The sequence below is a fragment of the Hyaena hyaena genome, unplaced genomic scaffold (assembly GCF_003009895.1).
Source record: "Hyaena hyaena isolate Hyena2069 unplaced genomic scaffold, ASM300989v1 scaffold_23, whole genome shotgun sequence".
NCBI lineage: Eukaryota > Metazoa > Chordata > Mammalia > Carnivora > Hyaenidae > Hyaena > Hyaena hyaena.
The window spans coordinates 3,775,426-3,845,591 of record NW_024080655.1 but is presented as its reverse complement, the minus strand read 5'-3'; the positions used below and the strand labels follow the sequence as shown (position 1 = coordinate 3,845,591).

At 53.7% G+C, this 70,166-nt stretch overlaps 1 protein-coding gene across 1 annotated transcript; it reads right to left on the bottom strand.

The window, feature by feature from the left end:
- Window positions 1–22,053: 22,053 nt before the first annotated feature.
- Window positions 22,054–63,148, bottom strand: ALX4 (ALX homeobox 4). Its single transcript, XM_039226936.1, has 4 exons — window positions 62,704–63,148; window positions 31,184–31,494; window positions 24,860–24,988; window positions 22,054–22,383 (listed from the first exon to the last, which is right to left on the bottom strand). Exons 1-4 carry the CDS (start codon window positions 63,146–63,148, stop codon window positions 22,054–22,056), a joined length of 1,215 nt encoding a protein of 404 aa, XP_039082867.1.
- Between the last annotated feature and the right edge of the window lie 7,018 nt (window positions 63,149–70,166).

The window sequence follows — 70,166 nt, the reverse complement described above, 5'->3', positions numbered from 1 at the left end:
AATGTAATGTTAGCCAGGGACGTTCTGGCTAATGTTAAATACTGCTATAACAACTGCTTTGCAATAGTTGCCGGTATATTTAAATCGTTAAATTCAGCATTTAGTAATACTGCACATGTGTGAATTATACCTCTTTAAGCCCCGTTGATGAACAAATCTACTCTGGCAAATGTTAGATGTTATGGATTCGAAACAGATTTATCTGGCTCTAATATTAAGATTAGCCACAGTTTGGGCTTTAGCCATAACATATGTCCCCAGAACACAAAATACATAACAATTTGCTTGGAATATGGTTATAATTACTGAACCCTAGTTGTGTGCCAGTCGAAGTCGCTAATATACCACCCATTGTTCTCTTGAGTGACACAAAGGTGAATAGTTTCTATGCTATCGATTTTCAATGTGCAGTTTTAACAAGAGTCACTTCCAGTGTGTTCCTATAGACTTTGAGAGGTCAGAGAAAGATTGGAAAGGAAGGAACAAAATGGAAAGCGGGAATCATGAGAGTCTCACTCTCTCACATAGAGGAGCAAGAGTGCGGAACTGGTCCTGGTGGAAGGGACAAGATACCTCCTCCCCCCCCCCCCCACCCCACGCCGTCTGTTCATGGTACAGGTGCACACGGAAGCCGTGATTATTCCTCGTTTTGCATTCAAACACTGGTGCCTAATAAATACTTCTGATTTGAATAATTACATTCTCGTCAGTAGGGGATATGGGAAGGCACTTAGTCTCATGTTCACAATCCCAGAGATGGGTAAGATAGAAACAAGAGACGATTTCTGCTGTCATGGGTGGTGAGTACCACTGGCCTTTCTGGGGGTTCCCTAGCTGGTTTTCTTAGATCTGGGGTGGGCAGAAGGGTTGGGCCTCACACTGAAATCCCTGCCAGAAGCTAAGGGCCGTGTGAACGTTGTGTATGTGCACGTACATCACCCTCGGTATTGTTCCCCCAGCCTCATCGCCTCAGATTTTCCGCTCTTTTCCCATCCCTGTGGCCTCTTTCTTAGTGGCTGGCTTGTAAGCCAGGTCTCCCTCTCTGAGGGTAAGTATTTTCTTTCTCTTTTCTTTTTAAAAACTTTGTTATCCCTTTGATTTTGGAAGAGGACCACTTCAGTCTGAGATAATTGGGAGCCCCAGGGGGCTCTGTTAGTGTACCTTTATCACCCTAGGAGTCACTGGACTTCTCAGGGCATTAAAACTCCATTTAAGGTACCCCACTACCCCCAGAAATATTGTGGGTTAGATCTGGCAACACAGCATAAAACAATTTCAACTGCACAATGAGTATTACATCCTCGGTATTTGAAACAAACCTCAAAGGTTCTATCCTGTGAACAGACAGGTGGTGCAGGCCACAGGGAGCAATTCGGGGCAAGGGTATAGCAGGTGATCATGATTCATGGGTTCCGAGGGGCCTGGGGACTCCACCCCCTCTCTGTGCATGTATTTGCTGCTCACCAGCAAGCCTCGCCCGCAAGCCAGGGTTGGGATCATCTGCCCCTGGGATGCCATGGAGCTGGGTTTCAGGAGCGGAACAATAATGCTAATTAAAATGTCATGTTCTGGCCTACAGCAGACAACAGCTGGTTTTAGATTAAGAAATCTTTTTTAAGAAATCGCATCCTGCTGGCCTGTACAGAAGATGAAGCTGGGCTGGGCCCGGCCCTGACCTGTGCATTGAGTCACTCGCCTCTTCCCCCAGGGACCCAACTGGGGGGAGCCAGCGTGGAATGGCACGGTCGGAAACGCTCTCTTGCTGGTTGGCCTTAGATAGTTCTTCATATTCTTATCTCGTGTATTTTACCAGCCCTCACACGTGTTTAGGCGAAAACCTCTCTGTCTAGGAAAAATTAAAGAGGAAAACAACAACTTCTCAGAATCTCTGGTTCTTTCCAGCAAATGAGGCTCTACTGTCTCTTCTTCTTACTCCCTGTCAGGAAGTTCAAAACTGACTACCTGGGTCCTCTGCCCAAGCCTTGTGTACTTCCAATCGTGCTTCCAGCTTGTGGCTTTGAGAGCCCGTTTCCCCACTGCCTTTGGGAAGACGTGCGCATCACGCCGGTGTGTGCTGCCCGGGACTGGGCGCCAGCAGGGGCAAGCCGCCTTTTTGCTGTCCTCCGTTGAAAGAGTTGCTAATAGCCCTGTGACCCCAGCGGCTGCCTGGGGCGGTCATCTCTGGCAGGAGTGTTTGAAAAGATGCAGGTTTCTAGCCACAGGCTCCAAAGATAGGATTGCTGGGGTAAGATGCAAGAGTCTTTGACAGTAGAATTCATAAGTAGCCAAAGGCAGAGGCCACTTGGAAAGTGGCTCAGTTCTGGCGAGACTTCGTGGCTGGGCACTGAGAGGGGTCATCAGGGTCCCCTGGGAGCCCAGCTGGGAGGAAGAGGCTGGGGCACTTGCAGGGCCACCCATCCTGAGCCTGGTGGGGCTTCTCTCGGGGGTAGGCTCGCTTCTCCACCTCCTGTGGCCCAGGCTGCCTTCTGTGGCCGCAGCAGAGGCTGCAGCAGCTGCTCCACATGCGGCCGTGGCACGAGGCAGGGACAGTGCTCAGCTGGCCCCCGGCCCCTCCAGCCACTTCTAGGAGCCGCTCTGCGAGGAGTGCTCACCATTCAGGCAGGCAGCTGCCATCCAGGAAGGCTCTGGAAGCAACTTGAGCTTCCCACCCCAGGGCCTGAAGGCACGTGAAACTGGGGGGCCGGTTCGCTCACCTCAGCCCTGCTCTGTTCCAAGCCTCCACACGAGCCTTCCCTTCAGAATATTCAGTGATACTATTTACTGCTTCTGAGTTAAAATCAGGGATGGCTTGTGGCCCCGCTGTTCCAACCAAGTGTGATCTGGCCATCTGTGAACAGGCCTCATTGACCTTTTCCTGGCGGAGGAAAGTTAGGCAGGACTGTACTCTCAATTTTAAGGTTTCCCCTCTCTTTAGGATGCGAGCACTCTAAGCTCAACCCACAGCCTCTCATCCACCTTGGTCAATGTCGAATGGACTGTCAGGGATTTCAGCTTCAGGCTTTGTGACCTCCAGGTTCTCAGGGAGGAGGCAACACTGTGCCGTGGCTTTTTAATTCTGGGCTCACCATTGCCGGCAACACAGGGAAGATGCCTGGCAGGGTTTGGCCCTTTCTCTCAGCCTTCTCGGCCTCCTTCGTTCTCAGGAAACAACAGTTGAGTCACCAGCATCTGTCTCTGGCATTTCGTTTCCACAAATTGACAACCTTTTCAGGGTGGAGCTTTTTCTTTCCTTCTGTCCCCAAGTGGTTGGGCCCCAGTGGCATTTCTTTCCAGTCCACTAAAGGTTACAGAGCTGTCAGGCAGAAGACAAAGGGAACGATGCCTGTGCGGCGCTCGAGAGGTGCCGGGCAGGCTGTGTCTGCCGGAGGCTTCTCCTCAAAGCTCCATCTTGTCTGCAACCTCGCAGGAGCGACACATGGGCCGAGAGCTTCCAACAGAGCAGGGCCTGGAGTGCAGATGTCTTAGAGCCAAACCACTGCCACTCCATCTAGAGTGCTTTCCTATGGAAGCCTCCGTAAGTGCCTTCCCTTCAGAATATGTCCATGTGGGCTTGTAATTTTTTAATAGTTTATTGTCAAGTTGGTTTCCATATAACATCCAGTGCTCATCCCCACAAGTGCCCCCCTCCGTGCCCATCACCCCCTTTCCCCTCTCCCCCTCCCCCATTAGCCCTCAGTTTGTTCTCAGCATTCAAGAGTCTCTCATGGTTTGCCTCCCTCCCTCTCCCCTACTATTTTTCCCCTTCTTCTCCCCCATGGTCCTCCATTAAGTTCCTCCTAATCCTCCTATATGTGCAAGCATATGGTATCTGTCCTTCTCTGCCTGACTTATTTTGCTCAGCCTAATACCCTCTAGTTCCATCCATGTGGCTACACATGGCCAGATTTCATTCTTTCTCATTGCCATGTAGGATTCCATTGCATAGATAAACCACATCTTCTTGATCCATTCGTCCGTTGATGGACACTTAGGCTCTTTCCATGATTTGGCTATTGTTGAGAGTGCTGCTGTGAACACTGGGGTCCATGTGCCCCTATGCATCAGCACTCCTGTATCCCTTGGCTAAATTCCTAGCAGTGCTATTGCTGGGTCCTAGGGGAGTTCTGTTAATTTTTTGAGGAACCTCCACGCTGTTTTCCAGAGGGGCTGCAGCAGCTTACATTCCCACCAACAGTGTAGGAGGGTGCCCGTTTCTCCACATCCTCGCCAGCATCTAGAGTCCTCCGATTTGCTCATTTTAGCCACTCTGACTGGCATGAGGTGGTATCTCAGTGTGGTTTTGATTTGTATTTCCCTGATGAGGGACGCTGAGCATCGTTTCATGTGTCTGTTGCCCATCTGGATGTCCTCTTTGGGGAAGTGTCTCTTCATATCTTCTGCATGTGGGCTTTTATTTATAGCCACCAACTTACATCAGTAGCAACTATGCCCAAGAATAAAGTCAAGGAACGCCTGGCTTTCTGGCAATCACAGCCGAGGCACAACCAAATCGATCCAGGTGAGGTAAGAGAACAATTATTGGGTTGTTGAGTTTTTCTAATCAGTCATTCATCACAGTATGCTTCTGTGCTGGGTCCAGGAAATAGAGTTGAGTAAGACGCTGTCCTGAGATCAAAGCACTCCAGCTCTACTGGGAACCCTTGAGCTGTGTAAGATGGCATGAGCCCATCAGTGGCCAAGGACCCTGTGCACCTCTGTTTTAGTCCCAACCGTAAATGAAGAACCCCTTAACACCATCTTCTCCAGTCTCTGGAGGATGTTAGGGTGTTCTTCGTGTCCTCTTCTCATAGCACACCTTCCCCTTGAGTTGAACCCTGAGCCATCCTTGGTCTTGAGAGTCTGCTCCCATGCCTCAGTTTCCTCAACTAGAAACTGGAGGTAGCAAGATCCCTCAGACCTGGGATGGTGAGATATGATGATGTGTTAGATCTTCTCCCCTTGCCTTCATCAGGGCCTTTGCAAGCTTGTACCTGGTGATGCTGGCAGCAAGCCCTTTCCGGCCCCTATTTCTGCTCACCCTGTTACCAGAGAGCTTCGGGGTCTGGATCCTATCTGGCCCCGTCAGGGTGGATTACCAAATGAGTGGTTCTTTTGCCCCAGTCCCTTTCCTGAGCTATAAATAAGCCCCATGTTTATTTTCTTACGTTATTGAAATGAGCATTTGGGATCTGGGCCTCTTGACGGGTCCAGAGAGCGTCCATCCGGTGCCTGGTGAGGGCCCTGTGTGGCTGGCTGCTGTCTGAAGCTATTTGGAGTCCTACCCCCTGTGTTTTGGATGTGGCTTAATTTCAATAGTAAGGGCCGTATGTAGCCCTGTATCTGCTGATTTTCAGGTTTCAGCTTTCTGCCAGCCCCACTGCCTGCTTAGAAGTAAAGTTGTGTTTCTCATTAAGGGGATAACAGCCACAATTGAGGTAATTAACGAAAATTGTGCATTGGTGGCAGCAGCTCCGATAGGATTTCCAATAGTCTTTCTCTAGTAGATCCTGAGGGGCTTACCTGCATCCCCTCCCTCCTGCCTACCTCGTGCCCAGTCTCTGTTCCTTGTTTTCTGGATATAGTCCCAATAATTTCTCTCCAAACAGCCCTGTTCTTGTCACCAGTTTGGGTCAATGTATTGACACCTTGGCCAAAATGAGGATTCCATTAAGTCCCTCTTCTTCAGCTCTTGGGAGATGCAGGGATTTTATTTTGTCTCTTCTCCTAGCATCTTCCAGTTGCCAGTTGTATCTTAGTCTCTCTTCAGAAGTAATAAGGATGAATATCCATTAATATCAGATTGATGCTCCTTTTAGTCCCATGGCTACAGCATCTTCCTGGAAAGAGTGACCTAGGATAGTGTTAGAATAGAAAGGGAACATCTGAACTAGGAAATGTTCTGAGTTAGGACTTCCTAAGGAATGATTTCTGCCTTTTTCGGGCTTCAACAACGTATCAGAAGTACACAGTGAGACTATGGGCAGGACACAACTTTGTCAGAACTTGGACTGAAGAGCGTCATTCACTCTGGATGGATTAGCCTGGTAAGAGAAATCTTTTTGTAGATACAACTTGAACCTGAACTCTGTCAGTGAAGAGAATTGCACCTAACAACCAGATTTAATTCACTTTCAGAGAAGGGACCAGAAGAAAGTAAATTTTCATTTCGGTGTTTTTAGTCTACTGACTCCTAAAGATTGTTTTCCTTTCAAAAAGCTAAGAAGCCAGATGTGATGGATTCATTCAATCAACAAATATTTGTTGAGCTTTATACCAGGTACTGTTCTTCATGTGATGCTGCTGCATTGAACAGAACAACAAAATGCCCACTTTTATCTAAAAGTTTACATTCTAAGAAGGAAGACAACCGAAACAAGTGAATAAATATAATTTCAAATGGCAGTAAATGCTGTGATGATAATAAAGCAGAGTAAGGGGAATTAGTGGCTTGGGTGTAAGGAGGTATTTTAGGTGGGTTGGTCAGAAGTGACATTTAAGCACAGATATACATGTTGAGAAGGAGTGAACCATGAGGGTACCAGGCAGTGGGAAGAACTAGCACGAAAGCCCTCAGGCAGGAACAAGCTCAGCTTGTTTTAAGAACAGCAAGAATGCCTGTGTATTTAGTGTGGAGAGCATGGTAGAGATGATGCCAGAAAAGTAGGTCAGAGCCAAATTGTGTTAGGACCATGTAGGCCAAAAGGATTCTAGATTTTTATTGCTTGTTACAGGAAAACACTGGAAGGTTTTAAGCAAAGCGGTCATACCTGAATGGTTTTTTTTTGTTTTTTTTTTTAAAGATAATTTCAGCTAATGTGTGGAGCTCAGGCTACATAGAGCAAGAATAAAGGAAAGGAAATCAATTAGAAGGCTACTTTAGGGAGCTCAAGTGAGAGATGGTGACTTTGTTAGACTTGGATGGTAGTAGCAGAGGTAGTAAGAAGTTATGCTGGGAATAGAGTCGTATTGGACTTACTGATGAATATAGGAGAGGAAAACAATAGAGGATTCACAGCCAACTCCTAGGTTTTCGTCCTGAGTAATGGAATGATACCATTAAGCAAAATATGCTGACTATGCAGGGGTGAGGACAGGGAAATGTTGAGAGTGAAAATCAAAAGCCTTACTTCATACATGCTGTTTGAGATACATTTTGGAAATCTAAGTAGTAGTGTTATTTAAGCAGTTAGGTATCTAGAGCTCAGGGGATAAGTTAAGACTGAATATATAGATGAGATTTAAAACCAAGAGACTAGATAAGATTTCCCAGAGAGTCAGCATAGGTAGAGAAAAAAAGGACTGGGCTCACTCTATAGATAGAGAAAAAAAGGGAAACCCAGAAAAGGAGACAGAAGAGTTGCTGGTGAGTTAGGAAGAAAGCTTGGAAGATATCTGAAAGATAGACTGTGATAAATTAAATATTGTAAATCCTAGAGCAACCACTAAAAACATTTTTAAAAGAGGTATAGCTAATAGGTCAATATTGGAGATGGAACACCAAAAAAAAATTTTTTTTAATGTTTTATTTATTTCTAGGAGAGAGAGAGAGAGACAGAGTGAGCAGGGGAGGGTCAGAGAGAGAGGGAGTCACAGACTGAAACAGGCTCCAGGCTCTGAGCTGGCAGTCAGCACAGAGCCTGGCGCGGGGCTCGAACCCACGAACGGCGAGATCATGACCTCAGCGAAAGTCGGACGCTCCGACTAAGCCACCCAGGCGCCCCCCCCCCAAATTTTTTTAATCAAAAGATGGTAGAAAAAGAAGAAAGTAAACAAAGAAGAAATGAGACCAAAAAAAAAAGGAGTAGACTTAAACCTAAATATATCAATAATTACATTAAATGTAAATGGTCTAAACATTCTAATTAAAGTGTGGAGATTATTCTAAGTTAAACAGCAAGAGAAATTAAATGCTATCTATAAGGAAAACACTATAAAATACAATTAGACTAGAAAGAGGTGTACTAGATAAACATGTATCATTAGAACAGTGGGAATGATTATGTCAACAAAGGACAAAATTAACTTACAAACAAGAATATTGAAGGGTGCCTAGGTGGTGTAGTTGGTTAAGTGTCCAACTCTTGGTTTTGGCTTGGGTCATGATCTCACAATTCATGAGTTCAAGTCCCACATTGGTCTCTGTACTGACAGAATGGAGCCTGCCTGGTATTCTCCCTCTCTGCTCCTCCCCCACTCACATGTACATTTTCTCTCTCTCAAACTTTAAAAAAGAAAAACAGAAATTTTGCTAGGGAGAAGGAGGAATAGTTGATGATGATAAAGGAATCAATCAAGAAGACAGAACAGGTAATACTAAATTAGGCACTGAATAACAATGTTTCAAAATATATAAAGCAGAAACTAACAGCTGAAAGTGAACAAGAAAATGTACAATTATATTTGGATATTTCAACATTCCTCTCTTAGTAACTGATAGAACAAGTTGATAGAAAAGTCAGAAAGATATAGATGACTTGAATAATACTATCAACTGTCTGGTCTTAATTCACAGTTAGAGAACACTTCATTCACTAACAGCTGGATACACATTCTTCTCAAGCATACATGCAACATACACCACAAATTCATTGCAACATAAAATAAGTCTCAGTAATTTGGGGGGAAATGAAAACATAAAAACTATGTTCCCTGTTCACAGTGGAATTAACAAGAGACATCTGTGGAAGTCCCCAGTAGGTGAAAATTAACATATTTCTAAATGATATATGGGTTCATGAAGACACAAAGGAAATTAGAGAATATTTGGAGCTAAATGAAAATGAAACAATAGATCTAAATGTGTGGGATGGAGATCTGTAGCTTGAAGTGCTCATTTTAGAATGGAACTAAAATCAATTAATCTTAAGAAATTACCTTACAAAACTTGAGAAAGAAGAATAAAGTCCAAAGTAGAAGAAAGGAGTGGAAATAAATGGAAAATGGACAAACAATGGAGAAAAAAAATCAATTAAACAAAAACTGGTTTTTTGAAAAAAAATCAGTAACTGCCCTGCACTGTTCAAGGAGAAAATGAAGATATAAATTACCAGTATCAGGAGTCAAAATGAGGACAGACTCTAAAAAATATTAAAAGGGAATTCATATGAGCATTCATACCAATAAATTCTGCAACATAGGTGCAATGGAAATAATTCTCAAAAGGCACAAAGGGACAAAAATGCTCAAGAAGAAATTGAAAATCTGAATAGTCTTGTATCTGTTAAAGCAATCAAATCCATAATTTATTTTTATTTATTTATTTTATTTTACAAATAGTTTATTGTCAATTTGGTTTCCATATAACACCCAGTGCTCATCCCCAGAAGTGCCCTCCTCCATGCCCATCTCCCCCCTCCCCCCCACATCCATCAGTCCTCAGTTTGTTTCTCAGTATTCAAAAGTCTCTCATGGTTTGCCTCTCTTCCTTTCCCCCACCATTTCCCCCTTCTTCTCCCCCATGGTCCTCAGTTAAGTTCCTCCTAATCCACCTATAGGTGCAAACATAATGGTATCTGTCCTTCTCTGCCTGACTTATTTCGCTTAGCATAACACCCTCAAGGTCCATCTATGTTGCTACACATGGCCAGATTTCATTGTTTCTCATTGCCATGTAGTATTCCATGGTATAGATAAACCACATCTTCTTGATCCATTCGTCCGTTGATGGACACTTAGGTTCTTTCCATGTTTTGGCTGTTGTTGAGAGTGCTGCTATGAACATTGGGGTCCATGTGTCCCTATGCATCAGCACTCCTTTTTCCCTTGGGTAAATTCCTATCAGTGCTATTGCTGGGTCATAGGTGTGTTCTATTGTTATTTTTTTGAGGAACCTCCACTCTGTTTTCCAGAGGGGCTGCAGCAGCTTACATTCCCACCAACAGTGTAGGAGGGTGCCCATTTCTCCACATCCTCGCCAGCATCTAGAGTCCTCTGATTTGCTCATTTTAGCCACTCTGACAGATGTGAGGTGGTATCTCAGTGTGGTTTTGTGAAATCCATAATTTAAAACTTCCCACAAAGAAACCTACATAGTTTTACTGGCAAATTCTATCAAACAATTAAGGAAGAAATAATACCAGCCTTATACAAACCTTTTTCAAAAAATAGAGAAATAAGTAGGCATAATTTACATAATTTAAAAAATATATATATAGTAGAACTATTTCCACACAAATGTTCATAGCAGCTTTATTCAGAATAGCCAAAAATTAGGAACAACTTAAATGTTCAACAGATGATTAGATAGAAGAATTGTGGTATACCCATACAATGGAATACAACTAGGCAGTAAAAATAACAAACTATGGAGACACACAACATGGATGATTTTCCAAAACATGTGAACAAAAGCCAGACAAATGAGTTCACACTGTACATACACACAATGTGTTCTCATGTATATAAATATGTTCCACTTTTATAAAGTTTTACAACAGGTAAAACTCATGTGGGGTGATAGGGTAGATCAGTGCCTGAGGCTAGGGATTGTCTGGAATGAGGCACAGGGAACTTTTGGGGATCTGGGGAATATGGTGATGGTTAGCTGTGTGTATATATACATATTTTTCCAAACTCATCTAACTAAAAATTCATTATGTAAATTATATCTCAATAAAGATGATTTTTAAGCGGTGGTTAAACACTGTCATCTTTCACAGCTCCTCAGTTTTGTTATGGACCGGCATTCCTTTCCCTTCTTAACTTTGATGTTTGCTTAAGGATTCAGGATCTAGGCTGCCTCTAGTTCCATTGTTTCCATTTAGTGTTTTCTGGTATGTTCTTTATGTGGAGTGCAGGCTTGCCAGCCATCCAGCTAGCAGTAAGTGCTTGTTATGATGCTTTGCTGGATGCTACAGATAAATAGGTGAGAAAGGTACCATTTCCACTTTGTGGAATTAATGAATACAGAAGATAAGTCACTTTAAAATCCTGTCTACTGTATAAGACAGTGCATGATAAAGGGTGAATTGCACAAATTCCCTGTCATGGAAGGAGAGTGTGATCACATTTGCGTTGGGGAAGAAGGTGGCACTTGAGGTGGGTTTTGGAGAAATAACGGGTAGAGGTGGGCATTAGGTGGATAGGGGTGTGTTGAGAGGTTGGAGCAGGCACTTTGACCTGAGGGGAGTGAAAGGAAACAAGAAGATGGTAAAATGTGATGCAAAAATCCTCAACAAAATATTAGCGAACCAAATACAACAATATGTTTTTTATTACCACGATCAAGTGGGACTTACTCCCAGAAGGCAAGGGTGGTTCAATATTTGCAAAACCATCAATGTGATGTGTCACCTTACTAAAAGAATGGATGAAAAATTATGATCATTTCAATAGATGCAGAAAAAGCATTTGACAGAGTACAAGAACGATTTGTGATAAAACCCCTCTGCAAAGTAGGTCTAGAGGGAACATATCTCAACAGAATAAAGACCTTGTATGAAAAACCCACAGCCAAAACATCATACCCAACGAAAACCTGAGAGCTTTTCCCTGGGGGTCAGGAACAAGACAAGAATGTCCACTCTCACTGGAAGTCCTAGCCACAGCAATCAGACGAAAAGAAATAAAAGGCCTCCAAACCGGTAAGAAAGAAGTAAAAATTTCCCTATTTGCAGATGACATGATACTATATATAGGAAACCCTAAAGACTCCTCCACAAAAACTATTAGAATTGATCAATGAAGCCAGTAAAGCTGCAGGATACAAAATCAATGTACAAAAATCTTTTGCGCTCCTATACAGTAATAATGGAGCTGCAGAAAGTAAAGTTAAGAAAACAATCCCATTTACTCTTGCACCAAACACAATAAAATAATGCCTAGGAACACATTTTTCCATGAAGGTAAAAGACCCCAATACTGAAAACTACAAGACATTAATGAAAGAAATTGAAGAAGGTACAAAAAAATGGAAAAATATTCTGTGCTCATAGATTGGAAGAGTTAATATTGTTAACATGTCCATATGACCCAAAGCAATCTACAGATTTAATGCAATCCCTATCAAAAATACCAACAGTACTATTCACAGAACTAAAACAAATGATCCTAAAATTTGTATGGAACTACAAAAGACCTTTAAAAACCAAAGCAATCTTGAAAAAAACAGAAGCATCACAATTCCAGATTTCAAGTTATATTACAAAAATGTAGTACTCGAAATAGTATGGTACTGGCACAAAAACAGTCACCTAGATCAATGTAACAGAATAGAAAACCCAGAAATAAATCCAAAATTATATGGTCACTTAATATTTGACAAAGCAGGAAAGAATATCCAATGGGAAAAAGACTATCTCTTTAACAGATAGCCACATGCTAAAGAATGAAAGTAGACCACTTTCATCATACGCAAAAAATAAACTCAAAATGGATTGAAGACCAAAATTCAAGACATAAAACCATAAAAATCTTGAAGAAAGCACAGGCAGTAATCTCTGCGACATCAGCCATAGCAACAGCTTTCTAGATATGTCACCTGAGGCAAGGGAAATAAAGCAAAAATAAACTATTGGGTCTACATCTAAATAAAAAGTTTCTGCACAGCAAAGGAAACAGCAAAACTAAAAGTCAAGCTATAGAATGGGAATAAATATTTGCAAATAACTGATAAAGGATTGGTATGCAAAATATATAAAGGACTGATAGGACTCAATACCAAAAAAAAATCAAACTAATCCAATTAAAAAACGGACAGAGGACATGAACAGACAGTTCTCCAAAAAAGACATCCAGATGGCCAACAGACCATGTGAAAAGATGCTCAACATCACTCATCATCTGGGAAACACAAATCAAAACCATCCTGAGATATCACCTCACACCTGTCAGAATGGCTAAAATCAAAACCACAAGAAAGAAGTGTTGGCGAGGGTGTAGAGAAAGAGAAACACTCATGCACTGCTGGTGGGAATGCAAACTGATGCACTTCTGCTGTGGAAAACAATATGGAGTTTCGTTTAAAAATTAAAAATAAAACTGCCCTGCGATCAAGGAATTGCACTACTGGGTATTTACCCAAAAAATACAAGCACTAATTCAAAGGGATACATGCACCTCGGTGTTTATTGCAGCATTATCCAAACTATGGAAGCAGCCCAAGTGTCCATCGACTAATGAACAGGTAAAGAAGTTGTGGTCTATGTAAACAATGGAATATTACTCAGCCATAAAAAATAGTGAAATCTTGCTATTTCCAAAGACATGGATGGAGCTAGAGAGTATAATGCTGAGTGAAATAAGTCAGAGAAAGACAAATACCATATGATTTCACTCATATGTGGAATTTAAGAGACCAAATAGGCAAAGGGGGGGAAAAAGAGGCAAAACCAAGAAACAGTCTCTTAACTATAGAGAACACACTGATGGTTACTGGAGGGCAGTTGTGTGGGGGGTGGAGGAAATAGGGGTATGGGAATTAAAGAGCACATTTATGATGAAATAAAATGATTTAAATAATAGGAGAAAGTGTAATGGATGACTTGAATTTGCAGAAACACTGCATCCAGGTTGAGGTGTTGGAAAAGATGAGGCTAGGGGCAGCTGGATGGCCAGTTAAGCATCCGACTCTTGATTTCCGCTCGGGTCATGAGATCATCGTGTCATGAGCCCCACATCGGGCTCTGCGCTGACAACACAGAGTCTGCTTGGGATTCTCAACCCCCGCCCCCCCCCCCACCTCTCTCAGAAAGAAAAAAGAATAGGAGTTTAGGCCTAATTAAAAGAGCTGAAATGTCTGTGAGTAGATACTTCCGAGACTTTCCAGATGTTTGCTCAAGTTAGGGATGTGATCAGAGCCGATCTTCGGCAGCCCATCTGGGGTCGGATGGGGCAGGCAGGGACTAGGGATGGCACGTGACCACTCGGCAGTGGCCTGGGCGGAAAGCCACAAGGCCCCACATCACGTGCTTGCTGGGCACATGCGGGAACTTGCTGGGACCTGCTGAGACCCTCGGGGAAGCGAGGATGGGGAAGAGAAGTGCCGGTCTGTTTCCGGGCCTTCCCCTCACTCCTGTATCACACACCCGCGGCTTGTTACACACGGAAGTGTGTCCGCTGGAAAACCCTGCTGAAGCCCTAACCCTCGATGCAGCTGCCTTGGCCTGTGAGGAGGTAATAAAGGTCAAGTGAGGTCCTAAGGGTGGGATCTTAATGCGACGGGACTGATGTCCTTTTAGAAAAGACAAGACACCAGAGATCTCTTCTGCACGAGCAGAGATGAGGCCATGCGTGGACACAGTGAGAAAGTGACCGTCCACAAGCCAGAAGCTAAGCCTCTCTAGAAACCAAGTCCACCAGAACCTTGACCGTGGACGTCTAGCCTCCAGAGCTGTGAGACAATAGCCATTATCTAAGCCACTCAGTGTGTGGCATCTTGTTCTGACTCCTGCACTGCTCACCACGGGCCTTCTGCCATCACCTCCCGGGGATGCTTAGCGCTTCCCAGGCCGGCGGCACACTTCGTGAAGCAGTACCCAGGCTTTGGCATCTGCCCCTTGGCCACTTGGCCAGCCCCGTGGCCCTTCCCAGACCCCAGAGGGCATTACTTCTCCTGCCTGTACAGCTTGTCACTAGGTTTCAAAGGCTTTCATTCTCTTGGCCTTCATGACCGTCTTGTGAGAGAAGCTGGTTGTCCCCATTTTGCAGATGAAGAAACTGGAAGTCAGAGGTTGCTTGAAAGAACGAAGCTAACGGGTTGTAAACTCAGTTGTGAAACCCAGGTCTCCTGTCCTCTGCTCCACCACGTGGCTTCCTGGCTTATGCTTTTCCACACTTTCGTCTGAACAGAACTGTCCAAAGCCACCTCTAGAAGGAGACATCACCCTTCATCAGACCCTTTTCTCTTCCCTCGTGCTCCCCACACACATGCGCACACATTCTTTTCATTCTCTCTCCACGGTACAGCTTGGCCTTAAGGTCCTGTCTTTCTCACAGAGCCTCGGCTTCACAGAGATCCACTGTGGGTCGAGGCCAGAGAAGGGACAGTGGGGGTGGGAGGGCTCATGATGCCACCAGAGGAGAGCCCCCAGGTTCGTGGGTATGCCACGAACAGCATCACCTCTGTGCCTCTGAAGTGTGCCCCAACCGGGGCTCCGGGGAGATCTCACCCCGGCCCCACAGTGAGTTTGCTCCCAACTACTTAAGGCAACACCTTACTTAACACATGGTGCGCACATGGTCATAAACTGGAGTTCTTTTCGGAAGTTTGCCTTCCCCAAGCCTGTTGGTCTGTGTGGAGCTAAAAAAAAAAAAAAAAAAATCTGTTTGGAATCACAGAATTTCTGGGAAAATGTCAACTCTCACACCCCACTGTCTCTGGGGCTGGCATGCATCTCCTCACTTCTGAACGCACAGACGGCATGCGGTGGCCCGATTTGGGGGACGGGCTGTTTGTGGAGGGCCTATTGTTGCTCGGCAGCTGGGTCTGTGCGGGGAGAAGACCACCACTGAGGCCCTGCCCCGCCCCCCAGCAGCTACCGGGCTTTCTGTCGATAAACGCCCACTTGCCCTGCCCACGGAGCCCACCCGGAGGCAGGTGTAGGTGCAGATGGCTTAGGGGCATTGGGATTATCGGGGGTGACTTGTGGTTCGAGCCCAGGACTCCGCAGGAAAGGTCTGAGATGAGCACTCTGGGATGTGAGACCTCTCAGGCCGTCTTGGGGTGCTGGCCTCGTGCTGGCCCAACCCCAGGAGGACTAGACCGAGAAGCCAGGCTTCCCATTCCGGCTTGGGCCCGAGCACACACGAGCTCTGGCGGAACAGGGCCGGCCAGGGCCACAGCCCGGTGGCAGCTCTGAGCTCACTCCTGGCTGATCCCTAGTGGCCTGAGCCCACTGCCAGCTCTCCCCACCTGACTCCCTCCTCTGACCTTCCCCGTCCCATCGTGAACCAAACAGAGCATGGCCTCCTTCCCATCTTCCCCTTTATTTGCCCGGCTACTCAGCTGAGTATTGTCGAAGACAGCCAGTTGGGAACAGAAGCGGCCTGTCTCTCCTTGGAGCCTTTAGGCATGTGGGGCCATCAGGCAGATAAATAATGTATGTGGATTATGTGCTGAAATCGTATGACAGACAGCTCTGTGGGAGCACACAGGGGCCAGCAGTTGGCCACGGGTGGAGGCAGGGGTGGGGGCCCGGACTTAAGGAAGGGCTTCACAGAGGGTCTTGCCATCAGGAGGAACCCGACAGGAGTTCTCCGGGTGCGGGCGGCTTGCAGGGGGCAGACAGGCCCCCTAACAGGGCTGCTCATCCAGCGGTGCGGCCCAGTGAAAGGCCCCAGTGGTGCGGGGAGCAGTGAGCCATCCCGGCAGCCAGACAGGGACAGGCTGAGCTACAGTCCATATCGGAGGAAGCCTTGCTGGCCTGGCCTCCCAGAGATGCTACTCAGAGGCCCCGGGTCCCGGGGAAGGGTGACTGGGGTCACCGGGAAGGCCTGAACGACCCTGGGAAGCCACCCCACATGTGGGCAGTAGCACTCACGGGGACCCCGGGACACTGGGGCTGCTCAGCAACCACGGACCAGAGCGGGGGGCGCAAGGCGGGCACGGGGCCTGGCCCTGGCCCTGCGGCAGCTCTTGCCCGGGTACTTGGCAGTGATTTGGGATGGACATTCCAAGTGCTACCATGACTCTGGGCCCCGAGAGGTGACAGATATCTTTCTAAAAGAACAGGGTCCCAGCCTAGGCCAACCTAAAACCGGTTGGGTTTATACTGAATATGAACCTACTCACCACAGGTACCAAATCGGGCATGTGGCTCCAACAAAGTAACATTTAAATAGCTGGAAAGAGAGGCTGAAAAGGACATTCCTGTGACTCTCACCGCTGGTAACCAGAGAGAGAGGTCTTTCTTTGGGGAACAGTCATTGTCCTTTAGGTCACTACTGTCACACCAGCTCGCAAAGGCCCGTGCATGTGTACTATGTGTGCTCTCCACATCGTCCTCCCCCAAGTCGGGAAACTCGTCAGGACAGACTTATTTATTTTTTATTTTTATCTTTTAGAGAGGAGGGCGCACATGAGGCTGGGAGAGGGGCAGAGGGGGAGAGAATCTCAAGCAGGCTCCACGCGGAGTCCAATGCGGGACTCCATCCCACGACCCTGGGATCATGACCTGGGCCGAAATCAAGAGTCGGGTGCTCAACCAATTGAGCCGCTCAGGTGCACCGGGGGATAGGCTTGTGAGCCATGATGATGTGAGAGCTGAGTCCCCCCTGCACACAGCAGCCCTGCCTCAAGTCACCTTCATGTCGGAAAGCAGGGAAGTACCTATTCTGTAGCAGGACCTGGGCCCTCCCTGCTTCCTAATTTGCTTGTAGAGCCTTGCCTCAAAAGTCATCCAGTCAGGCCTCGGTTCCCTCAGCCACCGAGAAGCAGAGCTGGGACGGGGCCTGCCTCACGCTCTGTGCCACACGGCCAGGCCTCGCTGCCCCGGCCCTCCACGTCCTTGCCCTCTCTGCCTTCGGGATGCCCCTGGAAACGCAGACTGGCCCCTCTGTGACCAATGGGCTGGCTGGGCCGCTCTGAAGACCTCCGGGCACGGGCAGTGCCGAGTGTACCCAAGATGCACTGGGACCCTTTCTGCTGCCTGAGGGGCAGACTCTGGTCCCCTCACCCACTGCCTTCTTCTTCCCCCCAGGTTGCCTGCCGTGCAGGGAAGGTCCTCTGGGAGGAAAGGGGGCTGTCCCGGACCCTGGCGGGCCATGCACCCCTTCTCTGTTGCAGGAGCCCCGGCCGGCCACCTGTTGTTAATCTAGCCCGGGTAATCCATTCTGTACTGTGTCAGCAGTTCAAAAGGGCACTGTTAGTATTTTTTGCCGACTTCAATTAATGTGAGATTTCAGAGGCCCCTCTGATCACATTTCATCTGTCACAAGTCAGGAACAAAACAGACAGGTTCCAGTTGAAAGGAGGAAGGAGAAGGAGTTTATTGCAAACACCAAGCAAACAAGACAGTTTGGGGCAGTGCCGGGCATCGGGTGCCCCGGAGTGTCCCTTTGCTTCCGCTCTCCACGTGGCCCCCGGCCTGGGCCCGAGGTCCCCTTCTCATCAAATATTCCTCCCCTCCCAAAGAAGATGTAAGTGCAATAACTTACTTTAAAAGGCAAGAAGGATTCTTTTAATATTTTGCTATAATGTCGTTACATGGTGGTAGTAGGCAGTAAAACTTTATGGAACTGACCTCATTTTTTTATACATTTTTTTTCTGAAATTTTTATGTATTTTTAATATATATTTTTAATATTCCACCCCAGGCCATTAAGCTAAAGGAAAAAGTTGCGTTTATACAGGGTTAAAAATATCTTACAATGAGAAAAGTCAGTGTTAGCTGAGGTTCACGCACGTTCCTAGCACTCAGCTCTTTTCAGCCACTGCACATCCAAACAGACTATTAGGCATTGAAAACTGTCCTTCAAAATCAGTAGTATAAAGGCCTAGCTCTATGTATGTACGTGAAGGGGGGGAGGGGAGGGCAAGATTAGGTAATGTCTGGGTCACCAGAATGCCTCTTGTCCCTACAGCATCCTTGGTGAGGTGAAGTCGGGTTGTGGTTTGGAAGTAGGTTCTTGTCTTCTCCGCTTTCTCTTTTATGGCCGTGGGTTATTATCCTGGGGGTGGGGGGGAGCCAATTTGCCAACCATCCTCCCCCAAGCTTGTCTTACTTGCCTTTGCACCTGACAGGGCCATCAAGCCGACCAGAAGCCCCAGGGTGTGTCCTACGAGTTGGGTCTCCCCACACCCCGGCCCAGAGAGAGGACGGCTGCGGAAGCAAGATACACGGCAACTTTCATGGAAAAACTCCTCTTGTCTGCCCAGCCAAAGAGAGGGCAGGCGGGGCTCCGGGGCTGGGCCCCGTGTGGCCATTGCGGTGTGTGCTGGGGACCCACCTCACGATCGCAGTGTCTCTGAACTCACCTGGCCACCGTGCTTCCCAGAGCTGGAGGCGCGGTAGTGAGAGCCGAGAATCAAGTATAGTTGAAAGGATTCAAGAAAAGTTACAAAGCCCGTGTCCTCCACGTGCCGTTGAAGACCTGGGGACAAGCCTCTCTGTGTGTCCCCAGAGCCCTCTCCTCCCAGGCCCTGGGAGTGTGAGGGCATCTGAGGGTGGTAGCAGCACCTTTGTGTCAAGCCCGGGCCACCCGGCCGTGTTCCCGGCGGGGATCGGAGGCTCTCAGTGTTGAGGAGGCTGGCCCAGTGGGCCGCTCGCTCCCGCAGGGCTGCGTCCTCATCTCTGCTGAGATCTTAGGCAGGTAGCCAAAGGGAATCCTCACCTCTGGTAGCTTATTCACTTAGCGGTGACCCACAGAGCAGGCTGGCTCCCCTCTCCGCCCGCCCTCCTGACACCTCGCCCCCGAGGAGGCCAGCCAGCCCTGGTGCGTCACCCACGCTTGCTGGGCCCTCGCGGGAGCTGCCGCGGAGATGCCTCCAGCCCTCGAAGGCCTGGGCCTCGCCACCCACTGGGAAGGAACCAGAGGGTAGGCCGAGGAGACGAAGGACCTCCAGCAGAGAGCGGAGATGCCGCGTGAGGCACCGCCACCCGATGCGGGCTAAGGCCACCCGTGATGCCTGCTCCTCGGGGCAGTCACTTCCCCCCGCCCCCCCGTCCCCGGGGCTGGGACCCTCTCATCTCCCTGGTGAAGGGACTGCACGAAGTAGAAGGTTTTTAAGTCCCTCCAGCTCTACGGTTCTACGATTCTCAGAGCGTTGGGCCAGCCTGGGGAGCCGGGACACGGTGAAGGGAGGCCTCAGGGCAGGTGGGGAGACCTCCCTGTGGGGAGATGCACAGGCCCATTTCGCACCCAAGGCTCATAAATACTTGGCTGTGCTGGTGGGAAGGACAGCCAGAGCCACAGAGCCTTCCTCCCTTAGAGGTTTTCTCTTCTCAGGCTTTTTGGTTGAAATTTGTCTGACTGAGGTGTCACCCAGCAGTCAGATAGAGGAATTGAATCCAGAAGGATTCACCTAAAGCACCCCGCCCCCCTGGTGTTCTCCTGGTTCTTCATCTCTGATGTCGATTCCCTCCTGGGTGAGGACGGACCGACGGCAAGGGCTCCTCCCATGTCCCTCGCAGCCACCAGAGCCCTTGAGGGGAAGACAGGGAACTATCCCCAGCCTTACGTGCCTCTCCCTTTCCCTTCCTAGCTTTTGGGAGCCCGAGTAATCTCAGGGAACCTCAGCACCGGAAAAGGCTTCCTAAGAGTCACGCCCAGACCCTCAGATATAGGAAACATTTAAAGCCGAGCCCGGGAGAACATCTCACTCAATGTCCAGTGTGCTTGTCACTCGTGGAAGGTCAGATATTAGAGCTACGGTTGGCAGAGAGGTCTGACTCTGACGAAGGGAGCCAAAGCCAGGTCCTTCCCAGTCCTGTCTCCAGGGAGCGGGGAACACGAGGCAGAGGTGGGCACTGTGATTCCTTCTAAACCTCCAGAGGCTCTCGCCCTCCACCGAAGCCGAGAGGCTGTCCTGCGTGTAGGTCCCCCGAGCCCGCTGGACTTGGCCGTCCCCACCGACAGGACCAAGGGAGAGGTGGGAAAAGTTGGGGGGGGGCTTCTCCCCAGGGGCTGCCTGCCGGAGGCGCCTCAGAGGACGGGTACTGTGCACCACAGGCTTCGGTGATGGCTGGGACCTGATGCCAAAACTCGAGCTGCGAGTCTCCAGTCAGGCAGACGCGAGGTCTTCCACAGAAGGAAGCTCCTTCCACAAGCAGGGAAACCTGCTTCTGGGGGGCACCCTGCCCCCCACAACTGGGACAGAGCAAGTGACTCAGGGGATCTTAGCGCAACAGCCCCTCTAGAGGCTGGAGAGACGGGCTGAGATTCCTAATGCCCTAGGGGAGAAGTGCGAGAGCAGGCTAAGAACTCAGAGCACACCCTCTCCCCCCGGCCCCCTGCGGAAGGTTCTGGGCAGGTCTGGTGCTGCTCCAGGGATGGCCGGGGAGGGACAGGCAGTCTGAAGCGGTGTAAAGGCTGAGAGGCCGAGTGCGAACACACGTCCGTTAGCAAATTCCGCACACTGCTCTCGACCACCCTGCCAGCAAGGCTCCAAGGCCCTAACTTCTGTGTTCCGAGGGGACATCCTTCCATGCCGGGCACTGCTCAGCAGCCCTGGCCAGAGGCCAGAATGGCGGGGAGGGGACAAGCGTCCCCAGGTCCCCCTGCAGGGGCCTGGCTGGCTGCAGCACGAAGCTGCGCAGACGTTCGCACTGTAACAGGCACCCTGTCCCCTCCCGCACACCTCCCCGCAGCTCTTCCTCTCCCTAGAAGCTTTTCTTCTTCCTCCAGCACTGTGGGCATCGTGGGTGGCCTGTGTCCGCCCCTGCGGTGTTCACCTAGATCCACAGTCTCCGGGAGCGAGGGGGCTGGAACGTGCCCCCTCAGGGACTGTCCTAGATGCCAGCGTCGCTGGATGACAGCAGGATTCTTCCACTCGGGCGCCTCTCCTGTTCCGTCCACCCCTCCAGGTGGGGCCAGCACAGGGGACAGCCAGGTGGGTGAAGGCGAGGCGGTGCGTTGGGCCCAGGAGGTCGGATTCCACAGGCTTTGGGAGGAGGAAAGGAGATGGGAGGGCGGGAAGCCAACTCTGCAGGGCGGCCTGTTCTCCAGACACGGTCACTGGCCTGGTGACCAGGGGACCACACAGCAGAGGGAAGGACGGACATGACTGCACGTGGCCGCTGCTCGGTCTGGATGGGAATCTATCCTTGGCCCCCAAACCGGGCAGGGCAGAGGAGCAGGGGCGGGGAGAGAGGGTCTTCAGCTTATAATGGATGCAAAGCTGCAAAACTCGGCCACCTGGCTTCCGCCACTGCCTCTGGCCAGGAGCAGGGGTCTCGGCCTCAGTGCCAGGGAAGGCGGGACCTGGCCCCCCCCCTCCCCGCAGCGGTCCATGGGGCCTCACACTTGGGGCGGCTGAAAGTGCTGAGGGCCAGGCCCCTGGCCCAGGCCAGGTTCCTAGGAGGAAAGTCAAACGGGAGGCTGGGGGCCTGGAAAGCATGGGCGTGGCCAGTGCCCCGAGGTGGGGGAGGGCATGGGGATGGGCTGAGAGGTGCCCTGTCATGTGGCCCAGGAGATGGCCGCACTGTGCTCCTTGGCCTTCATGCGGAGGGCCGCGATGCTCGAGGTCTTGCGGTCCGGCTCTCCGTTGAGCTCGTAGCCGTTGAGGCCTGGGCTGAGCCCCGCTGCTCCAAACAGGCCACTCATGTGTGTCTGGCCCACATGACTGCCGGCCCCAGAGACGCTCAGGAAGTCGGTGACGCCGCTGGCCCCAGAGCCAGGGGGGTGGGTGTGAGGGGACATGCAGGCAGGCACGGGGTCGCAGGGGACCACGCAGGCTGGCACTGGTGACGCAGCCCCGTTGTTGCCGATCCAGGATGGGTTCTGAATCTGGGGAGACGGAAGGGAGAGATGTCGCAGGCTTGTCCGGGGCAGGGGTGCGGGTGGCGGGTACGCAAGGGGCTACCCCCAGATGACCTCTCCCCGCTTATGGGTCCATCTTTAGGATGAAATCATCCTGGAGTGTTCACCCGGGAGCCTCTCAAAACCTTTACGGCATCCAGACCCCGGAGGGTTCGGGTGTTATGCTTGGGCTCCTCTGTTCCCAGCAGAGAGAAATTCTGTTCCAAGGACTGAACTTCAGACCTCATCAAGGGCCCAGTAACAGGGCTGCCTTCTGGGCACAGCCAGCCAGCTGAGGGCCCCCCTCCCCGCCCTGGCCAGCTCCACGTCAGGCCTGGGGCGTCCCAGGTTCCTGAGCAGCTCAGAGAGCTCTGGCGCTGGGGACACGGGCTGTGGGCGTGCGGGCTGTGGTGTGGAGGGGGCAGGGCCAGGCAGTGGGGCCCAGTCTCCCTCATGGCGAGACCAGTGGTGAAGGGTGCAAGGGCAGTGTCCCCGGGGCTGCGGGACGTAGGATGGAAGGGGGCGCCCCAGAAGGCCACGAGTGCGCATGAGGGGATGGATGGAGCCAGACTGGGTGCCCACATGCCAGGATGCGCGTGCGTGCGCATGCACGTGTGTGTGTCTGTGTGAGAGAGAGAGACAGACAGACAGAGAGAGGGGTGCTCGGCAGCTGGTTGGGTGGACTGGAGGCAGACCTGTGCTGTGGACGGGCAGGGCGAGCAGGACCAGGGGAGAAGGCGACCTCCCCTCCACGCGCCTGGGACTCCCGGTGGCCCTCAGGCAACTCCTGCTGTCCGCCCCTCCCCCCACCCGTGCTTGTAGTGCACGCAGGGAAGGGATTCCAAGGCCAAGAGAGGAGGGAGCTCTGCCCCCACGTCCCAGGGGCATTGCCATGGCAACTAGAGGGGCCTGACCACATTCCTCCTGGTTGGGTGACGAGGAATCGGGGCCTTTCCCCTCCCCTCGGTCAAGAGGCCAGCGTGTGAGATGTGGTGCTGCAGGTGGGAGGGTGGGAGAGACGAGCCCGCCCTGGGCTGGTCGCCCCCTCCCTCCAGCAGGGAGCTCAGGCAGCAGAGAGGCAGGCCCAGGAGCCAGGCCAGAGGCCCATCCTCCCGGGACGGAGGGAGGGGAGAGATGAAAGCATGCAGCAGGGGCTGAAAATAGGGGTGTGTGTGTGCCCGGACACACGTGTGACACCCCACGTTCCCCAGCCTCACCCCAGGCCTGACCCCTGTCCCCCGCACTTGAATCCTGCGGGGGAGGGACAGAGCTGGTCCAGGAGGGGTGCCCAGCGGCTGTGGGACAGCAGGGCCCTGGGACAGACAGTCTTCAAGGAGACAGAAGGCCTGACTCCGTGCCCGCTGGGGCAGGCCCAGAGCTGAAGGCAGAGGCCACGCTGCCACCACCATTAAGGGACCCGAGGGGAGGGAGCGGTCACCTCCACCAGACAGACCGAGGGGTGTGAGGAGGGGACTCAGCCAGAGAGACAGCTCAGCTCTGGGTGCCAGCCATTCCTCACTCTTCTCACCCCTTCACACCCACTGAAGACTCCAGTGTCACTAGAATGGGGACCGGCTGACAGACGGGACAGGACGGGACGGGACGGAGAGGAGGTTGGGACAGTCGCCTGGGAGAGCCGAGGCCTGCAGAGCTCCCTTTACCCGGCTGTTTATTCCCCTAAGGACTTGTCTGATTTCTGCCTTTCAACAACCTCACGGACGAGCCAGGGTGGGTGCTTTTATCAGGTCCAGTTTCGGGTGAAGAAAGCAAGGCTCAGGGGCACCTGGGTGACTCAGTCAGTTGAGCGTCTGACTTCAGCTCAGGTCACGACGATCTCACAGTTTGTGGGCTCAGGCCCCTCATGGGGCTCTGTGCTGACAGCTAGTTCAGAGCCTGGAGCCTGTTTCAGATTCTGTGTCTCCCTCTCTCTCTGACCCTCCCCTGTTCATATTGTCTCTCTCTCTCAGACATAAATAAAAAACATTAAAAACAAAGAAAGAAAAGAAAAGAAACCAAGGCTCGGAGAGCTTGTGGCTTGTCTGAAGTGAGAAAGGTTTGGGGCCAGAGGGCAGCCCACCTGCGGACTTGGACTTCCGCATGCACGACGGCCTTGCCTCACACCCTCTTCGAGGAAACAGTCCGAGGGGCTCCTGCTGGCCTGGGGGCCCTGGTCTGCAGCCTGCCCTGGCTCTGATGCCCACAGCAAGAGCGGCAAAGTGGCAGAGGGGAAAGCCGCCCCGTCTATCACAACCCGCCCCTCCCTAACGTCCCCGAGCCTGGGCCAGCACTTAACATTGGGCAGAAACGGCCTTGGGGCTCCCGCAGTCAGGCATGGACAGGCACACACCCGGACCGGGCCTCATGCGTCCCATCTCAGGGGACCCGAGCCCTCCTCGGAAGTGCCCATTCCCAGAGCCCGAGGGACCTGGGGAGCTGGAGCCGGCAGCTTGAGGCAGGGGCTTACCTGGGCGTAATTCTCAGCTCGGGTGAGGAGGGGCAGCTCATAGGCGGTGGAGAAGTGGGTTCGAACCTGCTGCATCTGCCCAAAACGCTCTCTCTTCCTCCACTTGGCCCTTCGGTTCTGGAACCAGACCTACAGGACAAAGCAGTTGCCACACGGGGTCAGGCAGTGTAAGCCGGGCCCTCAAGCCCCCACCCGTCACAGTGCACGGCCAGGGCCCCCGGGCTCAGTCTTCAGCCTCAAGGCTTACAATCTAGAGTGATCAGTGCTGACAGTCGGGAAGGCAGCGTACCCCCAACTAACCACGGCGTGGTCTTGGGCCTGACTGCGTTTTTCCAAGCTGCAGAAGCCAGAGCGGGCACTTGTCACTCACATGCAACTCGCCACCGGCCACTGCACCCGGTCATCTAACCAACCCCAGCACCGCGTGGCCTGACCTGCATCACGGAGGGGCGGGCTGGGGCTGGGCCTGAGTGCAGAAACATCGGGGCATCTTCAGGGGACCCCAGGAGGCCACGCTGCCCAGCTGGGGGGTGGTGGGACAGAAAGGACCGTGGACACAGGTCCCATGGTGGCGGGCCTCATTGCCAAGCAGAGCGGTTTGTTCTTGGTCGGTGTGGGGTCAGTAGAAGTGGTCACTGTGAGGTCTTACGTGGAGGGTGGCCTGACTCTGGGGACGAGTGAAGGGCCAGCTGTCACTGAGCAGGGGCGGGTGGGACATTGGCTTGAGTGGGGACGTGGTGGGGAGGGTGGCCTCTGAGCCAGGTGTGTGAGCTGTGGTCTCTGATGGGTGGGTGGGGCCATTGGGGCCATTTCCTTTGCAGGAACGTTTCCGGCAGGCAGACAAACTTCCCAAAGTTCACGGGCAAGAGCTGGACTTGGGCCCTGTGACTCCTGCCCATGACCTGAGATCTGAGGCAGAGACAGGTGTGAAGAGGGGATGGATCAGCTTCCAGAAATGGCTTCAGGCTGAGCCGCCCAAGGCGGAGCTCGGAGACCCCAGAGGGAGGCTCCTGTCGGCTGGAGGTGCACCGGCCAGTCTGTACGCAGGCGCAGGAGGGCACACCCCAACAGCACCCCACTGGCGGCCTTCCTGACAGCGCCGGCATCCTGGGAAGAGGGAGAAGGAGCAGGGCCTGAGGGCTCCCCGCAGGGTAGCACGGAGTCTGCCCAGCCTGCGCTGGCTTCTAGCCATTCTGGCATTGCCACTGGCCTCAGTTTCTCTATCTGGAAAATGGGACCAATATCTGGACTGACATCCTCACAAGGGTTGTGCCTCACAGAGCAGCGGGTGAGACAGATGAGAAATGCTGCCATAGTTTTTAAGATACTTCACACTTGTTTACTGATAGCTCCAGACCTTTCTTGCTGTCTTTCGCTAAAGGAAAGAGGACAAAAACCTGGTGTGTGTGTGTGTGAGTGTGCGTGTCATGTTAGTGTGAGGAGGGTGGGGGCAGGGAGGGAGTTCAGGGATGTACCTCAGTTTACCCACCCTAACCCCAAGGATACACGTGTGCACAAGTCTCTCTCTCTCTCCACACACACACACACACACACACACACACACACACACACACACACACTGGCCGGCAACGCTTTCAGAGCGCTTCTTCCCTGTCTTGACTCTGCTTTAGGAGAAGCACTCAGCCCCTGCCCCGCAGCCTCCTGGGCCCCTTTTCCTCCAGGGGCTCCTGGGGTCCGGGCCCAGGCCGCCCGCTGAGAGCCAAGGGTGGATCGGGTCTCCTCTCTGTGCTGCTGAAACGGGATCCCCCTTTATCAGCGGCCTGGAATGGGGGGCTGGGGGGCAGGATGAGAGAATGAATCAGAGAAGTTGTTTTCATTTCATGTTTAATTTCCTGCAGGCTTAGCTCAGTCTTTCCGCTCCTTCCTCAGCCTCCCAGGGTTTTCTGTGGGGGAAGTCAGGGGGAGGGGAGAAGCCCACTGCAGGCATCAAGATATATGGCTCCATTCTTTCTTTTGGGGGTGGGGAGAAGGTAAGGGAAACTGTCTGCAGCCGCCACTGTGGGGCAGGGCGGGGAGGGGGTTCCCTGGAGCCCCCGGGTGGGAGTGGCAGGTGAAGGTGTCATGCAGGCTCTGGATGGGCTGGGGGGGGCCGGGGGGAGCTGTTGCACTGGAAGGGGGTGGCCGGGTCCAAGAAGTGGGAGGAGGAGCACAGCGGGGGGCGATGGAATGTGGGGGCTGGAAAGCACGGTGGGGGTGCCAGGTGGGGGTGCTGGGGTTATCTGGGAGGACAGCGGAGCAGTGGGGGGGGAGCGGGGAGTACCGCGGAGATAGCGGAGTGGAGGAGGGCCAGGCCGGGGATTTACCGGAGGGTTAAAGACCAAGAGGAGAGGCCAGGCTGCGGGGCAGCGGCACTGCCCACCCCCTCCTCCGCAGCCTGCAGCCCCGGGCCCTGTTCTGGGCAAGGCGGGAGCCCTCGAGCTAAGTCAGCCTCTCGGGTGCATCAGCTGGGTGGTGGCGGGCTGGCCTCGCAGGCCCTCCTCCCCACCCCCCACCCCCAGAGCTCACGGTGGAGGGCCTGGAGATTAGGTCCGTCTGTCCTTCCATTTCTGAGCCCTGGAGCCTGGAGTTCTAAGAACTCCCCACAGATGCTCTGTGCCTCAGGGCTCGGGGGCCCCAGCCTGTCTCCACAGGACAACCCTGAGGGGGAGAGGGGACCATGAGGTCCAGCCTCCCAGCCTGCGTGTCGCGCCCCAGGACCACCCCACTCCTGGCCCACCCCGGCCCGGGCCTGCTCAGCACAGGCATCTCCCCAAGGAGCCAACCGTGTTGGCGGGGGCCTCGCTAACCGCAGCCCATCTGGGGCCAGGGCGGGGTGGCCCAGGGCGGAGAGGCCTCTGTCTTATTGTCTTCAGACACCAGCTGTGGAGATCGGAATCCCAGACAGCAGAGAGAGGCCCCCACAGGCCCCTGGAGCAAGGCCAAACCCCGAGCTTCTTCCCAGGAAAGGTCCATCTCGGAGCCCCCTGCCTCCTCCCTGTCCCCAACGCCACACTGCGCCAGGCACCTGGCTTCCCCCCAGCTGAGTATGGGCCCAGAGCAAACTGGGTAGAGGCAGGCAGGGGGCTCCCGCGCCACTCCCCCCAAACCTGGGGGCACTGCCAGGCTCAATCCAGAGGTCTGACGCACATGAAGGTCCCACCCACCCTGCTGCCTTCATACAAAGAAAAGTCTCAGAACAATAAGGCCCGTGTCCTGGCACAGCAAGCTAAACCAAAAGAAATACCGGGCTGGAACTCGGGAGTCCTGGATTCTGCCACTGAGTCACCTGATCACAAGTGGGCCTCCTCTTCCTTATTATCACACTTGAGGACCTTTCCAGATGATCCTTTCCAGCACTAACATTCCGTATTCCTACGATCATCCTCTCAGATGATAAGACACGCAACACTTAGGGGTTTCCCTTTCTGCCTTGACTGCCGGGAAGCTCAGGGTTGAAATTTCTGCTCCGTGGCAACTATGATTCTTAGCCTAGGTGTCTGACATAATTACCTTCCTATTTCATGACACTGTTCTTGTTCTTAGATGAAAATAATAAGTCATTCATTGTAAGCTGCCTCAACCGCGTTTTGGAAATAGGCATAAATTGTGTGTGTGTGTGTGTGTGTGTGTGTGTGTACGCACACACATGTGCAGAGGGAACGCTCTAGTTTAGCTCTATCACAGTACCTGAAAAATGTTCTACGTGCCCCAGTGTCTCTTCCATGTTTTGTCCGAGAAGAGCCATCCTTCCTTCGATGCTAAGTGGATTCTAGTCCTGGGCGCTCCCATCTATTTGTTAGGAAGACACACATACTACCCCTAGAGCGAACTGGTCTATCCCACACCAACACGGCGTCTACAGGAATGTCGCCCTTCTCCACTGCCTCCTTCAGTTCCTTCCAATTCACCGGCGGAGCTGAAGCCAGATTCTGGGGTTCCTGTCCACACTCTGAGGCATATGAGGTGGCTTATCCTGATTCAAATAAGATGGTGTGTGAAGGTTCTGGAATCACAGTAAAGCTGCCGCTGCCCGGCCTTCCTTCCTCAGCCATTCACCAGGCACCAGGCAGGAGCAAAAGGGGTGGCCCAACCCCTGGAACCTGTGGCTCGAAACCTGACTTTTCACCTCCGGTACACGCAGTTTCCGGATGGCTCCGGATGGCTACCTATTCATGGTAACTGCGGGTCCTTTTTCACAATATCTATTTTCGACGAAAACATTTCTGGACTGTGCTACGGATGCTCTGCCTGATTAAACAGAACGTGACTGAGACGGATGAACCTTTTACTGATGCCTTAGAAACGGTCTGGGGATTATTTTTGTGTATGGTGTGAGAAAATGATCTAGTTTCATTCTTCTGCATGCTGCTGTCCAGTTCTCCCAGCACCATCTGTTAAAGAGGCTGTCTTTTTTCCATTGGATACTTTTTCCTGCTTTGTCAAAGATTAGGCACTCTCAACAATAGCCAAAACATGGAAGGAGCCTAAGTGTCCATCAACGGACAAATGGATCAAGAAGATGTGGTTTATCTATACAATGGAATACTACATGGCAATGAGAAACAATGAAATCTGGCCATGTGTAGCTACATGGATGGACCTTGAGGGTGTTATGCTGAGCGAAATAAGTCAGGCAGAGAAGGACAGTTACCATATGTTTGCACGTATAGGAGGATCAGGAGGAACTTAATGGAGGACCGTGGGGGAGAAGAAGGGGGGAATTAGTGGGGGAGAAGGAGGGAGGCAAACCTTGAGAGACTCTTGAATGCTGAGAACAAACTGAGGACTCATGGGTGTGGTGGGGGAAGGGGGAGATGGGCATGGAGGAAGGCACTTATGGGGATGAGCACTGGGTGTTATATGGAAACCAACTTGGACAATAAACTCTTTGTAAAAAAAAATTAAAAAATAAAAAATAAAAAATAAAGAAACGCTCTGGGGAAGGTTCTTTGGTGAACTAATGCAGCAGGGGGCGCCCTTGGGGCCTGCTGAGGAGGGAAGACTCTCTGTCCTGGCACCCGACCCACTTCTGAGCGGAGCCCGCCCCAGCTGAGCTGTCCTGCGTTAAAAAAAGAAAGAAAGAAAGAGAGAGAGAGAGAGAGAGAGAGAGAGAGAGAAAGAAAGAAAGAAAGAAAGAAAGAAAGAAAGAAAGAAAGAAAGAAAGAAAGAAAGAAGCCAGACTGTCAAGCTGTTGACTTCCCCAGCCCACTGGAGTGGGTGAAAAACGGCTGCCTGACGATACCTTATTTGCCATTTCTAACAGGCTCTGGGTTGGAAAAGCTGATGGAGCACAACACTTATGTGTGCGAAGCTGAAGCCTGAGTGCTAGTGCATGGCTTTCGTCACCCATGTTTTGGGTCCTCGGAGGTTTTTACTTCCTCTCTGGTCTTGTTCTTGCTGTAACTTCATGCAAGGAGGGAGGATAGGAGGTCCACCCACCTACAAGTCTTTCTTTCTTGCCCTGGTTGCGCTGAGCTCCGCCTTCTCTAGGTGGCGGGGGTACAGTGATGAAAGAGCAGACAGTACCTGCCCTCAGGAAGCCACAGCAGAATGGGAGGAGACAAACGGATAGAACCGTTTAAGCCACCCGGCACGGTGCGCCAGACCTGGTTTGCTTGCGTTGCGTTGCGTTGTGTTGGTTGGGGATGACTTGGGTTGTATCATATTGAGTGTGTGGGATTGGGTTACGGTGTGTTAGTTGCGTTCTGTTGGGTAGTGTTGAGCCGTGCTGGGTTCTGCCGGGCGGGGGTGGGCTGGCCGTGTTGTTTGGGTCTGTTGGGTTGGTGCGGGATGGTGGTCGAGGGCTCTGCTTTCACCACGGTCGTCTGGGAGGCTTCACGGAGAAGGTACGCTGACTTGGGAGCTGAACGGCGGAGGAGAAGGCCGCCATCTTGGCAGAAAGGGCCGGCGGTTCTCTGCTTCTGCCCGCTGGAATGCCGTGGGGGTCTGCGGGTCTATCCCGTTTCCATCCTAAGAGACGGGCCTTCGAGAGCAGAGCCCAGTCATCTTCTCCTTTGTGAAAGGGCCTGGACGCTCACACCACCCAGAGCCCAGAGACCCAGCTAACCGGCTTCCTGCCCCTCCACTGAGGGCCCCCCTTATTCTGCCCCCCCTCCCACCAGAGCAAGAGGCCTGGTAGTCAGGTGGATAAAAGCAGCTTTGCTCCGGTCGAAGCAGGGGTGTGAGGGGCAGGTTCTCCTTGGACTGAGATAAAGAAAGCCCTGCTGCGGTTGAGGGACAGTCAGGCGGTCCCAGCTTTGGCCACCGGTCTGGGGGCAGGCCCTGCTCTCTCCACCCCAGCCCTCCCCAGGAGCCCTCACTGACCTGCACGCGGGCCTCGGTGAGGTCTGTCCTCATGGCCAGCTGCTCCCGTGCGTACACATCGGGGTAGTGGGTCTTCTGGAAGACTTTTTCCAGCTCCTCCAGCTGGTAGCTGGTGAAGGTGGTTCGGTTCCGCCGCTTCTTGCCCTTGTTGCTCTCTGAGTCGGCCTTATCCAGCGGGCTGGGGAGGTCGGCGCTGGCCCGGTCCTGGGTCCCCTTCACCCCAGCCTCCTTCACACCGAGGTAGCTGCTGTCCATCCCCACCGTGTCAGAGTCAGGCGGTAACTCTGGCTCGCCCAGGGAGCTCTCTTTGGCTGAGGGGGGAGGAAACAAAGTCAGAGACCAGTGGCTGAGCCAAGCAAGAGAAGAGGGAGGGCCAGGGAGAGCCATCCTCTGCCCTTCCTCCCTCTCAGAGTCACACTGGATGCGAGGTCAGGAGGCCTGGGTTCTAATCCTGGCTTGCCATTAACGTGCTGTGTGACCTTGGGCAAGTCCTTTCCCCCTCTGAGCCTCTTTGCCATCATCTCAGAATGGACTCCTTTCAGCACCAATGTAATATGACCAATCAAATTGGTCAGCCAATCTGTTCTCCCGGATCTCTAATCCCCATCCCCCACTGACCCTGGGCTCTTCCTTCTAGAAGGATAGAAGGATACCCTTGCCAGAATTCTGCTTTGGGCATTGAGGATGCTGACTGCAGTGCCTGACTCCCAGGGAAGGGAAAGCTCATGCGGCAGCTGTGTCTGGCCCCCGGGGCAGGGGCAGGGAGGAGGCTGGCATAGAGGCACACAGGAACGGCCCTCCTATCCTGGCCTGGTCCTGGGTGGGCTCGGCAGGAGCTGCGGAGACCCCTCCCCCCACCAGGAATCCAGCATGAGGGCACACCCCTGCCCTCCGCAGGTCCCACCTCCTGTCCCCACGGGGGCCTGCCTGCTCCTGGCAAGTGCTGCATTTGCTGAGGACGCCGGGCAGACATCCGCACCCCCAGGATGCTGACGCGTGCGCCCCAGTAGATTTGCACTAAGGTCTCCGCCCGGGCCCACAGCCATCGCCAGCTGACAGAATGGGGCTCTGCTGGTTGATTCCTAGACGCCCAGAACCAGTAAGGACCAGTCTATCTACACAAGGATGAGGAACGGAGGCCAGAGGGGGCAGGGGGCCAGGGGGTAGCTTGTCCACGTGCAAATGGCCCAGATAGCATCCTGGGTGGACATACTCAGGGCCAAGTTTAGAGCATGGGCTCTGGAGCCAGTGGAGGGTGCGAACCCCACACCAACCTCCCTCCTTCCGTGTGCTTCAGACAGTTCACTGAATGGCTTTGTGCCTCAGTTTCCCCCTCTACAAAATGGGGATGGAGATACCCATGGGATCCTCCTCACGGGGTCGTGTGGGGTTAAGGTGGCCGACAGGCAAGGCCCTCAACATGGTGCCGGCGTGTGCAGGTTTCTGCCGGCGGTGTTCCCAGTTCTGCTATGGCAGCAGAGGACTCTGAGGCCTGAGAAGCCCTCGAAGCAGGCAGGCCCCGCCCCAGCGCATCTGAGTGCGGGCGCTGGCCTGGTGTCCGGAGAGCACGGGGAGCCCTCCTTCGGGAACAGGGCATGTCCAAGCCGTGGGCATGACGCGTCAGGACAGTGCCTCTAGCTCAGGCCCCCTGACTCCATCCACATCCTGGGGGCTAGGCGGCGGGGGCGGGGGGGAGCCCACGGGCATCGCGCATGACACCCACGTGAGCTGGGCACCCGCACGCAGCCACGGCTTCAGTGACATTATGCAAACTGCAACTGGCAGGAGGGCCAAGGGCTTTCAGCAAAGATATTTATCTTCCTGGCAGACAAACAAGTTTTATGTTTTGGGTTTGTTTTTTTTTTTATTTTATTAATCCCTTCCTTTCTTTTCTAAAATTAATTTTTTTTTTTTTTTATTTTCTTGTTGTCTTTTTTTGGGGGGGGGGGCAGACCCTGCCCCTCCTGCCCCAGCACTGATCTCCAGGCCCCATCCCATGACCCCGCGACTCTTAGCGTGTCCTCTGGCATCCGGCCTGGGGTTGGGACCACCCCGCACAGCAAGAGGGGCCGGGCTGCACGGGGAAGCTCCGTGTCACAGAACCTGAGGGTTGCGGGGACCAGCCCAAATCCCTAGTTTTAACTGGGGGCGGGGGGGGGGGGCTAATGCAGTGAGAAAGCAAGGGAGAGAGAGAGGGGGCAGGGAACGTGAGCCTCTAGCTCACGGGTCAGTCCCCTATTCCCACCCCCTACCCTGTGGGCTTGGGGGCCTCCTCCCAGGGAGGGAGGGGGAGGGGCAGAGGAATGCAGGGAGCTCTCATCATCAAGGAGTCCTGCTTGCTCATCCTGGGGGCAGAAGGACCAGCGTCTGAGGCTGCGGAGGGACAGATGTGGCCTCTGAGAAAAGGCCCGTAGCGTTGACCTAGTTCTAGGCTTCACTAGTGGGGAGGCAGCAGAGAACGCCCAGTCTTCTACAGGGAGAAATAAGGGTCTAGTTTCTGGTACCTGCAGCCCCCCACTGAGCCCAAGCGAGTGGGGGAGAAATGAGGGGACAGCACCATGTGCACAAAGGCCACCAGGCCAAGAGTTGGGAGATCTGCTCTTGTTCCCAGCTCTACCACCATCTGCCCCGACCTCCAATGACTCCTCTCAGATCTCAGTCTCATCCGCCAACAGGGGCGGCCGTGCCCTGTCTGGAGCAGGGGGGGAGCAGGTAGGGGTGTGGCACTGCCTCAGCCCAGTGGAATATCCCCCCGCCTCAGTCACCATCGGGGCCCTCCCTTGGGATCTGAGAAGAGGGGACAGGGAAGAGGAGGCGTCTGTGTCAGGGCACGCTTCGGCCAACTGGAAAGGCCTAGACATGGACGGATTCTGGCAAATGGATGCTTCTGGCTGCTCAGAGAAGAGGGAAGCGAGCTGTCTAATCTCAGTCTTCACTCTTGATCATTTTGCTTTACGTCAGAGGCTGGGTCTCTAATTTAGATAGCAAAGAATGATTCCGCGAGGCTTGGTGGCCCAGCCAGCTGGTCAGAATGACAAGCCAAGGCTCCCTCAGGCACTCAGTCCACAGACCCCAGATGGGCTGTGGTGACAGGGAGCCCACTGCCGTGAGGACAGCTGGGCCATTTGTCTGAGGTCCGGCACGTGTCTGTCCCCTAGATACCTGGCCCGTTGGTCCGGGCTCTAACTGTCCAGGGCCCCTCCCAGAGACAGCGGCCATACCTCCCGGGGTCTTCTGCCTCCGGGCTAAATAACTGTGGTTTCCACCACTCTTCCTCGGGTGGCCCCAGGTTTAACACGACTGCTTGAGACAGGTGGGCACCAGGCATGTGCTGGGTGATGGTGCTGGGCCCTGGGGCAAAGCCCGGAGACTGCTCTCCGACTAGACGATGCTGAGGAGCGAGGAGGTGAACCAGCTGGGTGGCCCAAGGCCAGCTCGCCCTGCAGCGCCCTCCGCTGACAGTCACTAAAAACAGAGGACCCGCTGCTTGTGCCGAATTACTCGACTATAGGTGACCCCGTTGTTCCTCTTCACCACACCTCCAGCCACCTGCCTGGAATGCCCTTCCTGCCAGCTGACCTCCAAGATCCCATTAAGCACCAGCTCCTCCAGGAAGTCCTCCCAGACTGCAACAACCATACAGACCCCTTTGTCCTCTGCTCAGCCTCTTGTGTTCAACTGCTTGTGTTCCTGACTAGTCTATAGTCAGGCCCTGAGTGTCCATTTCCTCCTGTAGAGCATCAGCTCCCCAAGAGTGGGGGCCTCACGTCACTGACCCTGGGCTTAGCCCAGGACGGGGCAGATGGCAGACACGCCGTGAGAAGCTGCTGAAGAATAAAGAACAATTTCTAACAACCAAACACTACCGAGCTCTCGCTCCGTCCGGCTACCTCTAAGTGCCTACTGTGTGCAGCTACATAGCCTCAAGGTACACGCAGGAAGTAGTCGTTTAACAAATAAATGGATCAATTCGTCCCTGCTAGACAGGAGGAGAGGTGGATAGGACACGTGAAAGAGACTTGCAATCACTAATGCCTCCCTGCACGGCTCACACAGCGGGGGAGATGAGAGGGCGGAAGGGGAGAGGGGAGAAGACCGACACGGGCACTGAAGGCTGCCTCCACGTGGGGGCAAGGGGGGCGTCAGGGAAGCGGAAGGAGCAGCGAAGAGACGGGATTCGTGGGCGGGGCCCTAGTTTGTAAACTTCCAGGAAACCCAGTCCAAGATCTTCTGGGAGTCAGCTCCGTGCCCACCGCGTTGCCCCACTGGGCGAAGGCCACTGGGAGACTCCGCGTGCCCTACTTCTGGGCCAGCCTTCTTCCGGCCGACGGCGCTGGCGCTGCATGGGCTGAGCAGCAGCAGAGCCCCCCCCCCCCCCACCCCCCCGGCCCGCCCCGGTCCAAGCCCCCTGCCTGCGGGTCTGGCTTCTCCCCTGCCCTCCCTTCCACACAGACTCTGGACTGGCGCCACGCAGACGCTCCCGTGGCGGGGAGGGCTCCTCGAGAGGGTTTTGTCCGCATCTCTGGGGTCCGAGACAATACAATCCTGATCTGCAGCTTCCCAGTGGAATGTCTTGATCTGGATGTAAACCCCAGACAACCCAAGGAGTCAAGTAACGTGCACACATACGGTGACAGCAGTCAGTGCCTGCCCCACCAGGGGGATGAAAGTGATGGCGGCCATGGGGGTACCACGTGCCCTTCAAACAGTCCTCAGTACATATTTCCAGCGACCATGTCTCATGAAGTAGAAGCATTTCGTTCAAGGATATATTCTTTTTTTTTTTTTAAGTTTATTTATTTTGAGGGTGGTGGGGAAGGGGCAGAGAGAGAGGAGGGGAGAGAGAATCCCAAGGAGGCTCCACACCACCAGAGCCCCACGAACGGTGAGATCATGACCCGAGCGGAAGTCCATGGCTTCACTGAGCCACCCAGGCGCCCCCAAGGATATATTCTTAATCAGGAGCCACAGAAGACCCTCCAGCCTCTGCCTGAACTCCGAGGAATGCAAGAAATAGAAATTCTCAGGGGCGCCTGGGTGGCTCAGTCGGTTGAGCATCCGACTTCAGCTCAGGTCATGGTCTCACGGTTTGTGAGTTCGAGCCCCGCGTCAGGCTCTGTGCTAACGGCTCGGAGCCTGGAGCCTGCTTCAGATTCTGTGTCTCCCTCCCTCTCTGCCCCTCCCCTACTTGTGCTCTGTCTCTGTCTCTCAAAACTGAATCAATGTAAAAAAAAAAAAAATTAAGAAATTGAAATTCTCTCTTCACTTCCTCACCCTCTGCTTGTTGCCCCCGTTCAACCCAACGGCGTCGCTCTAGCCTCGTCTACCCGTTTTTTGGCATGAAGGCGCTTGGCAGACTCCCAAATCTCTCTAGGTGATTTCTTTTCATGCCAGGATTACAAGAGAGCGCACTTCTGAAACCGCTTGTGGGGGAGGAGGGGGGGGGAGTGCCAGAGGCCTCTCTGTGCGCATTCCTTCCGCGTGCAGGGACGCGTCCCCTCCGGCCTGTGGCACAAGCCTGCCGCCGGGAATGGCGTGGGGAACATATGTGTCGTTGCCTGCGGACAGGTGTGTGGAGCGGGCGGGCTTGTGGGCTTGACTACCAGCCCACAGACGGGATGTGCTGCTGTGCGCGGGGATTCGTGCGGGTGACCGTCACTCGGCACAGTGGGCGGGTGTGGACACGGGAGGGCCATGTGTGTGTACTTCTGCACAGGCCCGTGCATATGGAGTGTAGGTCTAGGGGTCTGAGTAATTTTATCCTCCGTGGTTTCGATTACATCTATTTTTCCTCCAAACATCTGCGTTGTGGGGGACATGCCCCTCGCTCCGTGCTCGGGGGCGCTGGCCTCACACACCCTGTGGCAGAGTGCACAGCGCCGATGTAATCTCCTTAAACAAAACAGGCCGGCGTGAGGCCCTTTCATGCGACTTAAAGGGCACTGACTGAATCTACGGCTGTCCAAACAGTCGTGCGGGGGTAGGGGCGAAGGTTAAAGGTTAGCCATTGATCACATCCCCAGCCCACCTCACCTGCCACCGGACTCTGTCCTGAGCTCAGCCTGGCGGTCCCTGGTTTAGTTCCAGGCACAGTAAATAATGCCAGAGGGGCGGCAGTACCGGGTGCCGTTCCAGAACGTGCAGAGAGCCTGTATCTGTGCTCACCCGGGCTCCAGGAGCTGCCCATCTGCAGGGGAGGGTGGGGGATGGAAGGTCAGGCGCTCGGGCCTGCCACCCACAGGTGACGCGGGCACCCCGGTCCACCAACACAAGCCCAGAGAATGCTCCTTGAAACAAAGAAAGTTCGAGAAACTAACCTGAGGCGGGAGGCTAAGGAGACCTGAAGACTAGATGTAGTGTCCTGGAGTGAGCGGGTGCTGGGACAGTAAAACGACGTCAGGAAAAAAACTTGTGAAATCCGAATAAAGTGTGGGGTTTGGTTAACAGTGATGCAAAAGGAAAAAAAAAGGGGACAAAGCATCTAAATATGCGAGTCACCCAAGAAGACATGCAGGCTGCAAAGAGCATGAAAACACTCTCGACATATTACCCACCACAGAAATGAAAGCGCAGCCACAACGAGATATCGCTACACACCTAGCGCAATGAGCGTCAGAGACCTGGCGACACCGGTGATGACGAGGACGCCGAGCCACGGAATGTGTCCCACGTCGCCGGTGGAAACCAGTGCGGCAGCTACATAATTACATTCCCGCCCCCCTCCCCCACGGGACCCAGCCACCCCACGGCAGACACTGACCCAGAAGACACGGAGACTCATTTTCAGGGGAAAAACACCAAACCTGCATGCAAATGTTTATAGCAGCTTTGGTCATAATCACCCCAAACTGGAAACAACCCAAATGTCCTTTAACAGACGACTGGATAAGCAAACGGGAACAGTCATACAACCCGATACGACTCAGAGATAAAGGGAATGAAGGGTTACAGAGAGAAGTGCAGGAAAGACTCTCAAAAGCAGCATCAGGGTCGGTAAAAGAAGCCAGACTCAAAATCTGCATATGTATGACTCCACTTATTTATCATATGACACTCAGGGGAAGACAACAGGGTCAGGATGGAGAACAGATCATGCTTTGCTAGGGGCTGGGGAGGGGGAGGGCTTGACCATAAAGGGCTGGCGTGAGGAACTAGCCTGCACCTCAGTCGTCCTGGGGAGCACAGGATCCGCGCAGGAATGTGTTAAAATTCATAAAGCTATACGCCCCCAAATGTGAATTTTGCAGCGTATTATTTTTTAAGTGAAAGACATGTAAACTATAGGGAAAATGCAAAACTGTGTTTAAACATACTAAAGAAAAACTAATAAAAAGTGTGTATTCAGACTTCAGACTTTTCTTTACCCAGAAATCCCACTTCCCGGAATGTATCCTAAAGAAATAATTATGGGTAAGCACAAAGAATTAGCTGGAGAGGAAGTTCATCATGGCATCGTGACACAGAAAAACCAAAAATAACCTATTTCTGGACAGTAATAGGAGATTGATTAAATAAAGGACGGTATTTCCATAAATAGAAGATCTTCCCTGATATTCTTTACTCTGCCAACTGGTCTTTTTGTATTGTTTTGTTTTGTTTTTTGGCATTTAGCACACATTGCTATGTATTTATTTGGGACTTTTCTCTTTGTTTATTGTCTCTCTCTACCTTCCATAAAACAGGGAGTATATCTGAAGAGATTTCCTTTGTTTACCCTTGTCTAGTGTCTATTATTGCGGCTTGCATGCAGTAGGTATTCAATAAACATTTGATGAGCAAATGAATGAAATAGATAGTATTAAAAAATAGCATTTTAGTATCTGGAAAGATGTTTGAGTTGTAGTAAGTAAATGTCATCTTTCAAAAAAAAGTGGAGGAGGGATGGAGTATCTGTCTTTAGAAAATTCTAGAAGTTTCCAGAGCTGGGAATGCAGGTATACGGGTTGATATTGTTTGCTTTTTTTTTTTTTTTTTGGTCTGAATAACTTTTTTTAAGTTTATCTATTTTGAGAGAGATGACAATCATGTGCATAGAGCAGGGGAGGGGCAGAGAGAGAGAGAGAATCCCAAGCAGGCTCCACGCTGTCAGCACAGAGCCCAACTCCAGGCTCAATCCCACAAACGTGAGGACATGACCTGAGCTGAAATCAAGAGTCGGATGCTTAACTGACTAAGCCACCCAGGCGCCCCTGAATTAAGTGTCTGTTTATTCTACCGTAAACAAGAATTGCTTTTATCATTTTCAAATGCTACTTGGAAGCAGCGATTAGATCCCGAATGATGCTTGCTTTGCTAGGGTGCTGGACTCTGCTGTGAGATTTTGGGAGATGAGCACACATCTTTGTGGTGCAGATCGACCGCTGTCCTCACAGACGGCGACCCTATGACTCTGACATACTGGAAGCTTCCGGACCTCAGGCTTAAGTTCACCTCCTCACGGGTTTCTCTGCCTTCCTTCTCCCTGCTCTGTCCCAGCTCCCCTCCCTCGGCCCTCACACTGGCACCTGCTTATCTTCATAACTTCTGTGGCCTTTCTTCATACATCATTGTCTGTGTTCCATATGGAAAAAATGTTTAAATCAATAAGCTAAGTGAAGATAAGCCAAGAGAAGAAACCTATACACCCCCCTCCACACACACACACACAGATACAATTTTTCATAAACTTTTTTTAACCTAACACTATATTCTGTGCATCTTTCCATGCTAATCCATATTCTTCTACCACATCATTTTTTTTAAACTTTATTTATTTTGAAAGACAGAGGGAGCACGAACAGGGGAGGGGCAGAGAGAGAGAGAGGGAGAATTCCGAGCAGGCTCTGCACTCTGAGCACAGAGCCCGACGTGGCCCGACGTGGGGCTCAAACTCACGGAACTGTGAGATCATGAACCTGCATCGTTAAAAAAATTTTTTTTAACTTTTTTTTTTTTTGAGAGACACCGAATGCGAGCAGGAAAGGGGTTAGAGAGAGACGGGGAGACACATAATCCGGAGCAGGCTCCAGGCTCTGAGCTGTCAGCACAGAGCCCGACATGGGGCTTGAACTCACGAACCGTGAGATCATGACCTGAGCCAAAGCTGGATGCTCAACTGACTGAGCCCCCCAGGTGCCCCTCCCATATCATTTTTAATGACTGTGTATTATCCCATCACATGGACAAATTCTATTTAGTCAATCTCCTACTGCTGGGCACCCGGGCTTCTGATGGTCTGAAGCCACAAGAGGCCTGAAATGAACGTCTTTTTTGTTCAGTCCTCTACACATCATGGTGATTATGTCAGAAAAAGCTCTAGGGTGTAGAAAACCTGAATTAGACTGTATTCATAGCCAAGGTGTCTGACAAACATGACCAAACTTCTTTCCAAAGACGCGACAGTCTCCTCAGCGGCTAGAGTGCCCCTTGCTTCAGGGTGAGTGCCAGTCATAGTGTTTGAAAAATCTTTGCCAGTTTTGGGGGCGCCTGGGTGGCTCAGTGAGTTCGAGTCCCTCATCGGGCTCTGAGTGCAGAATCTGCTTGGGATTCTGTCTCTCCTTCTCTCTGCCCCTCCCCTGCTTGTGTGGACATGTGTGCTCTCTCTCTCTCTTTCTCTCTCAAAATAAGGAAATAAACTTAAAAAAAAATCAATGCCCGTGCGATAAATGGAAGGGACATCCTGTTTGAACTCACATTTTCTATTACTAGTGAAATTAAATTTTTTATTTGTTAGATTCCTTCTTTTGTGAATTGCTTCTATTAGAGTTCCAAGGTTTGGTGCAAGGGGGACCCCTTCTCCCTCCCTGACCCCTGGGCTGGGCTTGCCCCTTGAACACTGAGTTCTCTGCTTTCACGTACTTGTGCGGAGGACAACCCCCTCCCCCCACTCGAGTGTGAGCAGTTCAGAGCAGGGCCTCCCTGATGCCCTGCTGGGTCCTGAGCCGGGCCTGGGCTCCTTCTGCCTTGGACACCTCTGTCTGTCCTCCTGAGGGTGACCAAGGGTACCGGTAGCAAACACTGCCGTGCGGATGGGGCGGCAGCAGCAGGGGGGTGGGCCCTAACACCCACCTAGCCGCGGGCCAGGGCGTGAAGGTGGCCCTGCTGCTGTGGCCCTGCACAAACCTTTTGGCTTCTCTGTTTCCTCAGTTCAATGAGTATTGGCCGGATCCCTGCCGGGCAGGGGGGAAGGGGTTTCCATGGGAAGCCACAACTGAGGAGGCCTCAACAGACCCTGGGACATGACACTTAACCACAGGGCGGGTTCCCTGGCCCCTGCCTGCTTGAAGGTTCTAGAGCCCCACTCCTAGCTAGCCAGGATCGGGGCTGCAGTTGCTCATCTCGCCACTAGGAGGCACTGCCGTCTTAATTAAGTTCCTCAGGGCGGAGGGTGGGCCCCAGGGCCCCAGGCCTTGACCAGGTTTCTAGAAGTTTGTTTGAAGGCCCAGACCCCACCTGGGAGGGTGCGCCACACAAGCAGTTACTCAGCCCTACTCTGTGCCCGCCACTGTCCTAGAACTGCAAGGGACACGGAGGTGGAGGAGGCGGGTCGCGGGCCCTGCCCGCAGAGCTCATTCCTCCCTCAGTTCCGGGGGCTTCCACATTCTTGACTGATTTCAACCCCTCAAAACCCCCACATGGTGGCTCTCCTGAACACCCTCACTCCACAGATGGGCAAACTGAGGCTCAGAGAGAAAGGACTCACTGAACGTCACCAGCAACTGAGTGGCAGTCCCGACCTGAGATCTTTTACTCCCCACAGTTGTGGGGAGACCCTGGGGAATCCCCGATCCTCCAGCTGCTTGCAAATGAGCGGGACAAACACCCCCCGCCCCCCATCCCCGTATTTCCCCCTGGTTGGCCTTCTGTGGTGCCAACTCCTTGGTGGCTTCTCCCTTCGGGGGCGGGGGCATCAGCGGAGGCAGGGGCTGCGGCCCCTCCACCACTGCTCCCCTCAGACACGAGCTCTCTCTGTCCTGCCCACACGGAGGCGGGGTGTCTTTTTCTGGACCAGAGGACGGAGGGAGCGTCCCAGAGCCAAGGAAGGAAGAGAAACTAGCGCGGTGCTCTCAATGAAACCCAGCAACTGTGGACATCTGTCCCCCCTCCGCGGTGGCGCAGGAACTGTGTGAAACACCCCCAGAGACCGAGGCCGTTGGGAGCACGTGACTTGTCGGAGAACGTGCAAGGGGTCGGAGGCAGAGCTAAGGTTTGAACCCCCAGCCTGGGGCATTCTGCGGGCGCCGTCCTAAGGCGGAGGCCGTGTGTGGGGCTGGGAGGGGGCAGCCCAAGAGCAAGGCCGGGAGTCCCAGCAAGCGGGCTCCCCTCCGACGCCTCGGCAGCAGCCCCCGTGCCCCGCCTTCAGTGCCAGCCCGGACAGAACCCCATCAAACATCCGGGACCCAAAACGGGGACCGATGACTTTTCTCGGGACCTCATTCCCGGGGTCTCCTCCATCCCCAGCTCACAACCCCCTAATTCTTCCCTGTTCTCTCCCTGGCACCGTGTCTTGGTTTTGCGTCCATTCTGTGCCGAATAGTGAAGGATTTAGAGGAAGGAGGTCCGTGTGTGCAAGTCACCCGTCAGCGGTGCAGAAGGAAACGACACGTATACGTGTACCTGCATATAAGCCGGTACGTGCACGGACACAGGGAGCCTGCAAGAGACACTGAGAGGAACACAAAGATGGTTAAGACGTGAACTGGGGACTTGGTGCAATGGGGATCCCGGAAGTCTTCATATCCGCTTGTGACCTGCCTCTAAGTTTGAAACTACGCCCAAGTGAAAAGTTTTATAGGGCGCCCGGGTGGCTCCGTCGGGTGAGCATCCGACTTTGGCTCAAGACACGATCTCGCGGTTTGTGGGTTCAAGCCCCACATGCGCTCTGTGCTGACACTCAGAGCCTGGAGCCTGCTTCGGATTCTGTGTCTCCCTCTCTCTCAGCCTCTCCCCTGCTCGTGCTCTATCTCTCTCAAAAATAAATAAATGTTAATACATACATACGTACATAATTTACGAGCCTTGCTTCCCCAGCCTTTTGAAAACCTTCACCTGCGCAGAAGCGACTGGTGACCCAATCGGAGCACGTGATGCTTCCAGCAGCACTTCTAAGATGTACTTTTTTTTTTAAATGTTTTATTTATTTCTGAGAGATAGAATGACAGCATGAGCAGGGGAGGGTCAGAGAGAGAGGGAGACAGAATGTGAAGCAGGCTCCAGGCTCTGCACTAGCTGTCAGCACAGAGCCTGACGTAGGGCTTGAATCCACGAACTGTGAGATCATGACCTGAGCCGAAGTTAGACGCCCAACTGACTGAGCCACCCAGGCGCCCCAGATGTACTTTATTTTTTGAGGCCATTATAACTTCAGCTTTCTTACAACGAGTTTGAGTGAGAGAAGTTTCCCTGTATCCAAAAAAAAAAAACAAAACACAGGAATGACCGGAAAGCCACGAAAAAGAGCTAAAACATGGGGTCAAGTCATTGTCCACGGCAGGTGAGTGGGTGAGCAAACTGTGGTCTATCCATACAACAGAGTATTCTTCCGCCTTAAATCGGAAGGAAGTTCGGACCTATGCAACCGCATGGATGAGGCTTGAGGACATGTCAATAACTGAAATAAGCCAGTCACAAGGAGGCTCCACTCATATGAGGTTCCTAGAGTGGTCAAGTTCACACAGACAGAAAGTAGATGGTGGCTGCCAGGGGCCGGGAGGGGGATGGGAAGTTAGCGGCTAATGGGTATGGAATTTCGGTTTTACAAGATGAGAAGAATTCTAGAGATGGATGTGGTGAGGATTGCACAACCTTATTAATATATTTAACACCACTGAACAATGCACTGAAAAATAGATGTGCAATATGCTTCCATTAAAAAACAGTTAAGATGGTAAATTTTATGTGATGTATTTTTTTATCACAATAAAAAAAAAATTGGAAAAAGAGAAGAAAGTCCATAGCCAGTGTCCCTTGGGACCTTTGTCTTGGCTTCAGCCCACTCTATCCAGGGTAGGTCCCTTCCAGCTCCCAGGCTACACCGCCAAATTATTTTCCGTGTTCTCCTGGTACCGCGTCTGGGTTTGCATCCGCTCACACCCTTGGTCCTTGGTTCACTCAGGTGTCCGTTCATCAAGCGCTTCCCCTTGGTCATGGCCTCATGAAGGGGACAGACAGTGGTCAACTCTCCCGGGGCTTCCAGGGCAAGAGCACTGTGTCCCAGGCGCACGGGGTCCACCATGAGGAGCCATCAGTTGTGGCTGAAAAAGTCAGGGGCGTCTTCATTGACAGCATGGTCTTGAACTGAGTTATTGAAAACCAAAGAAGTCTCGGCAAGACTTTATGGTAAAGCAGGACGCCTACAGCTCTCCAGACTGTGCAGGTCCTAATTTCCCAGGAGCAGCCTTGGACCGGGGCCTCCCACCAGGGCCGGCGACAGTAAGGAAAACAATCACAGAATCCCTTGAGCAGTGCTGACCCATCCACTATCTCATCTGATTCCCCAAATCCCCAGGAGCTTGGCGTTGTCACTCCCATTTTACAGATAAAGAAACTGAGGTCCTGAGACGTTTAACAACTGGCTCAAGGTCGCACAGCTGGGGGGCTGCGGTGGAGCTGGGATTGGACCCCAGATGGCCCAGCTCCAAGCCCTGTGTCCGGCCTAGTGCCTCTCACAGTGATGTGTCGTCTTTCTTATACACACAGGCTTTTGGAGGGAGTGAATGCTTCATCTTGTCACCAAAAGACACGACGGAGGCAGAGGAGCAATTCCCATCTCAGAGGCCTGATCTAAACTGAGTTTTAGGATCACCATAAAAAGCCCCGCTTAGGATGAAAACATTTGAACATCACCTCCTGATATTTACTAGGGCGGGGTGGGGGTCGTGACCTCTGTCAGATCTCACACCCCCCCGTTAGCCGCTCCTCAAGGAGACTGGAGGTCCCTCACCTCCTGCCTTCCAGGCCCGGCCCAGGGCTCACCCCCCACGCTCTGCCTCCCACAGCTGGGGGTCCCGGCACCTGGAAGGTGAAAGGGGTGCTGGCCTGGGCCGACTCTGCTGCCGGAGAAGCAGGAGCCTCCCAAACTGGCCCCTCACCCCTGCACCCCAGAGCTCCCGGGCCACACTAGGCCACCCCCTACCCCACAGGAAGGATACAGAGGTCCCGAGCGATCACACACTTGTCAGTAGAAGACCTCTGTCTCCTGATTTCAAGTGGTTTTTCTGCCCATTTCCCGCTCTGCCTCCACCAAACCATACGGCCTCGGGCTTGTCCCTAAGCCCCTCCCACAGAGTCCTCTGAGCCTCTACTCCTCCTCTGTAACTGGGAGAAAGCCCGAGTCCCCAGCCACCCCAACGAGGCACTATAATAGCACTTTCAGACCCAAGGCAGGCAAGACAGAGAAGCTTAAGTCCTGCACCAGGCAAAATGAAATGAATGGGAAATCTTTGGGGTAGGACAGACTTGATTTCCAGTTCTGTCACTTATTTGCTTGCTTCATTCATTCATTCATTCATTCATTCATTCAGCAACATTTCTGGGGCACCAGCCAAATGCAGGCAAAGTTTCAGGTGGTGGAAATACAAAGCCCAATAAAATCCCCTTCCTTCAAAAGGCCGAACTTCATGAGGGAGGCAGTGATCACGGTGCAGGTGCTGGACAGAGCAGGGGCATGGAGGCCAGGCTACGTGGAGGGTGATGTTTTAGGGGCAAATCCAGATCTCTCTGCAGGAGGGGCTTTGAGGCAACAATCCCATTGGAGGGGTGTGTTGAAGTTATGCTTAGCTACTTTACATAAGATATGGAAACGTCGGTTTCCTCTATCAAAGAAATGGAGAGAGTCTAAGGAAGATTACTGAGGAGGCTCCCAAGCCACTGTCACTGAAGGGTGTGACTTAGCTTCTGTGTGTCTCAGTTTCCTCATCTGTAAAGTGGGGCTGAGAATGTCCACGTCTCAGAATGTTTGTGAGTTTTCAAGGATGCAGTGTGCAAACATGCACTTCCCTGCCTGATACGCAGCATGCCCCCATCACCGGGAGCCCTCCTGGATAAACGAATGTGGTTATTTTTTGGGTCAAGTTGGGCCAAGGCAGCTGCAAGAGTAAGGCAAAGTCACTCAACCTTCCAATCGGGGGCCCATTTCCCACATATATTACACTTGAAACCACTGTCAAAATGAGATGTTACATTTATTTTGTTACATAGTTACTTAACCCTTTAGTGTGTTGTAAAGAAAGGGCCCTTCCATTAAATATGTGTTGGCCTAAGTTACGTTTCACCTGGAAGGCATACCCATGCCTTGAGAACTGTAATTTCAATCACAGCACTGATGGCAGCGTAATTCACAAAGCGGCTGACGACGTTCCGGTCTGCTGTGAACTCCTTCTAGAATCCCCGCTCCCACAAATGCCCTTGATGACATCTGGACAGCTTGCTTATGCAGGCACCTCAATGTTTAACTGCTCAAGAATTTCTCAGTGGGAACATCCAGTGCCTTCTGCCCATTATACCATCTGAAAGGCATGAGGGGTGCGCAGTGGCAAGAGAGGCCATTCCAGAAATGTACCGCTGCTGCTGTCACAGAGAAACTAACCCCGCGGATTCAAGGCCAGATGGGGCTCTTTCTGCCTAATGAGCCCCAGGCCGGTATCGCTCACCTCCCCCCCCCTGGATTCCCTGCCACTCCTTTGCTGGAGCTCCCAGAAGAGCCCCTAGTAATTAAACTGCTCATCAGCCTCGGCCATCAGACAGTGCTCTTTTCACAGGCAGGGGAGACATCAACGCGCTCCGTTATGCACACTGCAGCCCAACTGAATACTTGTTGCCCTGAAATGAATCTTGTTAAATAATGGAATTCTGAGCCTGCAGAAGGCCCACTTAGGCCTGGAGAAAATTTCCTTCTTTCACCCAAATCAAGAGCTTTCTTTCTCCAAATGTGTTTATTCAAACCTAAAGAATCATTTATAAGCTGAAAAAGCAAAATTTTTCTCCCCTTGGATGAGAAAGGAAAACTAATGGCTGAATTTTTTTTAAATGTGTATTTATTTTTGAGAGAGAGAGAGAGAGAGAGAATCCAAAGCAGGATCCAGGCTCCAAGCTGTCAGCACGGAGCGCAACACAGGGCTCAAACTCATAGACCGCTGAGATCATAACCTGAGCCAAAGTCAGACGCTTAATGGACTGAGCCCCCCAGGCACCCCGAATGGCTAAACTAATTGTAAGGCGGCCAGTTACAATTTTCTGAGATTGATAAAGACGGAGAAGACTATTCAATCTTAGCCTTAAAAAAAAAATTCCACCTTTATAACTAAGTTTCCAAAATTTCTAGAACATACTTATATCTAAGCTCTTCATTAGAGTTTCCGTCTAAATGGTTGACATTTGGCACAGACAGGTTCTAAGTGTTTTGCCCGTCACATGTTAGTGTGTAAGTATAAATAATCCTCAATATTCCAAGATCTACGTGTTGGGTGAAAATGGTTCTTTCATTGACTTTTGCTCAACTGGACTAAAAAAAAATTCAAATAAGTCTCTGCGTGAAAATGTAGGGTGTACACACCTTCTACCAAGGAAACCTTAATCTTGGTAGGATGTGTGACAAGTTCATCTCTTTTCAACCTGTTACTACTTCTCAGGAGAACGAAGCATCCCATAAAACAGTGAGAATGTACTTTGTGAAACACAAAACTGACTTCTGTGGATCTTTGCCAAGAGGCTGAGTCCCGTAGGGCTCATTAGGTAAAGCAAGGGTCAGGAACATGCCTTCAGGAAGGAAGCCCGGCCCTCACTGACCATCCACCTGCCTTGGCTCAGGAGACTTTTCCCCCTAAAGTTTACTTACTTATTTTTGAGAGAGAGAGAGAGAGAGACAACATGCATGAGTGTAACCAGGAGTGGGGTAGGGGGCGGGGGGGGGGGGGGGGAGAGGGAGAGGGAAAGGGGGAGAGAGAGAGAGAGAGAGAGAGAGAGAAAGAGAGAGAGAGAGAATCCCAAGTGGAGAATCTCTGTGCTATCAGTGTGAAGCCCGATTCCAGGCTTGAACCCATGAACCCTGAGATCATGACCTGAGCCAAAACCAAGAGTCGGATGCTTAACCGACTAAACCACCCAGGTGCCCCAGGAAACTCTTCTCCTCAACCCCAGTGCAGCCGCTGACGCTAAGCAAACGAGGAGGCCCATCCACCTGCGGTCAGTTAGCATGAGTTTGCAGGGGGCGGGGTTTGGTTGGCTCCTCCTTCCTCACCGATGGAGCTGCACCCAACACACAGCCAGGGCTGGGATGGCCTGGTTGTGAGGAGGGAAATGAGGCCTGGGCAGTCAGGGTCTGTGGTCATCACTGCAGGGGTGAGGGGAAGACAGCGTGCTGTATGCTGAACCCCCCCCCCAACAGGCACACCCCACTCCACAACTTCCTGAGCCCTCCCACATGCTTGATGGTGTCTCAGGGGCACACAGACAGTGAGGTCACCAAGGCGACGAGCACTAGCTTTAAGGGCAGAAGAGTGGAGAAGATCAAGGCCCTTTGGCCCAGTTCAAGGCGAGCCACTTGGGCACCTGGCCCTCTCTGGGTCCCACTTTCCTGATCTGTAAATTGGGAGGATTAATACCTCCTGAGAGGCTTCAGGGAAAGATCTCAGTGCGGGCCTGGCCCCTGGGCGACACCCGCCATCACTCCCTTGACGGTGCTGAGCGGGAGCCGCTCTGACAGGCCACCAGCTGACATCCTCCGCCCCCAGCGCTGAACCCAGGTGGAAATGAGCACATTTCCCCCCCGCCCTCGGGGACCTCAGGACCAATGAGCACAGAGAACAGACTTCTGGGAGGGGAAAAGAGGAAGTTATACCCCAGTTCTTGATTCCTGGGTATAAGACGCCGCAGCCTCGGGAGACACGGGCTGGAGGTTCTGAGGGGCCCGGGGGTGCCCTCCTTCTCCCTCCTTGACCCTCCCTGCCCCCCTGCTAAGGCAGCCAGTCAGCCTCCACCCCTTTCATCAGTCATCCATATCGTAAAAGCTTGTGTCAACCACCAGTTTAGATTCAGTACTAATCTATTCACTTTCCAGTCTGATGTATCCAAGTCAACTACACCTGCCCACCGAAGTTTCTGACCAGCCTGATCGTCAGGGTTCCAGCAAAATCCTATCAATAATAGCAGTTAATACTGACTACTTACTCCATTCCAAGAACTGTTCTTTACCTATATTATCTTATTTCATTCTCACAGTATTCCCAAAAGGTTGATAGTATTCTTAACCTCACTTTACTGAGAAGGAACGTTGAGGCAAAGAGGTCGACCACTTTGTGCTAGTCCCTCAGCTGTTCAGGCTGACATCTGTTTCCACGTCTTGATATACCAGCCTCCCCAAACCAAAGGCATCTCAAGCTTCATGCTGCCAGTGAACCCAATTGTGGGCTGAACACAGTGTGCACAAGACCCCAAGAGTACTAGAGAGTGTGCCTGTCTCTCGTCTTCAGGCACCCAGGGAGACCAGGCTCAAGCAGGCCCCTGTTTCATCAAGCAGGGGACTTCAAGGTGAGAGCACTGGGCTCACAAGGGAGCCCCTCCACCAGCAGTGACCGCCACTGCTCTGCAGCCCCCTCCTCTCTGGTCACTATGGGGGCCACAGAATTGCTTCTGGAGCCTCGACCCCAGGCTATGGTGTTCACTGGACAGTTCTTAGGATGGCTGGGGTAGAAAGGACATGGGGTGGCAAGTACCTCTCATAGGAATCGAGGAGAAAATATTCAAGATACAGGACCAAGAGCGTGAAGCTGGTTTAGGGTGGATGGGGGCTTCCCTCCTGAAGCTCCCACCTGGTCCACAGGGAGGGGGCTCTGGGATCATCTTACTGAAATGAAGGTGTCCTAGATTTGGGCCTCTCAGGAGTGGTCCCAATGGTGCGTGGACCCTAAGAGCACATGGGAATTTTCTCAAAGGCCATGTCCTCACAAGGAGGGTCAGTTGACATACTTAGAACTCCTAAATAGCCAGGGGCCTAGCCAGAGACCAAGGTCACCAATGGCTCTGTCCTCTGCCCCTTCTTACCAGCTCTGGTTCCTGGAAGATAAATGTGTCCCTGAGCCGGATCTCTTTGGTGGGTTAGTCATCAGCTTGGAGCCAAAGGGATGGGCAGGACGACTTTTGAGGTTCCCTATATTCTGGGATTCTGGACTTCACCTCAGAAGGCCATGGCAGGGACAGACAGACAAACCGATAGAAGAGAATAGAGAATCAACAAATTAACTCTTAAATATGTGGCCAATTGATTTTCAACAAAGGTGACAACATCATTCAGCAAAGAAAGGGCGATCTTTTCAACAAATGGCACTGGGCAAACTGGAATCTAAATGCGAAGGAAACAAGAGCTGGGTCCTTACTCCAAATGCACCTCAACCTAAGAGCGAAAACGATAAAGTTCTCAGAAGAAAACACAGGGAGACAATCTTCATGACATGTGAGTTAACGATGACTTTGGATGCGACATCAGAAGCCCAAGCAACAAAAGAAGAAATTGATAAACTGTATTTCATCCAAATTAAAATCTTCTGTGCGCCAAAAGGACACTATCCGGACAGTGAGAGACAGCCCACAGAATGAGAGAAAATATCTGCAAATCATATATCAGAGGAGGGATTATTATCCAGAATATATCAAGAGCCCCTGCAGAACAACAGCATAAAAACAAGCAACCCAGTCCAAAATACGGGGAACAGACTTGCATACACAATTCTCCAAAGAAGATGTTCAACTAGCCAGACACAAAAGGAAAGATACAGTATGACCTCATTTCCATGAGGCACCCAGAGTAAGAAAATGTATACAGACAGAAAGTAAAACGGATGTTTCCAGGGGTGCGGTGGAGAGGGAGATGGGGAGTCACTTACTGCTTAATGGAGGTGTCTGGGGTGAGAAGTTCTGGAAACAAACGGTGGTGATGGTGACACACCATGATGGAGGTACTAACTGTCCCTGAATGGTTCCCTTAGTTAAAATGGTAAATGCTACATTACATTTTACCACAATAAAATATCACCCCTACTTTCCATCTGAGTCACACAAGGAACGCTCAGCATGGGATCCTGGCCTCTCACCATGTCACTCAGAGTCCAGATCCTTCAGCAGAGCGCGAACAGTGCTCTTGGCTTTGCCTCTGCTCTTCCTCAGCCCCCATTGCGCCTGGCCCCAGCGCATCCCCTGCACGCCACACACTTGCTCCGGCCCAGACACTGCAGGTATCTTCCTGACCCAAAGCCCTTGTGCAGTGCTGCTTTCTGAGTCAACGCTGCCGTTTCTGGCTCCTTCCGCGTGAGCTCCTCTTCAGCCTCCAAAGTCTGTACCCACAAAGCTCCAGGCCATTTGCACTCTCCTTGGGGACTCTCACTTCTGCACATCCAGCTCCCTGACGTCAGGGATCAACTCGCTCACTGCCAAATGCCCCACGGCCTTCTCACAGCAGTGCTCACGGTGCTTACGCAGCACGCCCTCTCTGAAGACGGGGGAGGGAGCCTTTCCATCAGAGTCCCCTCTGCCTCTCTGTCCACATCGTCCCCCACAGGGTCTGGCATGTGGCACCCTGTCATGGCCGCCTCCCCGAGTGCTAACTACATCCCGGGCCCAGGTCTAAATGTTTCAGCCTGAGCTGCGAGCTCAGGATGGCACCCTTGCCAGAAGAGGGCTGTGTCCTGTGTGTGTGTGTGTGTGTGTGTGTGTGTGTGTGTGTGTGTTTGCAGAACCCCAGGGGGCTAGCGCACAGTAGACGGGGTACCAGGCGGGCACATCCACAGCCCTCGGGTGCCCCTGGCCAGGCAGGCAGCAGGAAAGGACAAGGGGTCCAGAATGGGGCAGGCGGGGGGTGGACCTAGCAGTCACTGCAGGAAATGGGGACACTTGGGAAGAAGAGCAGGGTGGGGAGGGAGGTTCCCCAGATCCCTAGGGCCAGCCTGGGTGCAGCAGCTGGACCCCGCCTGCGGCCCCTGAGATGACAGCGAAGGGGGATCAGTGGGGGCAAAAGGCTGTTCTTCCAGGTGTGGATCCGAGAGGACTCAAGGCTCCTATAAAACAGGGCCCCCAAGACCTCTCTGCCCCCACACCCCACACGCCTCCGGGATCCCTGTGGGGGAATGAACTATTTTCCACCAGGGTGCAAGAGAACTAGATGTGGGGTCTCGTCCCAGGCCTGGATCCAAAGGAAGGAGGAAAGAAGAGAGAATAGAAAGATTTTTAGTGATCCTAGCATGTTCACATCCCGTTTCATTCAATGATTCATTCATTCATTCGTTCGTTTGTTCAATCATTCACTCACTCATTCATTCATTTGTCTGTCAACAAACATTCATTGAGCACCTACTGTGTATACCAAGCCCTGATTCTTGCATACCAAGCTCTCGGGAAAACAGTGCACAGCAATGCAGGCAAATAAGGCAAGTATTTCCCCATCGCTGGTCCCACACGTGGCCCTTAGCTCCACCCTATCCTGGCCAGAGGTTCCGAGGCATGTTCCCGGGGCCTCTGGAAACTCCCCCTCATACTAGTATGAGGCACCTGTGTCCTGCCTGCCCCCCAACCCCCGTTCTCCCCGCAGCTCAGCAGGACGCTTGAACAGGTGAAGGAGCCTTGCCCAAGGTCACAGAGTCAGGTCTAGAGCTCTGACCTGCCAGACACCAAGCCCAGCCTGGACCTCTCCACCCACTGGATTCCCAGATGCTGAGAAGGGAGGAGCTCTTTGGCAGTCGTGTTTGTAAAACCCAGTCTTCCAATCTCACAGCATCAGGGTGGCCTCAAGTCTAACTGGGATCAACCCACAAAAGAACACCGTTCAGGTTCTCAGGGCCTTTGCTCATCAAGAACTTGGCCCTCTGTCTTCCCAGCAGTCCCACCTCGGGCAAGTCAGTCAACCTCTATGAGTCCGTCTTCGTCGGCAAAGTAGGGACGGCAGTAGAATCTATCTCATGGCGCTGCGACTTGGGATTCAATGAACTCGCACACAGGATTCGGCACATTGCCTGCTGCATGGGCAGGCATGCTCAGGAAATGCGGGCTGTCCCCTGGCATCGGCAGCACAGAGGCTTTGCCCTGCCAGCTCAAACCCCCTTTTGCCTCACCCCCCATCAGACTCACTTCGTCACTGTCCCTGTCCTGCAGATGGGAAAACTAAGGCAGAGAGCGAGGCCAGGCATGCCAGACTTGCCCCCGTGGTGGCCTGGACTAACCTTCAGCTCCCAGAGGGGCCTCTCCGTACAAGGAATCTGGCGGAGCGGTGGGGCCCGAGACCTCCTGAGGATCCTGGGGAGGCAGGGCATCCACCTCTCCCCCAGCACCTCGAGCCCAGGCCTGGAATAGCACAGAACCCGGGGGCTGCAGAAATCACCGAGGGCCATGCAGGGGCTTTACAGACGGGAGACCGAGGCCCCGAATGGGGACCTGCGCAGGGGATCTGTGCACATGCTGTCTTCCCGGCTCCTTCTTGGCAGTGCGGGTGCAGAGTTGTCCCGGCACTGAGCTGGGGCGGATGGGAACCCATGCAGATGGCTGGCTGGGCTACAGACCTGGCAGGGAGATCTCTGGATACTGGGGGCGTGGGGGGGGGGCTCATACATCTGGGAGAACCTCAAAAATCTCCATTCCCACTCTGAAACCTGATCAGAGACGCCCTCCACCTCCCCACCACCATTTGCAACACCCTAGTGCCCTCGAGGCTGGACAAGGTGAGGGGCGGGGCTCTTGGTCCTAGGCAGAGAACTTGACCATACAGGATGTAGCTGCAGGCACTCTACCTCTCCACACCCTCACCGCCCTCACACTCTCCTCCCTCATAAGCAGACTAAGCCCAAACTGCCTCCAAGTGAGAAGATTGAGGATTGAGTAGCACCATGGAGATAAAGGGACTGTTCCAAAGGCACATTTCCATGGCAAAGCCAAGACTTGAACCCAGGTCTCTCTTTTTTTTTTTTTATTATTATTTTTTTTAATGTTTTATTTATTTCTAGGAGAGAGAGAGAGACAGCGTGAGCAGGGGAGGGTCAGAGAGAGAGGGAGTCACAGACTGAAACAGGCTCCAGGCTCTGAGCTGGCAGTCAGCACAGAGCCCGACGCGGGGCTCGAACCCACGAACCGTGAGATCATGACCCAAGTGAAAGTCGGACGCTTAACCGACTAAGCCACCCAGGTGCCCCTTGAACCCAGGTCTCTTGTTCTCCGGAGACCTGGAGGGAGAGAAGGAGGAAGGGAAGAAGGAGCCTCGGGCTTTTCAGCTACCAGAGAAGATCCAGCGAATCTGTGGCAACTTCCTACTTACCCCAACTCTCTGAGATCTCCTCTTACTGGGCTACATTAGGCCCACCTGGGAAGGGGGTTTGGGGGCTTCTAACGAGCCACAAACCCCGTGGACAGCCCTTCCTGCCAGGCACACGCCACAGCCTGAGTTGGGGCTTCCCCATCCCACCACCAGCCCCAGTGAAGGAGAATCGCCAAGTTATTGATCTTTCTCCCACTCCAGACCTGAGGGGGGGGCTGTGTCCAGCGCTTCCCAGAACCTCCCTGCCCCCCAAGGCCTGGCATGGCGACAGGCGAAGTTCGTGAGCAACCAGTAAGTAGAATCAGCATCTTAGTCCCCTCGTCTGTGAGAGAGGACATTTGGGCCAGCAGCCATTGGGTGTCTCTTCCAACACCGAGTGGGATGCCCACCCCAACACCATGACCCACTGTGGCTGGAGGGGGAGTATCAGAGCTCCGGGACGTGGCCAGTGCCTCGGCCAGGCAGGGGACTATCCCAGAGAGGAGGAAGCTGGTCATATGGCCTCAGCTAACCCCCTAATCCACACGGTTTCCACCACTGAGGGAAGAAAGCTTGGCTTAGGGAACCTTGCGGAGATCAGGAGTGTCAGGCAGGACACAGGGGGCTCGGGATGGGTCCCTGCAGTCCCAGAGGGACCTCCACCAATGCTCTTCTGTTGCCTTGAATCCCCAGGCTCTCAGGATGGAGGCCACCTCATTTCTCAGGAGAGTGGGACCGCAAGCACCTGCCCTATTTGCTGCACACAGAGAGCATGTGACTTCCTGGAGGGGTTACAGCAGAGGAAGAGGGTGGCTGAGCCTCACAGACACTCCCCCAGCCCCTGCCCCCCATCCCTGGCAGCGCAGCCAGCAGTGGGAGGGAGAAAACACAGCTGTGCATTCCGCCTCCCCACTAACCTGGCTACACGGTTCCGTTTCTCCCTGTGTCTCCCTTTGCTCATCTGCTAAATGGGATCAGCAACATGCATTAGGGTGGCCCCCATGATGGTTTCTCTTCCACAGCGAGCCACACGGGGCAGAGGGTATACTCAAGGGTTGGAGGGGGTGTCTTTATGGTGGACCTTGCCAGGGCCTCAGGAAGACCCTAGGGCTCTGTGTCTACTGACCACATGGGGACTCTCCTGCCACTCAGTGAGTCAGCCTTCCTGGGAAGTTGAGAATGGTGGCTGGGAAGGTCAGAGGCACTTAGTTACCGTCTCCCAGCAAACGACCCTGGCGGCAGAGGCTAAGCCTGCCACAGGAGGCCCCAAGGGGTGTCCCTGCCTGGCCCAGGGGCCCCCCTACCACGCATGCAGCCCCCCTGCATGGGGAACAACAGGTGCAAGGGCGGGAGGAGGTACGTGCACACAAATTAGTCCGCATGGCCACCTCCTGGAACACATTTGGACAGCAGGACTCGGACCCAATCGATATGGGGGCTCACACGCCAGCCCGAGTTCACACCGTGCACCGGCTCATGAAACCCCCCAGGCCTCACTCACACAGGCAAAGGGACTGGGATATGCTTACCGGCGGCCTCGTCCCTGCTTGAGGAAGGAGACCCTGGCTCTCCATTCACCCTTCCAGCCAGTAAACATCATGCCCAAAGATCTACACTGGAAGGATCTAAGCTCTAGGACAGCAGGCAGGCCCTCTGTTCTCCCCCAGGGGAAAGTCTGGCACCTAGTAAGTGCTCAGGGGGGCGGGGGGGGGGGCGGGGAGGTAAGTGGAGACCGGGGACATGAGCAGACTGGAGGAGCTGGGAACCCCAGAGCCTCAGCTTCAGCCTGGCCACTCGTGGGCACCAAGACACTCCGTAGTTGGCTCCTCTCCAAATTTAAACACAAGCCGGGAGTCTAGAACCTGCATTTGACTGGGGCCCTCCAGGACCACCAGCCCACTTATCCTGAGAATTGCTGCCCACGTTGTCCCCTGCCTCTTAGCTCCCTTCAGGGAACCCTCAGGACCCGTGTGTGCTTCCGGGAGACTCTTTTCTGTCCACTGTATCCAATTTCTCCTGGACAATGTAAGGGAGGAGGGCAGGAAAACGGGGTGAAGGTTGTCCGTCCAGACTGGAACCATCACAGAATCTCCTAGAGGACTTTTGGAGATTTTCCAAACTCCTGCGTTTCAAAAATTCAGACCCAGGAGAGGAGGGGAAGGGTTTTCCCAAAGCCACGCAGGTCGTAGAGAGCACAGCAGTGGAAACCCGCCCTGATATACCATCACCCTGCCCAGCATGCGGACCCCGCTGGGCCGCTGGGCCGTAGCATCGCCGCCCAAACCTCCACAAACCCCCAGTCTCCGCGAGGGCCCATGGGGTGTGCAGAGAACCAGCTGCTTTCCCCCGGTCCCCCGTCCGTCTCCAGCAGTCCCTCTGCAAGGGCCTTGGAGCTGACGCCCACACTCCGCGCGTGGCCCCCAGTTTGGAAGGAGAATCCGCTTTAAGGCAGTCTGCTTAAGAATCCAGTAAGGCGCGCACCCACTCTCCCTCTTTCTGGAACACGCAGCGGCGCCTGTGCCCAGTGTCTCTGAGCTGAGTCCGCGTTCACAAGCAGAAGCACGGCGCGGTGGCTGGTAAAGACAGGTACTTGGTGGGTGATGGCGCCCCTCTCTCTCTCTCTCTCTCTCTCTCTCTCTCAGACACACACACACACACACACACACACACACACACACACACAGCTAGTATTCGCCAGTAACCCTCCTCTCCAAAAAGGCACAGCGGGCGCAATGGAGCTCCATGGTGACCCTGTCTGCCTCTGGAGCCAAAACCTGAAACTGCCCGCTGCCCTGAATCGCCACCCTTGCAAGTCCCCAGCCGTTTGCTCCTCTGGACCTCCCCCCAGCCTAGCCGCAACTCCCTTTCTACCCCTCCCTCTCCTCCTTGGTGCCTGTGGTGCCTTCCGGTGGGATGGGGGTAGAGAAGAGGGTCTTTGCTAAGGGACATAATGTGCTGGGCATGGGAGGTGGGTGGGAGGGTCTGGTGTCTGGGCCCCCAGAACACCTCTCTGGACACCCTGGAAGCTTCTACGAAAACTTTGAGTCAGCCTTTATAGGGAAACTGGCTCTCAGGCAACGGAGCATTGGCCGACCCAGGTAACCTTGACCCCCCTGTATGGGGTGAGTAAGGAGAATCTTGCAAGGAGGTGGGGGTGTGGCCCATTAGCACATTTGTAGACCATAGCAGAAGGAGGGGGGCTGCACCTGGGGGGGAGAGGTTCCTGGGGGCCACAAATAACTCTGATCCCGGAGAAGCAGCAGCCTGGGGCTGGGACGGATTGCTGGCTGGAGAGTGATGCCTCTTCCTTCCGCAAAAGGGAACTGTTTGGAAGAAAGGTCTCTTGTGTCTAATCCAGACCAGCGGAAGCCGAGTGGTGCCCAGCGCCCCTGAGCATGGGCAACCCTGGGTCTTAAACTATGAATTCACGGAGCAGTACCAGCACATGGCTGTCTTGGTTTCCTAATCTGATGACCCGCCTTGTCACTTTAGCGAAGACCGGGGAACCCCGTACATTCAGAAGCACGTGGCCAGATGGCGCCTGGCAGGCGCATACCGGGCTCTCGCTGCCCCACCCAAAACAGTGCCTGGGTCTAGATGGGGAGGGTTGGGGAGGAGGGGTCGTGGCAGGGGGCTTTGGGTATGGGGAGCCCTCTCTAGCCAAGTACTGGGTCACAGCCTGTCTTCCCTTCTCCCCAAAACGTGCGCATCACCAAGTCCGGCTTCCCGATTCCGATTCCGACACCCATGCCCTGGGAGCCTCAGGTGCTCCAGGCAGGTTTCCCCACATGCAGCTTCAAGCACCCTGGTCCAAGGGCCAGTGGAGAAGCCTGAACCCAGAGGAGCGGAGACCTCACCCGCATAACTGCACCAGCCTCCCTATTTCCATGTTCTGCTTCATATTTCCATTTGCCATCAAAACAAAGCCAACAGCAGAGGTGCAGGAAAAAAGCGGCTGAGACCGACCTAAAGGTGTCCCGGGGAAAAGTGTGCCCAGCTGCTCGCCAAAACAAAGTCCTTAGGGACTTCGGAGAAATTTAACCAATGGTATTTTAACTTGTTTCCCTACCCCAGCTCCGTTTTGCAGCCCCCGTGGCGGGGGCTTAGGAGACTCTGGGAGAGCCCCGCCGCCACCGCATTGAGGTTTCTGCTGCAGCCGGGAAGTCGTTTTCCAGTCCGGGTGGTACAAATGCCCAGGTGTCCAAGGTCACCCTACTCAAGAAACACAACAGTCGCCAACGGGGGGTGGGGGGAGCTCCCCAGCTCTCGAAGTCTCTTCTGAAATTTTCTTAAAACAACTCACACAAAAAAATTCCCCCCTAATTTTCGTGTTCATACACATCTGTATCTTGATCTAGACGGTAGTTATACCAGCGTACACACACGGAACAACTCTTCAAACTTTCCGCTTAGCTGTGTACTACTACACTGTATATAAATTATAATAAAGAAAACTGTGCAAATTAATTGATTTTAAAATACTAAACCCTTAATCTAGGTCTTCTGTTTTTCTATTTAAGCTCCTATGAGTTTAGGCAGACTGTTCAAGCCGCTGGTGGCTACAGAAATTAACCACGTAAAACATTAAAAGCATTTTCCTTCTCTACATCCTCTTCCAAAATTGACGGAGGCTGGGGGGGGGGGGTCGGCAACGACACAGCTCACGAGCTGCTGTTTTTTTCTCCATCATGCTACAATCACCCACCGCCTCTTAATTGCTTCTTCTCCAGTGTCCATTTCTCGCTGTTTTATTTTGGGCTTCTCTTATACAAAACCACACGCCGGTCCTTTGACTAACTTCGAATATGATCCGGCCGGAGGTTACACATTTGGTGGTGTAATGATTATGTCGGCACAGGGAAAGAAATATCCTTAGCATTCAAACACTGCGTCTAATTCGACAAATCTGGAGCAGCCCTTCGGCGGCACCCCAGGGGTCTCCGGCCTGGCTTGCGTCTCCGACCTTTGAGATCCGCGCTTCTCTCAGGGGGCGGGGGGGCGGGGCGCGAGGGGCCGGTGGCCCGGGGGGCCGGGGTGGGATGGCAAGGTAGCGGCTAGCAACGCAAACCTGCGTGCACCGAATCGAAAGCGAAAGAGGGAGGGAGCAGGGCTGCTCCCTGAAGCGTCCTGGGGCGCATGGCGGAGGCCGCGGCTCTGGGAGGCGGCCCGGGGGTTTCGGGGCAAGGCGCCGGGGCCCTCACTCGGGAGACTAGGAAGCTCTTTGTGCCGCTGAGAAACGTTGGTCTCCAACCTGGAGTGTCTGCTGGGTCGCACGGGGCCAAGGACGGGCCAGGGACCAGCAAGGACTTCGAAGGCCGAAGTGCGCACCCGGAGCCCGGCGAGGTCGTGATCGCAGCAGGCGCATTCGTAAAATCGAAATTATCCCCTGCACCCGGAGGGGACTGCGAAATCATCTTGTTCATCAAGGGCCTGCAGCTTGGGAGGATTCTCACCTCTACTTTCTGCAGCTCAGAGAAGACCGGTGGCCGGGGACTGGAGGCGGCTTCCCGGCCGCAGCGCGCTCTCTCCCCGTGGCCCCGGCGCAGCTCCTAGGCCGGAGCGCTTGGACTCGAGGAGTGGTTCTCAGGGCTGAGGTCCCGGAGGAGGTCTCCCGAGCCTCGCCTTCGTCTAGTTGCAGTTACACCGATCGAGACCCCGCTTCCAGCCGAGGGACCAAAAGAGCCGGGAAGGAAGGTCGCAAAGTCCAAGCTACCCTCGGTCAGCCAGACAGCAGCCCCGTAGAGCTTAGCTCTGGAGGCCTTGAGCTCCTGGGAACACCCCCAGGCTTTTTCGTAGAATCTCATTTACCCCCTTTTGAGTCCACACTCTTCAAGCATGGGAGAGAACTGCCACCGGCGTGTGCCTCAGTTTCCCTGCTTGCTGGCCGCCCACAGAGCTGACTCCAGATGCCCTCCTCCCAGCTGCCTGTGTAAAGGGCAGAGCCTCACCTCTTGGTGTCTCGGTTTCTCATCTTAGACTCCATGTGCCTAATCTCATTTTTACAAGGGCCAGAAATCTCCTCCCGGCCAGGAAAGACTACACAGAGCTGTGTGCTGTTTGTGGCTTTGCCCTGAGCAGTGCCTCTGTCTCAGGCAGCAGGGGCATGCGGGGCCCTACAGCTGATTTGGGGCTGCCTTCCGTCCCCATCTGCAGCTTGTGGCTTTGCCCAGAGCAGGGGCAAAGATGTGGGGGCTCACAGGTTCCCAACAGCTGATTAAGTACCTGGAGGAGGGTACACCACACTCTCGCTCTCTACCGTGGGGGGGGGGGGCACTCACCATCCAGTGATGTCAGTTACCAACACTCTCTCCCCACGATGCAGATGAGGAAAGGGCTTTAGAGGAGTAACTTGCTCTACTAGGTAAGGCAAGTAGAGGAAGGGCCAGGCTGGTGTGGGGCGCTCAGCAGGGCTCTGAGAGGGTGTCCAGAAGGGGCCAGCCCTTTCCCCCCTCCCCCTGCACCTGAAGGCATCTTCCAAACAAGAGGTTGGAGGCAGCTTGGGACCTCTTCTTATGTAACGTCTCTTCCTCCTTGGGGAATCCAGGGCAGTGGGAGAGAAAACACATCAGGTCCCTGGCTTTGCACAATGGACCTCCATGGTTTCCCCAGGCTCTGACTTGCTCTCACCTGATAGTCCCCTAAGACGGGACCCGGAGGAGCCTGAGTGAGGCCAGGAGGAGGGAGCCTGAGCCAGGGCGAGGCCCTGGCCGGCGGGTGCCTGCTGACAAGGGCTGACAGCCCCTGCCTGCCTGAGTGTGGAAGGAGCACCTGTGTGGGTGTCTGTGATCTGAGTGCCTGATCTCATTCCAACAGGATGGTGCAGAGGGAAGGTGGAGGAAGTGGGGAAAGGCCACCGGGTCTTTCTAAATCTGCTCTCGGTCCTGTCCTTTGGGTTTGGGAATGTGTGACTATGTGCGAGGCCACATGAGTGAGCGTATTTGGTGTGTGACCATGTTGGCTCATGAAGAAGAGGTTGTGTGTGTGCGTGTGCTCAAGTGTATGACTGTGTAAAAATGGGTCAGCAACCACCTACAGAGCCAGTTCGGGGCCTTTGGGAAAGCTAGTTTGAATGTAAGAAAGTGTGTTCGTGCTGTTTTCCTAAGGCGCCGAGGCCTCCACCATGTCCTATGTCTCTTCATCCAGCCTGGGCCAGTGCAGCCAAAGGCATTGCTCTGTCCCCACTAGCTCATCTCCAGGGCCCTGCCTGAAGGCCAAGGTCTCAGATAGAGTGTGTACCCAGGGCTCCTAGCCCAGAGAAGATTCTTCTCTCCCCTCTGGGGTTCTCTCTGCTGGCCTGGGGCTCATCAATCCCGATTCGGTGGGAAAGAAGGCCGATAGGCTCCTGAGCTGCTCTGGTCTCAGGCCTCCGGTTCCTCCACCACCGTTGCTGAGCTCTGGGGGCCCAGGCTTATGGCCCGCCTGTGAGCTCAAGGGGGCCTGGAGGTCATTTAGGCCTCGGGTTCCCCGTTGGCCCAAATCAGGACCCAGAACCTTCGTTCTCCCCCCAGCACCTCGCTGCCTCGGGCTCTGCGGCTCCCTGCCTTCCTGCGGGTCGGTCCTGAACCATTGTTCCGAACGAGGCCAGCCGCCCCCCAGGTTAGCCACGGAAGAAACGCCTGGAGCGTGAGCCGGCCTGTCTCTCCGCGACGAGCCGCGCTTGTGGGGTGCGTGGGTTTGGGGGGTGCGAGCTGGGGCTCCGATGACTCCCTGGGCGTCCGGGGCCCGGCACCCGTGTGGCCCCCCGCCCTGTTCCACCGCATCCTGGGCGCGCTTCGCCGACCGCGCCGGGCTCCCGGCGGGCTCGGCACCTGCGACGCCCCCACCTGCAGCACCGCCCGAGGAGGAGCCTCCCCGGGCCCGCGGGGAGCGAGGCCTCGGCAGCCCCGGAGCCCCGCGCGCGAGCGCTGCTCCGGGACTGTTCGCCTCCGCGCGCCCGGGGCCGGGGCGCAGCGTCCGCTCCAAAGGCGGCCCCGAGGGCGGCGCAGAGCGAGCGGTTTGGGGAGCCGGCGAAGACGGGGAGAAACCAAGTCCGGGTCGTATTTAACGGCCCAAACGCGCCGAGCCCTCGGCTGGGGGATATGAAGGTGGCAGGGCGGGTTCCAGGGACCCTTCGGAGCAGTCGGTTCCTATTTAACGACCCAGAGCCACCCCGCTGTTCGGCCCCGCGCCTCCCCAGTCCGCCAAGTCCTGCCTCCCGAAAGCCGAGTGGGCTTCGAGCGCTCGAAAGCTTGGGCCCCGGGGTCCCCAGCCCCGAGCGCCCCGCACGTGCACTCACCGTAGCAGGGGACCTGCAAGGCCGCGTTGTGGCCGCCGCTGCCTTCCTGGAGTTTGAGGCTGCCGTCCGGGGGCGTCTTGCAAGCGCCGCGCTGCAAGTAGAGATGCGGTTGCTGCGCCGGCGGCTGCGGCTGCGGCGGCGGCGGCTGCGGGGCGGGCGGCGGCGGCTGCGGCTGGAACTTGTTAAAGGAGCCCCGCGCCCCGGCGCCGCTCTCCAGGGGTGCCGCCAGGTCCTGCTGCCCCGCGCCGTAGCGGCCCCGGCTCTTGGCGTCTCCGAATCCCTGCCCTTTGGCGGCGGCCGAGAGGAAAGTTGTGCCGAACTTCTCGCCGCCGGGGTATGCCCTAAAAGGCGAGGAGCCCTCCCGGCTCTGCGACACCGGGCTGTAGTAGGCGTCCATGGCAGCCGCCGGCGACTCGCAGTAAGAGACACAAGTCTCAGCATTCATGCCTGGCCTGCGCGGGCGACGGGCGGGGGCGCGAGCGAGAGCGCGAGGACGCCACCGCGCGCCTTGGCCGGGAGTTTGGAGAGGCGAGGAGGCGGTGGCCTTGCGCCCCGCGCCGGCCTGCTCGCCCTCCTCCCCTCCACGTCTCTCTCTCTCTCTCTCTCTCTCTCTCTCTCTCTCTCTCCCCCCCCCTCCTTCAATCTCTCTCTCCCCTCTCTCAATCTCTCTCTCCCCTCCTCCTCTCTCTTCCTTCTCCCTCCCCACAGCTGGCCCAGGGAAAGAACGGAGGGCTGTAAAAAGATTCAGATGTTTCAGAAAGTTGACCAGATCTCCCAAACCCTCTTAAGGTTTTTTTTTGGGGGGGGGGGAGTGAAGTCCACCCCCCAGACTCTCTCCTTCCTTCTCTCCCTCTCTCCCCACCCCTGCTCTCCTTCCACCCCCCCTGCTCCTCCCTTCCTCTCTCTCTTAAGAAGATGCTACCAACTCGTTTGCTGGGGATTAAACCCGGAGGCACCCGAGGGCCTTTCGGATTCTAGGGGATTCTAGGCCCTGAGAGGTGACTGGCGCTGCCCTGCCCCCCTCCACAGGACTCCTGAGGCTAGGCGTAGAATTGGCAGATCCAAGATTTGGCTTAGGGGAGGGGGGCATGCAAAACTTTAGTTACAAATTAAAAGAAAGAAAGAAAAGAAAAGAAACAAAAAACACCCAAAAGGTTTTAGGTGGAGTCTGAAGGGTCCCTAGACTCCCCGATGTGGGTGAGTCCTTTGGACACTTGCCTTCGAATTTATGGGCGCAGCTCCGGGCTTTCCCACTTTTCCTCTGTTTCCAAAGCCTCTTCCCCCGTTCTCGATCCCTCCACGAAATTAACACACACTCCCGGCAGGAGTCCTGTGCCCGCCACTTTCCCCTCTTATTAACTCTTTCCCTGCCCTAGAAGGGCGCTGGGTCAGGGTGCCAAGGGGCCCGTGTTCACTCAAGCACCAAGAGATCCTCCATGCGCCAGGTTGGGGAAGCCTTACAGCTCGGTCCCTTCCCTCCCCTCCTGGGACAGAGCCCTGCTCTCCCCAGAACTGCACCCAGCCCCGGGGATTCTCTGGGTCTCTGTCTCAGTGTGTGGGGTTGAGAGCAAGGAGTTGGGAGCCCTGATGGCTGCACCTGGTCCTCACGCTGTCACCTGCTCAAGGCTTGGGGTAAGGGTGAGGTGCCTCCTTTCCCTTTAGACTCACTGTCTCCCACATTAGATTGGTGGCTTGGATTTGATGGGTTGTGGTTTCCCTAGGCGACGTGGGGACACTGGGACCAGCCACAGCAAGGGAAAAGAACTTTTCAGGTGCGCCGGCCCTTTCCCCAGGGTTAGTCATCGATTGTGCCTCGCAACAACTGTGAGCGGTGGGAAAGTTGGGGTCCCCAATTTTTGAAGAACAAACCAAGGCTCAGAGGGGTGTGGTGACCTGGCTGAGGCCCGCCTTGGAAACCATGCTGTCATGCTACATGCATGCAGTCCCTCCTCGGTCCTGGGATGGCATTGGGGACTGTGGAAACGCAAAGCGCGGAGGAAACGGATTTTCCACCGGGGAGTGACTTGGTTTGAAGGAGACCACTTAGAGCAGCTTATGATAAACTGCAGGGAAAATCCCTGGATTGAGGACTTACCTTGAGGGAGGCTGGGCATAGGGTGAGAGAGAAAGGGGCAAAGTAAAACGAGAGAGGGCTTGAGCACCATGAACCCAGGGGTGTGGGTCGGAAATCAATCTTCTGCACCCACCATATCCCAGAGAAAAAAGACCTGGGGGGGTCATGCCTCTACCCCCAGCCTCATCCAGGCTAATCCTAACCCCCACCCCACTCCCTTGGTATCTCTGCTCCTTGCTCTGCCGCCGCCGCCGCCCGCTCAATCCCACATCTGGTTTCCATCGCGGCTTACCTTGAAGTGCTCGTTAATAAAGATATTCCGAAAACCTAGGCCAGGGGTGCACAGGTCCAAACCCCTCCCCCGCCGCCCACTGGGACCTGAGCTTCTCTGGCCCGCAGACGTAAGCCACGCAGATATAAGTCATCTTATATTTATTAATCACCTATTGTACCAGAAGCCATCCACAGGTCATCCCCCAATCCCCGTACCCACCCCCGAAAAGCTCACCTTGTTCTACCCATTTTGCAGATGAGTATACTGAAACTCAGGAGAAGCCATCTCATTTTCCAAGTTCAGAGACGAAAACATGAATGAGGCTCCCATCGTCCCAAATGCTCCCGTCCAGCCCATTTCTTTCAGTTTTCAGAAACTGCCAAGTTCTGCTTGTACACAGCAGTTTAGGGGTTTCCTCTGCCTAGAACTCCCCAATCTTTCACCTGCACTTTTGTCTTGTTAATGATTTGGGGTCCAGCTGGAGCCCTTCCTCCCGAAAGCCTTCCCGCATCACCCCGTGGGATTTGGTTCTCCCATGTGCTGAGTCTTTGTTGGACCTTGTTGTTGTCTTTTTTGTTCAGGTCAGTGTGAACCTTTTTTTCCTTTTTTAATTTTTAAAATTTTTATTTATTTTTGAGAGAGAGAGAGACACGGAGTATGAGCTCAGAACGGGCAGAGAGAGAGGGAGACACAGAGTTCAAAGCAGGCTCCAGGCTCTGAGCTGTCAGCACAGAGCCCGGTTGGGACTCAAACCCACAAACCGGAACTTGTGAGATCATGACCTGAGCTGAAGTCGAATGCTCAACCGACTGAGCCCCCCAGGTGCCCCGGGGTCAGTGTGAATCTTGACCTCACTAGTCAGAGGCTCTTAGAGGGCAGCATCTGCGGTGCTTGGTGCCACACAGATATTTGTGAAATAAAATATTAAAGCCGGGGCTGTTGGACTCAGGGTTCCATCCACTGCCCATTGCCGTAATAGTTTGGATTAGTTCAAGGTCTTTAGTTTCCTTTAGCCAAAAGCAAGCAGTTACTCTCCCTCCCCCTCTTCAGGAATTAAGCGACAAAATTAAGAGCCTGCCTCCTGGGGCTGCACAAAAATAGTGAGTTCTCTTAGAACAGGGGCCAGTCCTGTTTTTTTCACTGCGGGTCTTGACACATCGTAGGTCCTCCTAAAATGCGTGTGGAATGAATGAACAAAAACGGCATGTGGTCAGGCGGCTTACTGGTGAATTTTTGCCAAGGAGTTCCCAGTGAGCAGGCTGGTCCGTCCCCTTACGCAGGAGCTGCCCGGACACACCTACATGGCGGCAGCAACACCTTCTACTGCTCCCCCAAGCCCTCCGATTCCAGGTCCAGACATAAGCAGAAGACCATGGGCATCGGAATGAATGGGTACAAGACAGTCACAGGTGTAATCACAATATTCTCCAGCTGCGTGCATGCCCTCAATGCTGAAAACCTGCTGAGTTCCAGGAAGCTTTCTTTAAGCACTGCCTCCCGCCACCTACCCACCCCCCACCGGGGCTTTTAGTACCTGTTTAATTACTGCCTCATTATCCAGCCTATTCCTCAGCTACCTGGGGAATTTCAAACCCTGAGCCCCTGGGGCACAGCGTGTGATGCCTTCAACGGGAAGCCCTTCTAGGCCCTGAGGTCCTTCTTGGAATCGGCACTACAGCCTTCTACCTTCTACATTGCATCTTATGGACTCGGAAAGAGCCAGGCACTGGCTAGTGCCTGTGTGGGGTTTATGACAACATGCTGGGCGTGTGTTTCCCTCATGAAAACCATCACTGACCCCTTCTCTCAAGTCCCTACAAACGCAACTTTCAGGAGAGAACACTAATAAGAGTAGTTGGTTATTTCTGTCTGTGTGCAATCATCTGTTCATCTATCAGCCTGTCCTTCCTTCCTTCCTTCCTTCCTTCCTTCCTTCCTTCCTTCCATCCATCCATCCATCCATCCATCTATTCATCCATCCATCCATCCATCCATCCATCCATCCATCCATCCATCCATCTATCCCTCCTTTGCTAAAAGCCAAGCCACTTGCATCCAGTCCCCTCACAAGGGTTGCCAGCCATCTGGCAACTCGGAGGGCACTGAAGTCAAGTTTGGGCCCAGCCTCTGCTCTCCAAGTGAGTCATTTCTCCTGCAGCTAACACTTCCCCTGGCTTGCTGTTTGTCTTGAAGCTGCTCCAGCTGCCCTTGACACCCCCGGCTTGGCCATATCTCGGTACTTCTGGTTACTGCACTACATACTGGGGCACGATGGGGGTCAGCAGGGCCCTCTGCTGTAAGTCCTGCACCCCTATCCCTGGCAGGCACATCCCCACGGTCCCCTTTTCCCTCCCTTTTGCAACTCCTGCTCAGCCCTCCTGGAAGCAGCTTTCCCCTTTTGAGGGCTCTGCACACAGCTGGGGAAAGGGAAATGCTGAAGAAAAGCCTTTCTTTGTCAAGGCCAAGTGTCCAGTGCCCCCTCCTCTGGGAGACCTTCCTTCACCACCCCAGCTACTGCTCTGTCACATTTGTCTATTTAGTTTTTCCATAGTCTCTCTCCTGAACCGACTTCATCCCCACATTTGTTGATCTACTTGGTTTATTGTCTGTCTTCTTACTGGGATGTGAGTTCATGGCTACTGGGTCCCCAGTTGGAGTACATAGCACGGCTCAGTAATATCTTTTGAATGAACGGCTGAAGGAGTGGATAAACCAATGGATGGATGGATGGATGGATGGATGGATGGATGGATGGATGGATAGCAGGAGAGAATGAATGAATGAATGAATGAATGAATGAATGAATGAATAGCAGGAGAGTGTGCTCTAGGACTGGAGGGGAACTGCCCAGACCTTGTGGTTTAAGGCTGGAACTCTTGAGATCAGGCATGTAGGACTGAGTTGGCTAGAAGGTCCCGGACTGGGAGAAGGCACAGCAGAAGTGTCTTTCTTTCAAAGGGAAGGATGGATTTGGAGCCATTCCCTTTGGTCAGAACTCTCCTCCACGCTGCCCCCTCCCGCCCCTGCGCTTGCACTCTCAGCCACACTGGCAAAACAGTGGAGCTCAGGGCCTGGGCACTTTAGCCTTGGCTGGCAGACTGGCTTATCTTCTATGTGATTTCTGACCACCCCAAGCTTCAACTTCCAGTGTGAGTAAAATGGGGACCATGCCCACCTCTGCGAGTGTTTACACTAACGACTTGACTGGAAATTGCCCCTCTGTAAGTGGCAGGGGGGAAAAGACTGTGTGGAAGTTTAGGGCCAATGAAACAACATTTTGGACACCTGCATAATGGGCAGAAAGAATCAAGCTATAAACTGGGGAGGCCGGGACCCTTGCAAATCTTGCAGGAGAGCCCTCCCTGCCTTGCTGACCCCTGTACACAAACCTCACACTCCAGAAATAACATAGTATTAGCAGCAATGTGGTGGACAACTGTTACCAGTAAGCTCTTGCACACTGAGATCTTTGCAGTCCTCACAATAGCCCCATGGTGGTACTATTATTCTTATTTTACGGTGATTAAATACTCGAAGCACAGAGAAGTGAAACAATTGGTTCCCGTTATCAGCAAGGCAGAGGACTTGGGATTCTAACTCGGGGGATCTTACCTCAGAACCCATGCTCCAGATCGCTTTGCCTCGTCAGAGATCTCTGGAACCCCGTCTGGTTCTCAGAGATCTCTGCGGACGGGTGGGCCCACTGGCCTGCAGGGCGCGCAGAGGGGCTCTCCTCCAGTGCCGAACGCGCGGGCGTAATAGCAGTGAGCGCAGCCAGGGTCTCGGCGCGATCGCCAGTCCCAGCCCTGTGCGCGGACCCACTTGCGTCCAGCCTCCCAGACCCTGCCCCAAGGCTCCCCGAAGGCGGACACCAAGGCGTCTGCACGCTCAGCCCCCGCGCCGGCGCTGCCCTCGGGCCAGCCGCGCCCCCTATTGGACTGAAGCGGCGGGGGTGGGGCACTGACCCACCGAGGTTCTCCAGGTCTCCGACGCCCCGGCGAGGGGGGCGCAGGACGCAGCAGGTCGCGGCCAAAGTGCGCCCCGCTGCCCTGCGGGAGGGGTGGGGTCTCTTAGGAGCGTTGAACCCGCAGGAGGACCTAGCCAGAGGGCGCGAGACCAGGTCCCCGCCTGCCCTTCCTCCTTGTCAGGACTTGTACCCGGAGTTTCAGTGCTTCCCCTTTTTCCTCGATGCCCCGGACCCGCATCGGTCCCAGGCTGGCAAACGCTCAGGAATTCGGCGCGGGGAGAGGCCTCCGAGGGCAACCACGTCCCCCTCACCTCCTGCACTGTTTTTAATAAGGCCGGAGAGCCAGGGGGTCGAAAGGAAGCCTGCATTCGGGGGCACCTCTTTCGGCATTAACCTACCAGTGGTGCGGACGGATAAGCGAGTCGTTCTGTAGTTCCTGTCGCTCACACGCAGTTCGGTGTTGGGCGTCGAAGAAGTACGAAGGGGGAGGGATGGAGGTGTTTACAAAGGACCGATCCGCCGCCTCCTGCGCCCGCGGGGACGCACACCTTCGCGCATCCAGATGCGCGCGCTCGGGGCGCCCGGCGTCTACACTTCCCCGCGCGGGGCTGCGGGGCCCGTCCGAAGGCGCAGGCCCCGCCACGCAGCCGGGTCCCCTGCCCTCCTCTCGCAAGCGTCAGGCGGGCAGAGGGCTCTGAGGGCCGGCGCTGGCGGAGCTGGAATCTGGGGAGTCCCGTGGAAAAAAGCGCACGAGAGGGGGTCTGCACTCTGCCGGGGCGACCGCCTTCATCCCGGAGCCTGAGGGTGCTTGTTAGAACCGGCAGGGAGGGCACCCCCGGAATACTGGTTACAGCCCAGGAGGACACGGATCATTTAAATCTACAGATAATCTCAAAGGTCGTCAGCCAACCTCCCAGCCAGGTGTTGGGACTGGAGCCCCCCCCTCCCCCCATTGCGTTCTCCCCGTCCTTTCTCTCCCGGAAGGCAGTCCTTAAGGTTTCAAAAAGTGGCTGGGAAGGACTGGCCCTGGGAAGATGGAGGCCCAAGCACACCCTCTCATGTACACAGGGGTCTCAAGGGCAGAAATGGGGGTCTCAGTTTCTTGCTGGGAGGAGAGGATGTGCCCTTGCTCAGCCAACCCAGGGAAG

Coding starts and splice junctions, on each gene's coding strand:
- ALX4 (XM_039226936.1), bottom strand. CDS start 63,148: ATGAATGCTGAGACTTGTGTCTCTTACTGCGAGTCGCCGGCGGCTGCC. Junction 31,495..62,703: donor CTTGCAGGTCCCCTGCTACG/GTGAGTGCACGT, acceptor CTCCCCCCTCAG/CCAAAGAGAGCTCCCTGGGC. Junction 24,989..31,183: donor TCACCGAGGCCCGCGTGCAG/GTCAGTGAGGGC, acceptor TTTGTCCTGTAG/GTCTGGTTCCAGAACCGAAG.